Here is a 72,089-nt window from a genome sequence, read left to right on the forward strand (position 1 = left end):
TATTTACAACCAGCCGACCTAAGCGGCAAAATAGGGTTTATCCCTAGTTCCTCTTTAAACCCTCGGTCGTGGTGGTCGAGCAGCCGCATATGTACACATCGTCACCTAAGTTCTCCAACTGAAGGATGGTCCAACTTTCTTTTGCCTTTACCTGCACCACATAGCACCCGTGAGCCGAGGCTCAGCAAGAAAACTCAATATGCTTATGAACAGGTAATAACATGTCACTGAATCATAATAGAATGCCGAGCAATAATAGCCCTATTCAGTCCAAATAAATGAATATGGGGTCCTGCGTCTGAATAGATGACTAATGAGTCAATCTCTGGGGACCTGCTTCTTGAATAGATGACTAATGAGTCAATCTCTGGGGATATGCTCCCTAAATAGATGACTAATGAGTCTATCTCTGTGTGGGTGACTAATGAGTCACACCCTGTATAGGTAACTCATAAGTCACACTCTATATAGATGACTAATGAGTCTATCTCTGTGTGGGTGACTAATGAGTCACACTCTGTATAGGTGACTAATGAGTCACACTCTGTATAGATGATTAATGAATCTATTTCTGTGTAGATGACTAATGAGTCTATCTCTGTGTAGATGACTAATGAGTCTATCTCTGAGGTCCCATGCCCTCCTAGCCATTTGACGTTTCAGTCACCTGAGCTTATAGCCCTGGCTCTATGTAACTAGCCTTTAGACTAGACAATCGATTTTGTTTTCATCGAACTTAGGGTCGGTCAAGCATTTCATGCTTATGATGTTAATGCTTATGTCGATTAGATCTAGTCTTTTCGGCTTGCGTTAAACAAGCAAATACTGTTCTTGACTCATAAGCCAATACCGTACGACCAGTGCTCAGTACTATTGCCGAACTTGACTAATAAGTCACAGCTTCACAGTCAATACTAACACCATTGCCAATTCCTGACTCATAGGTTAGTTCCACTCACAAGTAAGCAATTCAACCAGGCATATATCATATGTCAAATATCCAAATACAGGGCATTCAGCATGCTTACTCAACAATCACTAGCATAATTATGATCATGCACATTTACAAAGACTCAAGCTCTGATCAATCTCATATTCAACATTCATGTCGTGCCCTAATCACATGTATCTTATGCATCACATACTGGGTGTAGTTTTCTTACCTTTGGTCCAAGCATAGGTTACCAATAAATGACCCTCAAGCACGATCCTGTTTCCAAGCCCCTAGCGATAACCTAATCACAACCATAATATAGCATCTCGTCAAAAATGAGTAAATAAATACTTCCGGACCAAGTCCTAGCCTCCAAGACGTCGAATCCTACTCAACTGGGCAGTGAGATCGATCTCAAGCCCTTAGGTTTAAGTTCCCATGACTAAAATCTCATTTTGGCCATTTCTGCCCTTTTGGGCCGCGGCCTCAGAAACCCAGGCTGCAACCTGATCAAGAACAGGGGCTAAACCCCTCACTGTCTGCATCGTGGGCAGTGGCCTAATAAAAAGGGGCAGCAGTCCAAAGTGCCCCCAACAGCCAAAAACCTCATTTTTTTTCAAGCCTAGGCTGCGACAGTGAAAACTACGATCCTAATAAAAAGGTTGCAGCCCAACCACGAACACAACCATGAAACTCCGATTTTCCCACTTGAAATCTTTCCAAAAACCTATATAAACATACCCAAATCTCAAAAACAAAGAGGGTGTTTGGCACCTTAATTAAAAAACTGTTTTTTGTTTTTAAAAGCTAAAAACTGTTTTTTGAAAACAAGTTGAGATGTTTGGCGTTATTTTCAAAAAACAGTTTTTAAAAACAAAGTTATAAAAAACAGAAAATTTTGAGAACATCAAAAAGTTGTTTTCTGTTGTTCTCAAATTTTTTTGTCTATCTTTTTTTTTATCACATCACTTTTTTAATTATTATTATCTAACATAATTTATTGTCATATCATTTTCTCTTTCATTAGTTTCTCTCTCTTCACTTTCTCTCTCCTCATTTTCTCTCTCATCATTTTTTCTCTCTCCAAATTTCCTCTCTCATCACTTTCTCTCTACTTACTTCTCTTTCTCCACTTTCTTTCTCATCACATTCTCTCTCATTTTTTCTTGGATCAATTTCTCTCTTCTCAATTTTTATTTCTTCAAATTTTCTCTCCTTACTTTCTCACTTCTTATTTTTCATCATTTTTTTTTCAAATTATTTTATCTCATTATTTATTACAAATTTTAAAAATATTTTTCTCTTTGTAAATATATTTGTTAATTTTTTATTTAAAATTTTAAAAAAAATAAAACTAAAAAAATGTTTTTAGAAAACATTAACCAAACACCTCTTGTTTTTTGAAAACTACAAAAACAGTTTTTTGTTCTCAATTCTGAGAACACAACTTTGAAAACAAAAAACTGAAAATAATGCCAAACAAGTCCAAAGTTTCCAATCATCTCAATGGCACAAAATCCTCAAAACCCAAGCTTCAAACCATTTAAAACCACACCAAATAACCACTTCAAAAATCAAACCTTCAAGCTCAAGAAATAACTAAAAAACATAGCAAACCAGAAAATAAAGCTTAGAATTCTTACCCTTGACTTGAATTGAACCCCTTCCAATGGCTGAACCAATAACCTAAGCTCACAAGCCTTGATTCCCAAGCTTTGATCCTCAAGCTCACTTCAAAATTCAAGCCAAAAAGAAGAAGAAGAAGAAGAAGAAAGAAACAGGAGAGAGAAAGAGAAGAGCCTTTGTTTTGGCTACTTAACCTTTTCTACAACTAGCCATCCTAATTTGAAATATATCCCTTGGTCAAAAGACCAAAATGCTCCTATGTCCATTTAATCCTTTTTAAGCCACCCAAAGGCAAAACAGTCATTTCTCACTTATCCCGCCAATTAAAATTAACGTCCTTCAATCCCTATTATTCTCAATATTCTCAATTAATAATTAAATTATATCTCATTACCCGCCCATTCCCGATAATGTACTAAATTACCAAACTACCCCTAGGCTCACCTCGAGCCCGGTATTTGACCCCGTTATGACTAAATCGCTACTTTGCTCACTAGGATCGTCTCGTACCGGATAGCTTGAACATATCCACATAATAATGTGGTCTTATCCATAAATCAGCAACATGCATGAAAATATACAAATATGCCCTCAACGGGCCAAATTACCAAAATGCCCTTATAATGAAAAGTGGACCCACATGCATGCATTTATTATCATATACTAATATAACTCACATAATCATGCATATAATCAGTTAATTGCATAATAAATCAATTATGGCCCTCCTAACCCCCTAATCAAGGCCCTAAACCTTATTAGGAAATTTGGGTCGTTACAATAACAGTATGTTTACTTATCCTATCCACTGTCAATATTGATCCAGTCCAATGTAACAAATACATCCGATCTTATCTACTTTGCTAATGTTTTGGAAAGAACATAACACTATAATGTGTAAGTAGATCATATCGTAAATTGGCAAGTCAGTGTAAATTATGTGCACTGACTAATCTTAGGACTAACTTATATTTGAACATATAATCATATTTATATTCTACTGTGATTACATCACTATAAATACGATTAACTATATGCTCGAGATTTAATAGAAGTTTATATTAAATAAATAATCATGAAAATAAAACATATGAACAAAGTGATTGACTAAGTCAAAAAATGATTTCTATTCTTTTATTGATAATAATGAGATTATAAAGAAATTATATTATAATTAGGGCATAAAACCCCAACAAGGCTGCCTCGCCCCACTCTCCTAAATTTTTTTTTCTATACTCTAAATCAATTCTCTCATGCTACTTATATACATGCATAGTACGTAAAATTGACATTTTATATGCAGTTTATAATATCATTAATTCTAAATAGACTTTAGGTGCAAGATTTATATAATTTTTTATTCCACAAGTACTCTAAGAAAGAATTGTAAATATTGAAAAATATGTTTTATATAAGTCATTCTTATTCTTGTATTTATTTTTTAAAATTTTAAAATAAAATATATGAGGGTGTAGTTGATACGAAGTGTAAAAAATAAGGACGACAATAAAAAAACATATTTAGGCTTAAGGATAATTCTAAAATTATAATTTAATATTTCTTTTTAAAAAAAAGTTAAATGGGTCAAATGGGATATGCCTAGATGCATACTACATTCAAATTTCAAATTTATTTATATAAATATATTATGTATATAGACATTACTGGGCTTCTAGAAAAAAGATTGAAGAAGGTTACAAACAGTACTCTTTTCAATCACAGTAACGATTTTCTTTTAACCATTGAATCTTAATTAAATAACTGTATTATGTGGTTGGATATTGTACAAAAAACACTAGTAAAAAAATTATATCATATATAATACTCAAAGCCTAATAATTGATTTAAATTATTAAGCATTCGATCACTTTCTAATATAAATATATATGCTTTTTCAATATATTTTTCTCTTATAACAAGTTAAAATTTTAAAAATAAAAGCCCTTTAATTTTTAGATAGATGAAGAAGTGAGGAGAGTGTAGAACTTATTTTATGACGATTTTGAATTACCATTATCTTATAAATATATTAAAAATGAAATTTTTAATTAATTTTTTATTTTTTATGTTAAATACTATATTACTATATTTTTAATTTTAATATAAGTATATTGCTTACATTTAGATTAGAACTGCATCCTTCACGTTTAACATTATCTCTCATATCTTAACTAATATTGTGCTAGTCTTGTTTGGCATATATGTATAGCAGTATTAATATAAGGTGAGTACTCAATGGTTTTGCCAAATATATAATAACTGCATTAATTTTAACTAATAAATTACTATTGAATAGTTGTGATAAATTTTATAATTGATTACAAACATTTAATTAATGACTTGTATTAATATGATCATCTATTTTTTCTTTAAAATATTTTATTTCCTTATAAAAACTTTAATTAAGATTTATTTTATTTTAAAATTAAGTTTTATAATAATCACTTATTAGTTTTGAAAAATTAAATTTTTAATTATAAAATTGAATAGGGTATTTTTAGCAATTAAAATTTATAATTATTATATTCTTTTTATTTTGAAATTCCCACTATAAACTTTTTAGCACTTAAATTATTAACCAAAATTTTATTTAATTAATAATTAATAATTTAAAATTCATTAGCATTAACATGCGAACCTTTTAAAAAATCAAATAATAAACCTACGCAACTAACTATCTCCTTTACACGTATTTTTTTTATTTATCTATTTTAAATATGAATTCGTCATCTTCTTGTAGTAATGGTTCTTTCACCTTCTAGTTATGGTTCTCTAAGATTCACAAAATCATGTATAAGACACCTTAGCTGTCTTGATTTAATTAGTTTGTTATTTCTGTTTTGTGTTGTAATTAGTGGTTATAACCACTCTTTTCTTTTCTTCAAGTGCATATATACTCTGTTGTACCTTTTATTCAATTAATTATAAATAACACTTTGTCTTTCCTTTTTGAAATTTCGTATTTTAATATTATCAAGTGATTTAAAATAAACAAATTAATTAAATGTGAAATAATGATTAAGTTGTTTATATAGATTTCAGTTTTGTTTATACCACTTATGAAACTGTTTAAACAGAAACAGAAAAACAGGTAAAAATTGAACACACGAGAATTTTTTCGTGGTTCGGAAATCTTTTCAGATAACCTACCTCCACGAGGCCACGCCCAGAGAATAAACCAATTAGTAAAGAAACAATGTGTACAAAAGCATTGACTTAAACAATGTAAGACTCCATCTTAAACTATTGTCGCAATCTTGTTGTACTCTTCTCTACGAATCTGGTTTTGATGAAACGTTGATTCTCTTGAACTCCCTTCAAAGAGTAGCGAGTGCACACTTCCTCCCGAAATGAGACTTAGATAGAATCATCTCCCGAAGATCCTTATGAACATGTTCACAATAGACACTGTCTGTTTACAATGGACTAGATAGATATCCACAAGTACACTCAGCACTCTCACAAAGATTAAGGTGAACAAACTTAATCTTTACAAATAAAAACACTCTTCAAAATAATACAATGTTTACAAATATTCAAAAGGGAAGAGATAAAAATTTCAAAGGCCTTGGCAAGATATTTATAGGCAAGGAAATCGTCCAAGGCCATCATTTTCTGATATCTTTGAAATCAATTTGTAAATTCATTTGATTTAGGAAATCAACCAGCCAGATGAATTCTGTGTCGACAGAAAAGGAAACTGATGAGTCAGCAATGTAATCAGTTTTATCTGGCAGAACGAACATGGTCATTTCTTTTGACCATGTTCATTTTCGACACCTTTTTTATTCTAGAATAAACATAATCCCTGAAAATAATCTCAAGATAATTGAAATACATATTTTTACCAAATATTGATTATTTGTGATAAATAAGGTAAAAAATATATTCACACTTAAAAGATATTTTCACATTAGAAAATCAGCTGAATCAATTTGATAATTAAATCATGAATCAATAAGGATATGCTACTCATTTTCCTTAATAACTTTAAAATATTTTGTCTAAATCAAAGTTAGCCAATAAAGGATTTTACACTCTTCTTCATTTTTTTTTAATCTCAAACCTTAACATGGTATCAGGGCTTCTATGCCCTTAAGTCGATCCTTCGTTTCTTCGGCTTTCCCATTTCGTTCTTTGATTCTTCCACTCCTTGTCTTCTTCTCCCCGTAATCGTGTTTTCCCTCATCTCCATGGCTGCTCAAGCTTCGACTTCGAAAGCCACTATCAATTTCAAACATGCTCTCTCCATTAAATTGGATGACAAAAATATTTTCCCATGGAAACATCAGGTCCTCTTCACCTTCAAAGGACACCAACTCACTAGTTACTTCGATCAAGATTCCATTCCGTCGAAATACGATTCCGATACAGATCGCACAATCAACAGGATTTCTTCTACCTACCAAGATTGGGAAGCCAGGACCAATTGCTACTCTCATGGCTTCTCTTGTCAATGTTGGAACCCATTCTTACATGAATGGTAGGTAATGACACTTCTGCTCATCTCTGGTCTGCTTTGCTTTGCAGGAGTATTACACAGCTCAAACTTGAGCCAAGATTAGCCAGTTCAAAACCCAGCTTCGTAACACGAAGAAGAATTCTCCGTCTCTCAGTCAATATGTTCTCAAGATCAAGAATCTTGTCGATCTCTTGAACTCCATTGGCCACAAAGTCCCTTCGACTGATCTCATTGAAGCCATTTTTAATGGCTTGGGAAAAGAATTCAAAGTTTTCATCACTTCTGTCAATACGTGAACCGAGGAGTATTCTGTAGTTGAAATCGAAGCTCTTCTCATGGCTTAGGAGGTTCGCAATGACAAGAATGCTCAAGAACTTGATATTGATGTTGGGGAAGCCAATCTTACATCACATCATGGTGGCTCACACAATTTTGGCAATTCTAAAGGTGGCTACAACAATTTTTGTGGCAATTTTTCAAGCGGTCATTAGTAGCCATATCACGGTGGTCCTCCACCAATCTCTTATGATGGTGATTCTCGTGGTGGATATCCTCCCAGAGGTGGCCGTAGTAATAATTCTCGTGGTGATCGTTGGTCTAATCCTTCATGGTCCACCAAAATTATGTGCCAACTTTGCTTCAAGCAAGGTCATACAACCCTTCAATATTTTTACAGATTTGATAAATCTTTCTATGGACCTTCTAACCTTGCACCAGGTTCGACCCCCCTTTACTGGTTCCTCTATGCAAGCCTTTGTTGCTACCCTTAATATTGTTGCAGATCAAAACTAGTATTCGGACTCTAGTGCCACGAATCACCTCGTCAATGATGTTCACAATGTTCAGAATGGAGCTGACTACCAAGGACAGTAGCAAATACTAATTGGTAATGGTACAGATTTGGATATTAAACTTGTTGGATCTTCCACCTTTGTTTCACCTTGTCAATCTCAGTCCTTTTTTCTTCATAATGATTTACATGTTCCGTCAATTACCAAGAATCTCCTAAGTGTTCTCAATTTTCTAAAGATAATAACGTGTTCTTTGAATTTAATTCTGATTCTTGTTTTGTGAAGGATCAAGCTTACAAGAAGGCACTCCTTACTGGGACTGTTGATCGTGGCCTATATGTTCTTGACCATTCTTAGATCGACCTTCAAAAGTCATTTCCGAGCCTTCAAACTCACTCATCTCCGCTACAATTCAACTCTGTTCAGCCTAGTTCCTCTCAAGCTTTACTTTCACTTTCCAATTCTCCTTCAGCTTTGGCATGGTCACCTTGGCCATCCATCCTCCAAAATTGTAAAAACGTTTATAAATAAATGTAATCTTTCATCCATTAATAAAACTATTTTTTATTTTTGCAATGCTTATTGTCTTGGAAAGTCTCATAAATTGTCATTTCCTACTTCTTAAACAACTTATACTTCTCCATTACAGCTCATACACACAGAAATTTGGGGTGTTGGGAATAGTGCCCTTAAAGCAATTGTAATTGACAAATATTTTAAATGAAATAAATAATTGAATTGGATTATTATATATATAGACTATGTCCAATATTATATTGATAATATTTATCATAAAATTCCAAAGTTAATCTATGTGGTCTTAATCTCATATTAGTATGAGAGGATCGAGATTAAGATAATAAACTTAAAACAGTTCGCAGTAAAATAAAGTTATGAAATCTTTAGATTAATTACTGCTAGTACGGTCCACTAGTATTATGAATACATGTGACCTAGATCCAGGTTATTAGTGTAGTAGGACACTTTAGTGGAGGTACTTTGCATGCTGAGAGTATGTAGAACTGGACCAGATGTGATATGCTAATACTTGTTTAAACATCGTTTCATAGTGTTAATCAAACACATCAAACGATGATCATATACACGATGATCTTAATCCTGAGGTTGCTATGAACTAGATATGTCATCTGATCCTTTGACCCATGCGTTAAGGTTTGTTAGAATGATCAGGCTAAGAACAATTATTATGGGGACTCAATGATGTATATGGCTGGGAACGTAGTTTAATAGATATGAAATCTATACCTTCTTATAGATTGAATAATGGTTTCCGATTGGGTTGGCTTTTGGAACTGAAAAGATTATGAGCGCTCACATCGCAAACTTGTTGTGACACAACCTTTACTAGTAAAGTCAATAGTACTCTAGGAACAAAATATAGCTAAAAGGGTAAAACGGTAATTTTATTCCCTTTTAATTATGAATCATTAATAGAGGATTAACGTTGTATGTAGTGATTATATCAATGGACATTTTATTCTTTGATAAAGTACTCAGTAAATATACGTCTGTAATTATCAAGAGTTTAATCTCATATTTATAGTGGAGTAATCATGAGATTAATAAATATGATTATTTAATCAAACAGCTTTGATTAATAATGTAATATTTATTGGAGCTTGATATTATAGGTTCATAGGCCCCAGGGTGGCTCTATCAACACCATATCAAGGTAAGAGTTGATACAAGGGTATAACTGTAATTTGGAAATTTGAGAAGAATTTTATTCTTCGAGTCAAGTATACAATTATATGATAATTGAGGTTGAATAATTAATTTGGAATTAATTATTAATTTTTGAAATCATATTTATTAATTTAAATATGTAAATTTTGAATTTAATATATTTCAATTAATTAATTAATTTTGAAATTAATTATTTTATTTGAGTGGGAGAAAATAAAATTGATAAGTCAAAAATAGTTTTTGATTTATTGAATTTTAAAGATGATTATAATGATGATCATCAATTTGAATTTTGAATTTAAAATTTAAATTTTGAAGTATGGTTGTCATCTTTTCCTTAAAAAGATAAATACCTTATTTTGTGGAAGATTGATTTTTAATTAAATAATTAAATAAAAGAAAAATACAAAATTCCTGAAAAGGGAATAATAGGTCATGCATGACACAGTCTAGAGACTATGACATGCGTGTACTAGATATACTAATATTGTATCGGTGTAGTTTTTATTTATTTTATTTATTTAATTAATAATTTGAAAATTAGTTTTTTTTCAAATTTGGTAAGTTATGTATTTACCTAAATCAATTCTTATCATCATTATGATATTATTATATTACTGTTATTATTAGGAATAATAAGGTAATAGGAATATTTCTATATATATGATATAGAATAAAGAGAATAAATAGAACAATAACAATACAACACAATACACAATTCAGAATAGTTCTTAGAGTTTTTGTCAGACAAAACTCTTTCTTCTTCTTCTTCTTCTTCTTCTTCATTCTAGTCATTCTCAGACCATAATCCAAGTTCTCATGTGTTGAGAAATACTTGTGATTCCTAAAAATACAAACACATGTTCTCTATGTGCCCACACACATCTTGAGGTCATACACATCTTGAGGTGTAGAGAACACTCCGGAAGATCGTGGTTTGAGTGCTCAAAGCTTTGGATAGGAAGATCAAAAAACATACAAAAAGACTCAAGGACACTTGATAGGATTCAAGAGGTAATTGTTTATGTTCTTGAATTTTTTGTTGTGTTTATATGTTATATATAAATATATTGTATATTATATATATGTGTGTGTGTGTGTGTGTTGCATGATTAATCATATTGCATGTTAATGTTTCCCAATTGTTTTCTTGGTCATATAAATTGTTTATATGATTAATGAAAAAATTTATTGTTGTATACAATGGGCTCACCACACCATTTTTGCTACGTGCTCTGAATGTTTTTCCAACATGGAGTCCTTCACCTAACACATCATCTTGTGCTTACTCATATTATATCAGTTTTATTAATGCCTATAGTAGATATACATGGCTTTATCTATTAAGATCAAAATCTGAGGCCTTTGACACTTTTCTAGTCTTCAAAAAGTAGGTTGAACTTCAACTTAACACCCCAATCAAAGCCATTCAATATGTTGGTGGTGGTGAATTCCAAGAATTTGATCATTTCCTTCGAGCTAATGGTATTTTACACCAACTATCGTGTCCACATACTCATGAACAAAACGACAATGTAGAATGAAAGCATAGACATATAGTGGAATATGGTCTAACTCTTCTTGCCCATGCTTCAATGCCTCTTAAGTTTTAGGATGAAGCATTCCACTCTGCAACCTACCTTATTAATCGCTTACCAACTCCTTCACTCAATCTTCTCACTCCCTTTCAAGTCTTTTTCAACAGACCACCCAACTATTCAGCCCTAAAGGTTTTTGGATGTGCTTACTATCCAAATTTGAGACCATATAACAAAAATGAACTTCAATTTAGATCTACCCGCTGCACATTTCTTGGTTATAGCCTTGTTCATAGGGGCTATAAATGTCTCAGTCAAGAAGGAAAGATCTATTTATCTCGTGATGTTACTTTTGATGAACATTCTTTCCCTTTTTCACCAAATCCACTTCAGAAAGCTTCTTCTCATGTTCTTTCCCCCAATCCCATGCTCCTTCCCTCCACCTCCCCTCCCTTGCTTCATACCACCATTTCTCCTTCCCCACCACCTGCAATGTATTCTTCTCATTCTATTTCCCCCCTCCTCATCCGAGTCTACTCTTCCTCATCATGTTCTAATATCCTCTTCTGATCCATTATCTCCTAGTATTGATTCTAACCCTTTGGTTGTTCAATCTATTATTGATGTTGTTGATGCAGGTCCAGATTCAAATAATGCTCTTGTTGATATTGATGCCACTGCTGCCATTGTTCCAACAACTACTCCTCCACAAGCTCCAATAGTGGCAAACACTCATGCTATGCAAATTAGAGCTAAGAGTGGGATTCACAAACCCAAGGTCTTCATGTCTACTATAGTCCCAACAACATCAAAGGAAGCTTTCTAGAATGATCACTGGACCACGGCTATGAAAGAAGAATTGCAAGCCTTGAAAAAAATGGTACATGATCTCTTCTCTCTCTTCCAGCAGGGAGAACACTCGTAGGTTGTAAATGGGTATTTAAAGTAAAGCAAAATCTGGATGGTACCTTGAACAAGTACAAGGCCCACCTAGTTGCAAAAGGGTATCATCAACAACCCGGATTCAATTTTTCAGAGACTTTCAGCCCCGTTGTCAAGCCCATCACTATAAGAGTTGTTCTAACTCCTACCTTGTCCAGAGGATGGAAAGTTCATCAAATAGATGTCAACAACGCATTTTTGAATGGAGATCTGTCAAAGGAGGTGTTTATGGTCCAACCACCTGGTTTTGAAGATGCCTCTCAACCTCAAGTCGTGTGCAAGTTACATAAGGCTTTATACGGCCTTAAGCAAACTCTCAAGGCCTGGTTCGAAAAGTTGATTGTTGTACTTGTTTCATTTGGTTTCACAACTTCCAAATCTGATCATTCTCTATTTCACCGAGCTACCTCCACTTCTATCACTTTAGTTTTGATCTACGTAGATGATATTATAAATATTGGAAGCTCTACTGCCTATATTGCCTCTCTTATTTTAGACCTAAATGCGAAATTCTCACTGAAAGACCTTGGTGAGTTGAGCTTCTTCCTTGGCATTGAGGTGACTTACATAGAAACTGGATTGCAACTTTCCCAATCCAAATATCTCAAAGACTTGCTAGCTTGCACTAAGCTCCAGTTTGCCAAACCAAACTCCACACCAATGAATGCAAGCCTTCGATTGTCAGCATACAACAGTGATCCGGTTGAGAGTCCCTAATACTATCGCTCAATTGTTGGGGCACTACAGTACTTGACAGTAACAATGCCTAGATTGCATTCAGCGTGAATAAAGTTTGTCAATTTATGCATAACCCCCTGCAGAGTCACTGGACAGCGGTTAAACGCATACTCAGGTACCTCTCGGACATGGTTGACTATGGCCTTCATCTTCATAAATCTTCATCCCTTGAGCTTGTTGGAGTTTGCGATGCGGACTGGGCCACTGACCCTGACAACAGACAATCCACCAGTGGGTACTGCATCTATTTTGGCACCAATCTTGTGGCTTGGCAATCGAAGAAACAGCAGACAATCTCATAGTCCTCCACTGAAGCTGAGTTTCGCAATTTAGCTCACATCACTGCTAAAATCATCTGGCTGCAATCCTTACTCACCGAGCTTCGTTTTCACCTTCCACAGCCTCCAGTGATTTGGTGTGATAATCAAAGTGTCGTTATGCTCACTGCCAACCCCGTTCTACATGCTAGGACTAAGCATATAGAACTTGACCTCTGCTTTGTGAAAAAAAAAAAGTGGTCAAACGGCAGCTTGAAGTTTGTCATGTACCTGCCCTTGACCAGATTGCAGGCTGCCCTACAAAGGCAATCTCGAGCTTAAGATTTTCACTTCTTCGGAGCAAGAGCAAACTCATAGTTGAAGCTCTTTCAACCATGAGTTTGAGAGGGGCTATTAAGACACCTTAGCTGTCTTTTTTAATTAGTCTGGTATTTCTGTTTTGTGTTATAATTAGTGGTTATAACCACTCTCTTCTTTTCTTCAAGTGTATATAAACTCTGTTGTACCTTTTATTTAATTGATTAGAAATAACACTTCGTCTTTCCTCTTCTTCATTTCTGTTGTGAATCTCAAACCTTAACACCATGTATAATTCTTGGCAAGGACGAACAACTTATTTCTTCTACGAATATTATTTTTGGGTTCCTCAAATTATAAAATCAATAATTTGATTGTTTAACTATGAAGCCATTACTTTAAATTTTCCATGTATGAAACTATATCAATTTTTTAATGAAAGAAAAATAACAAAAAGTAAAATTCTACTTGCTTGGCTTGGCACATCAAAGTCAGTCATTAACTTTGTATAGAAAATTGCTGTTATCTATGATTGTTTGCTATAATGACTCATCCCTAGAAAATTTGCATATAGCTGTATCATGTTATTTATTTTTTATTTAAAAAATAACGGAAAGTAACAGTTGAAATGACTTTTTGTTTTTGTTGGATCTGTAAAGTGGATAAATTTGAATGAATTAAAAAAAAAAAAGTAATCTTAGTGTGTCCTCCTTTCAAAGTGAAGAAGAGTACCATACAGATAAAATGGCGTCTTTCTATATATTTGGAGACAAATGAAAGAAAACGGGTAGTGAAACAGATAAAAGAGAGAGAGTTTATAGATTTATTAATTACACAAATTTAATCTCATAATTATTATATTAATAAATAATTAATTTAATTCTTAAAATAGAAACAATTTTAATCATAACTACTTGTTACAACTTACTATAGCAAGTGACTAAAAATGTAACCGTTAAGTAACTATTAAAAACTCCTATTATTAATATATCCTTCATCTATACACAAGTATAAAGAAGATAACAAAAAATATAGTATTCAACACTGAGAAAATCACTGAAATTATTTGCATCCCATTCCCAATTATATAAAATTGATACAATGTGTTGTTTTTCTTTTTGTCAAGTAGCAAGTGAATGTATAGTATATCAATAATAATAATGAATATATATATATATAAATATATATATATCTGTGTAACCTGTATATACATGCAAAATGGACCAAAAGAGATGCATCACTTTTTTCTAGGAGGAATTAAACCCACAAAGTGAAACGAATTGGGTCATCTCCAATGACATGAAATAATGGGAACCAAATAATATGGTGTGATAGTACTCTATTCTGACTCAACTTCAATTATCCATATACACACATATACATACATACAAATATAGTTGAAATCTCTTGATAGCTACATAGATATATGTGGCTGTTAGCTAGGTATATTTTCCTTTGTAACTGCCAACAAATCCTCCAAGAAAATCAAAAGAAAATAAGTACTACAAAAGAAGAAGAAAAAACATTTTGAAGAGATCTCCTTGATGGGGCCCCCTTCTATCAATAACTATATATACATATATATGTATACATCAATAAATCTCACCATGTATGATACACTTTTATAATATTTGTATGAGATCGTATCTCCATTGGGCCCTTTTGTAATCATATGTTGTTTAATGATTAGAGATCGAGGAAATATGTTTATGCTATCATATAGAGATGTAGAACTCCCATGTTGAAATAATGGAGTCATAACTCTTAGTTATTTTCATCCATCTTGGACAACTCAAGAGATCATTGTTGTTTTTGGATATATATATATACCTAAATTTTGAATAATTAAAATAATGTCTCCTCCACTTAATTAAGGGTAAGTACAAGTTATATATAGGAAAAAAAATGAAAACTCTTTATTTAACAAGCAATATCAGGAAGCCAGAATTATTAATTAATTTTAAAAGAGAGATGGCCGTATAAAATTTCTTGGGGTGAAAACCTAAAATAATTTTTGCACACGAGCTCGACCCAAAAGACTTTATACACTTGTAAAGAGTATGTATACATGTACATTATTCCACAAAGAAATTCTCCATATACCTCAAAAAAACTTTAAAATATCAAAAAGGAGAAAGATATATGAAAGAATCAAAGTTAGTATGAAAGTTTAATCCAAGAACAAAAAAACAAAAGAGTTGATACTAAATTTTTATTTTTTTTTCAATGAATAAAGTGTTGGTTTTTTTTGGCTTAAAGACAGTTGTCTCGTGTCTCTATCAGATTTATTTAATTAATAGGTATTATTGATACAAAAGTAGCAGCTTTAAATGATCACAAAATCCTAAAAAGGACAGCAAAAAAGAACTTAATACAGTTTTAAAAGCTCAACGCTTGAAAGTGAGTCACGTGCAATGGTCAAGAAAAGTTTCATTACTAAAGAAATTACCAAAGACAGTTAATTAATCTCTACATAACTTTCACGTTAAACAAAAATGATGACATGTTCACTAATATATCAAACATATATATAATTGTGTTAACCTAAAGTACGCCTGGAGCTGTGGAACATGTGAGCCCACATGATCATCTGATTGGTCCTCTCCTCGTATAATTTGCTTCCAAAACAAGATAACATTTACAAATACTCAAATGTAGCAAAATTATAAAAATAAAATAAAAATTAAGGTAATAAAATAATTTGAAAAAGATAGAGAGAGAATTTCTACTTTGATCAGTATTTTGCAAGCAAATCACTTGTGAAACAGTTGCAAGGATCGGAAAATAATTTTGACCACTTGGTACGAGACTATTTTAATCTATTGTCAAAGGTGGGTTAAATTTGACAAAAATCTTTTTCTTTTTTGATCTTTAGTATTTGAAAAAAAAAAAAGAGTATCTTACTAATTCCTTTTTATAATTATTAATTATTATAATACAAATCAGTAACATTTTTAATCTGAAATTATTTTGTTCAAATAACATACTAGATATGTTAAACCTATCGTGTTTGGATTATAACGTATGAAAACAACTTACCACCTCACACTTTCGTTATATTCATTTTAGGTTCTAGTTCGTCAAAGAAATTAAAAATTCTGAAATTAAAAACAGGCTCCACATCCATTTTTACATTTCCAAATGGGTTTGGTTATAGCTTTAGCTTGGGAACGCTGCAAAGACATAACTTTTGGATGTTGATACTATTCTGAGAAAGCTGTGGAGCTAATCAGAGCACTAGACCACCAGGCCAATTATATTATTTACATTAAACCAAAATTTACACAAAATTGAAGATACAAAGCTATCACCTATATGATGTACAAATCAAATGCTTTACCTAATCAAGAGACACTCTTAAATTTACGTCCCCGCCAAATTCCCTCGATATTGTGTACGTACTTGACAAAAATGCTGGAGTAACACAACACACAACAAAAGATTATGAGATGACAACAACAATCCTAAACCAGAAAAGAAAAAGATAGTTAAATTGGTAATGATGAGATTTTTTTAAGTTCCTTTCTCTCAATTGATAGAGACTTTTTTTCGAATAAAAATCTTGTTCTTTTAATATTGGGTCGTCTTTTTGGTGTATCTACAATCTATAGGGATTTGTTATTGTGAATTATTGTATTTACTCATATATTGAGCTCTGATTGTGCATATATTAGAAAAGATTTAGATTTGACACCCAAGGAAAGTAGAAAGGCTAAGGGATTTTCTTTCTAGTTTCTTCAGCGAGTAATCAACCACTAGTTTCATAGGACTACTAGCAGGTACTAGTAGTTCTGTTGAAGTGAAACTCGGACTTAGTAATTGCCAGTAATATGTACCATAAATTATTATGAAAACATGCACAAACAATATAGTTGGTTCTGATTTCCTCATGCTAAAAATTCCATCATACCTGAATTAGCAGTAAAGCAGAGATGTTAGTTACTCTTTTCTGTTCTTGGATGGTTTGGTCCCAACACTGGGTATTGATGACGAGGAAGAATGTCTTCTAGATGGAAGTGGTTTGGCAGATGTCTCAGACTTTTTTGAAGGAATAAAAGCTGAGGAAAGAATAGCATCAACAGCTTCACGCTGCTTTTTCCTTTTTGCAATTAGATCTGAAGGGCCAACTTGATTTGGATTTCTTCCTCCATCGTTTAAACCCCTATCCTTACGGCCGATTGCAGCAAAGGGAGTTGAACCTTCCTGATTCCCCTGTTTTCCATCACCCCCAGATACTGTCTTCAGTCTTTTAGTCACTTGTGCTTTCAAAACTTTATCTCTGCTATCTTGTTCAGGGTGATCCACATTTTTACTTGAATCTTCTAGTTTAGTTTTTCTCTTTCCCTTATGAGAGTTCTCTAATCTAAATTTCTTCTCACTCCTCTCTTTTCCTTTAAATTCATCATGTGTAACATGTTCAACTGTTGTTATGTACTTATCCTCGGAAGATTTGTTGTTACCAATTGCAACTTCAGAGGATGAATCCTTCATCGGCAAATTAAGTCCATCTCTACCACTCCTTTTCTTTATTCCCATATCTCTAGTTGCTGAAAAATCTTTTTCACGCCCATTATCTCTGCTCTTGGCTCCCTTGTAGATATCATCAGTTCTAATTTTACCGTCTCTCTTCGAACTCCTACTGTTTTTCACATGCTGTCCAGCATTATCAACCTCATTATATTTTCGCTCTGTCAAATGGTTATCATAGTTCTCTGAAGCACGATTTTTTGGAAGAGGTCCTTTAAACATGTTCCGATAGGGAACTTTAACTGTTCTGATAAGATTTCTCTTATTAGCATCCTTGATGAGAGCAGCCCAGTTTTTGTTTGTCTGCAATGTCCTTGCATTACCAATAATCCAAAGTGAAAATTTGGCTCTTGTCAATGCAACATTCATGCGTCTTACATCAGCAACAAATCCAATATTGCTTGAGTTGATCCCAGGTCCAGCAGAGTTTGTCTCTGCTGCTCTTACAGTGGATAGTATTAGTATGTCAACCTCCCGACCTTGGAAACCATCAACAGTATTAAATTCTATCTCATCTATGATAGAAGATCCGAAAACATTTGAAAACCGAGAACGCAAGAATGACAGTTGACACTTGTATGGAGTGATAATCCCAATTCTTCCAGCAACAAATTCAGATGCATGCCTACATATATTGAAAAAGTAAAGTTAAAACAATCAAATATATGAATCAATTCTTTTCTTTGTTAATAAAAAAGAAACTAAAAATCAATAATGATTTTCATTGTTAATTAACAATGTTCAAGGTAAAGTACACATCTTTAATGAGCCATTTACGAAGTGTAGGTTTTACCATGAATAGTCGCACATGGTAAGACCAATACTAAAAAGGTGATGCAAATGAGATGACACATTACATGTAATCTATAATAAAAATGCAAGGGTTCATTTATTTATCACAGAAGGTACAGTTAAGTCTGTTTAAGCTGTTTGTAGTGATGTTTAAAAAGTTTGGTTAATCCTCAGGTTAATACCCATATGAAGTTGCGAAGTCCTTGCTATCTTTGGGTAATTTACAAAAGGACTTTTGATGAGTGTTTGACGATGAAAAATATAGTTAAAACAAAATCCAGAATGGTGATTCGTTATTGAATTCTACTCAGGAGTTTATATTCTGTTGCCCGTGATTTTGTTGAATCGCAATGGCGCTCTTTAAATTATGTTTTCTTTTTAAATTACCATTCTGAAGGACAAGTTGTCCTCTTCCTGTAACAAATCAGTGTCAATAAACACTTGTTTGCTAAAAATACAAAACTAGAAAAGCGTAAGACAGAGGATTGCATACCTATTCTTGAAAAACTTAACAACTTCAATAGCAGCATTAGCCTCGTGCTCGTTATAAAGAGACAACGCCCCAGAATTCTTACCACGAAGCTCTCGACCATCAATAATATCATAAAAAACATAGGGCCCAAGGCCCTCAGTCTCGTGAAATGGTGCTACTTTGCTAGACATTTCGCCATTCAGCAACTTCCTTTCATAAAAATGCAAAGAAGGAAACCAACAGATCTCTGGGTGCATTCTATACTGTAAATAGAAAATATGTTAAAAAGCACATACACAAAAAATTCAAAGAAAAACAAGCAATCAATGTCCCAACCCAGATAGGTCAAGTGGTTGGAATTATACTTTGAAGAGCATCACAAGCTAGAAATCACTTCTAACAATAAGTTGACAGTGTAGAGTAAAATTATATTTAGTGAAGATAAACCAGAGGCAACTGTAAAAGGTTAGCTATGACCTACAGCAACAAAAGGAAAAGTCAAGTAAACATTCAAAATAATTCAACATGATATTTAAAAATTTCGGAAACATAAGCATGAGCACATATATTTATGCATGCATGCATACAGCCTCTCACACCTCAGTTTGAACTTTGATCTTTATAACATTAAATCCTTCATTGTGAGGGATGGATTGCAAGAACTAAGAAGTAGATAATAAATTCATCAAGAAACGTGCAGACTACAACTCAAAGCAAAGACGGGCATTGTCTAAAACAGGATTCTTGAAATTGTAAAAAGGCCATTTTATAAAGTCACTTAGGCAAGAACCTCGAGAAGTGAGGGAAATAAGAATTATAAAATATCACTTATAGCAATAAGAGATTGCATTTGACCAGACACCACCAAAACCTAGGAGTCCAAAGGGAAAACAGACGAAAAGCATAGAAGTAGCAAAAAGTTATTGAAAAGAATCTGAATCACAATGCTTTAAAAATAGGAAGATACTTTCATTCAAATTACAAGGACCAGTTTTACACACTACATAATGACCTTAGGCCATCCATTTGTCACTTGGAAAACCTACACAAACTTCATAAAACTGGCCAAGGACATCAAACAATACAATGTAAACATGATAAACTAACAAAGATTCTTCCCGCAAGTGCACATGCACAAGTTTATAACAAACAACAGTATCATATAAAATATTTATTTAACAAACAATCACAAAGAAAACAAGGTGTTCTCTGAAAAATATAAAGAATATCTATTTAACAAATATGCTCTTTGACTCTAAACATAATTAACTCTTTTTTATAGATATCAGTACTACTAATCTTTATAAAATAATTGAATCTGAGAGGTGACCAGCTATATACAACTTCTATATAAAACACTCAGAAATTTTTCAATTACTTTACCTGTTTGGTCAGCATAACAACCGGGTGACCAGCCTTTTGCAAACGTTCAAACATGCTACATTCAAAGAGAAATTTACTTGCAACATTTGAAAGTACCGTTGCAGGAAGCTGCTTGGGATCGCCAACCTTCAATAATGAATTCAAACTTAAAAAACTTTCCTATCATGACAACGGAAATTTTAATTTTATTTTAATTGTGACTATTTTATACCATAATACATTTGACACCATTTGACTTTAATAGCTGAAGAGGTATCAGGGTTGCAGGTTCCAGAGCCTGCAGGAAGGAGAAACAGTTAAAAAAAGACATATAACATAATCAGTACTTATGAGATTAAAGCCTTGATAAATTTACTTGAGCAGCTTCGTCAATCACAACAGCATCAAAAAGAGTGTGTTCAGATGGACTGCCAAACTTATGACCTGATATTGATTCCGAACATACTGCATATAGATCTCCACCACAGCCGCTTAATGTAGTCACCACTATTTCAGCTTCTCTTAGTATAGATTTCCGAAGTTTATGTTTAAGTCCTTTAAGTTCTTCATTAGTTTTCTTTTCCTGCGACTGAGCAATGCTAAGATCTTTATAAATTTGCTTCTTTTCCTCATAGAGTTTTCTTAACTTCCTCTGTACTTCCGCATCAGACATTTTCTTCATATCATCTTCCTTGTGGCTATCATCTTCCAAAGACTTCTTGAGGCCAATATTTTCATCACTTAAGTTAGCACGCTTGGCTTCATAAAATCGTATGCGATCAACTATTTTCTCTAAATTAGAGCGCAGTGTTGTTGATGAATATACATTCTCATCATTCTTTGCATCATTCAACTTCATCGTCTCATCTGCTAGACGATGATCGACTAGTGTATCAATAAAGAATGGTAAAGAATTTGGATGAACAGTCTTCAAATTTCCAACCCTTACGAGATATGGCTTATACATCTTCCCATCACTCCGATAAAGGCCTTGACTAGATATTCTTGACACCAACTCATCGACTGCAGCATTAGATTGAGCACAAATAAGCACCCTCCGTCTAACATAAGCATCTATAGATTTTGAATTCCTTTGCATGTCCTCATTCAATTGCTTAGCCAAGGCGGCATCCTGCCAAGCCCTTGCAACGGCAGCAGTCTGACTAATCTTAGTTGATAAAGAATTACTTTTTCTCCCACTACCAGCAAGAAAATTTTCTGCTTGATCTGACTTTTCTGAAGGGGATGCAAGCAAACCACTGGCAATAGCCAAAATAGTTCGAGTCTTACCAGTACCTATAAATTTTCAATAAAAGCAAAAAATAAGAAGAATATGCAACAAATAAATTCAAACAACAGTTTAAGGTAATCACAAACCTGGAGGACCCTGGATTAATGATAGTTCAACTTTTTTCTTTGAATTACGCAGTCCAATTGCAACACTGATGGCATGAAGTTGACTATCATTAAAGGACGACTTCAAGATTAGCTGCAGCGGTTGAGATAGCTTACTCAGATCAACTTTTGAAATCTCATTAGAACTAGGTCCATCATTTATAGGATTCAGGATAGTTGGAAGCAAGGGGATCACTTTTATTGAAGATAATGCCTGAAACTCTCGAAGCTGAGGAGTAATGCTCATAATGCGACTTGCATGCCATTTACTACGTTCAAGGAGATTCCTTCTAGCTTGATTTAAACGTGAAGTGCCATTTTGAAAATAGAATCTGATTAGCAAGATACTTAACCTTCTTTTATAGTCTCTCTCGCGCCTCTCCACCTGAGAAACAGAAAGGTTTACAGTTTACTTTAAAACAACATTACTTTCCCCATTTTAATAGGTGATATACCCATTTTAAACTCTTCTCCCCTTTTTTGTGATAAAGAAAAAGTGCATTAATTATAATCAAAAGATTCAAAAGAAAAGTACAAGAAGGGAAAAAGTATGGTCCACATCCAAAACAAACCCAGGGTGAAATAAGATATTTGAAAGAGATGTGTAAGGCCATCGGCATTCTCCAAACATGTATGTAAAACTTGACTGTTGAAAAAACCTAACAGCATTTATATTTAACCATAAGCCATCCACCAAATGGCTCATATTCTGTTCATATTAAATTACAAAGTGTTCCATGATTTACATGCGACTCTAGTTGAATGATAATATTGCCCTAAGGAAGTGCTGCCACTAATTTTAATAACATTCACCTCCTTGAAATGAAATTATGCTGCCAACAGCAAAGAAGGTTATTTCGTTGTTAATCTTTCTTCTTTTCCTGGCAAGTAGCCAAACTTCATACAGATAATAAACCAGAGCAAGTCACTGAGGGGAAAGAAGAAAAAAGAGCATGCACTGATATAACTAGGAAAATTCAGACTATAAAGCAGACAAGAAAGGACCAATACCAATTTCAGCTAAAAATTACTTTTAAAATTATAAAACTGACTAATGTTATAACAGCTAAAACATACACAATGACTTATAGACATCTAGATCGATCAGAGAACTTGGATATAAATAAAAGATGATTGACATCCACATAATTTTCCTAGGTTTCCCTACCTTACCAAAGGAACTTATGAAGAATACCTTTCCAACCATATGAACATCATGAGATGATTTTTGCGGAGGCTCTTTTGTAAACAAAACAAGGTCATTTTCTGAGAAGCTTTTTGATGATGTAGGGTCATCATTATCATGTGCAAAGCGAACAAGATGAAAATCATCAACTCTTTCAATTGCAAGCACTGATAAAACACCGAAACACATCTCTTCCCATGAAGGAATTTCTTGAAAGGAACTTTGTAACTGCGCTTTGAACTCCTCCAAAACCAATGGCCGAAAAATGTTGATATACTCTTCAGGTGATTGGAAACACACAGGAACTTCCTTTAACTTGCCAAATGTACGCCGATCATTTTCACTTGCTGATGTTAATCCTACTGTTGCAAAATAATCTATCTCTAGTATAGGCTTATACCATTCATCAAGTCTTGGTGGCTTGAATCTTCTTGCTCGAGCCTCCAACCTCTGAAGATGACCTAAATTGTTTTTATTAGGAGTACTGAGATGGATAAGTTGCCTTTTTGGAACAAAAATGTTTGGTTTTGCCAATGATGTTGGCTGACGTTTCACAGAATCAAGGGCACATTCCAGTGGATCATCTTCTGTATCACATACTATTTTTTTTAATATAGTATCATTTGTTTTTACACTCCCACAAGCTTTATTTGACTTATTGAAGCTAATAGCACCATCAGATGACTTCTTCAAATTTACTCTTCCATGAGATTCTAAAATATTGTCTACATTGCATTTAGAGATTTTCTCTTTCTGCTTGTTATCGACACCTGATTTTGGGATGGCAACAGGTGCTAGCTTCCCTGTGAGTTTATTAGAGTTTATCTTAGATGCAGAACCATCAGTAACATCTGCACGCCCACTAGCCTTCAACATATCCTTTGAAGTGTCAATGCCACAAACTTTCTCACTGATTAGGTCAACATTTGGAGTGTCTTCATGAACATGACTAGTTACTGTTTTGCAGTCCAACTTGCTCCGACCTATACCAGTATCAGATAACATGAACTCACTAGGTGAATCTTCTTTTTCATCATCAGAAAGAACAATCAAATCATATCTGTCCTTTCTGTCATCTATTGTAGATGAGTCTAGGATTTGAAGCTCCGTATCCTTGATTGGCCAAGGTTGGACATCTACAGTAGGCTCTTTCGTCCTTAGAAGTAATCCTTCAGAACTGAAATTCTTTTTAATATTATCTGAAGCTTCCTTGGATAAAGAAACTGAGAGGCGGGACACTTGTTCAGTTAACTCATCCATGGAGACACTTTCTGAATTGAAAAAACATAGCATGTTGGTAAAGACGTCAATGAAGGTAATGAAAAATTGCCAGAAAGAAAAAATAGCCATTTGTTGTTTATGTTTGTAACAAAATAAAGTACTCACCGCATGATATGAGTTCTTCAATGGTCTTAATTGTCAATGCAATACCATTATGACATGAATCCTTCAGCAACTTCAGCAAAGAAGCAACTGCTCTTTTCCAGTATACAACTACAACTTTAAGTGATGACTTTCCCCAATCCACAAGATCATGAAGCCAAGAGAAGTCAACTGCACTTTTCAATATTCCACAAGAACCAAGCTGCTCGATAAATGAAGGCCAAAGCCTTTCAAAGACAATAGGGAGGATTTCAAGTAAGCGAACGCAAGTCATCTGAAATTACAGAGAACTAATAATCATAAGAATAACACCACAACAGGATTAACACTATGCCCTATATAAAACACAAGTTCTGAGGCCAGACTGTTTATAATGTATGCAAGAATTCTTCTCATACTACAAGCACATAAAATTAATTTTTTCTTTAATATGAACAGAAAATGAAATTGTACTTTAACAAATACATAAATATGCAATATTCAAATATTCAATCTAATACTACATTCCACAGTGACCATTTACAAAAACGCATGTTCTAAGTGTCAGCCCAGGCTGTTCATGTTGTATGCATGAATTCTTCTTACACTACAGAAAATGAAACTGTACTCTAACAGATTTATAAACAATAATCAAAATATTCAATCTAATGCTATGTTCCACCAAGGGATTACTTAGCAACTCATCAAGACACAGCTACACAAACCTATGTCAATTGTATGCACATGAGAGAGAACGATGCATACTACTCTGATGAAGCTATTATTTTTCTCAATCTAATAAGATAAACTAGAACTTGCATGTAATATCAATTTCATGAAATATGAAGAAAAAAATCAGTAACAAGTGCAAAAGCAGCACTAATACCTGACAAATACTGTAACCAATAAATGCCTTCCCTTCAATCAAGCACCTCTTAATACATGGCCAGACAATTTCTGATAGTAAGCAACAGAATTTTTCTTGTAACATTATGTCCATTTCAATCAGTTTTCCATCCACGCTTACTGAAAAAGAATCAAAGACTGGCTGCCTGAGAAATCCACCATGAGACGAGAATTTTGTCTGTCTTATGCAGTCAGATGATTTTTCTGGCATATCTAGATTAGGTAATTCACCTTGATCTAGTAATTTTCGAAGAACAAATAAAAAGTGTTGTAACATCTGAAACTTTAGTATAACAACATCCACTTGGACCTGGAAAACATTAAACAAAACTGTAAATAAATTCCAGACAAGATGAAACATCCCTTGAGAATCACATTCTTTCTAAAATAGAAGGGATACATGACTTTTATTCCAAATAAGATACAAAAAGTAATCCCAAAAGTTGATGAAAATAATTAGTAACTTCTACAAACCTACCAAGGGAATTACACAAAACAGAGTTAAATATAAAAAGATCTAAACACATATCCAAGACTTGATAAATGTTCATGCCAAAGAGGTTGTTATTAGTTCTAGAGTATACAACTTGGTCCTTAAAAGTTTCAATTATAGTAATTAAGTTCTCCAACTTCTAATTTTCTAGTAGTTAAGTCCTATCTTCTAACAAATGTGCTCCTCAAATGTTAGTGTTACCAACATGTTTGGGAGAAAATTTATGCTTTATGGGCAGCAAAATTTCCTCCAATTTATTCCATACAAAATTTAACCTCCATTTGATTGCTAGGAAATTAAAATTTTGAAGACTTAATTGCTAAAATTAGAACATTGAAGACCAACTCATGAAAAATTGTATTGTCTAGATATAAATAGCGCCAATAACAAAAAGAAGAAAGAAAAAAAAAACATACCAATTTCACAGCATGTCTCAAACCTAAAAAAACAGCAGATAATGAAGACCCAGAAGAACAAAGAAACTTCAGGCCACAAGCAAGACCCCTCGTGTCAGAAACATGTTCCAAGATGCACTTTCCAAACTGTCTCACAGCCTGAGCAAAAATAAAATAAAATACTTTAAACGGATAACATTTTGGAAATATGGAAAGGAGTGGAAGAAAAAGACACGTAAATTAAATAGTTTAAAAGATTGTGTAAGAAAGAGAACATTGTGTAAACTATAAGTAAATAGTTTAAAAGATGCTTTGATTAATTATGTTTAATCTGTTTTGATTTCAGTTTTGCTTCCTCTTATACTGTATTTCTTTTCATCTTAGAGGATAATAATAATAATAATAAACAAATAAATACTTTTACATAATTACATCACTGGAATCCAAAAGGGAAAGGATCAAGCTTTCGCCCATTCTTGGTTCCCAAGTCCACTGCCTCCGAAGTTCACCCTGCCCCACCTGAACTAAGAAATGTTCTGTTAACCTGTATCATACCGCAGAAATTTCACACTAAAGATTATCAAACTGCATATATAAAATGGCTTGTATAATTTAAAATACCAGAGTTCATTTACAAAATATTCTCATCTCAACCATAGAAATCAAATATGAATACTTCTAATAATGTTATCTCAACAATGTAAATATTAAACAAGTGAAACACTTGACCTGATGTATGCTCGAATTAGGGAAAGTGACATTGTTGACACTTTTATTGAGTTTTTCTGCTCCTTCACATCCCCACCGTCATCAGAACCAGTTGGAAGCTTCCACCCAAATGATGCAGAGATTTCAGAGGACAAAAGCCATGTTCTAACTGGAACTGCCATTTCTGAATTTAAATCAGACCCTACCATAGAAAAACGAGAGCGAGCCCAAAAAACGGCCTTCCAAAATGATGTGGGAAGAACCAAGGGACTGATGTCAGCAAGGACATCAATCCATAACATTGGAATGCACATCCATTCTCCAAAATCCAGAGATACAATTTTGCTCTGTTTGCTGAAGTCACTCCAAGAACTATCATGCTTCTCTTCAACGTCCATGGAAAATAAGAGTCTAATATTGTCTTCTTCATCATCATTCAATTCATTAGAGAAGCCTCTCCCAGGTCTTGGTGGTGGGCAAGAACTTAGTAATGAACTTATTAGGACAGCAGCATCAGATACAAGAATAGTTTGTATGAGATCAATGGCGGGTTGTCTAAGAGAATTGTGAAGTGAAGAATCCTTCAGAGATGAAACTAGAGGAGGGCCCCTGTCCAATGACAAATCAAATGAGTCTGAAAATACATATGCACAATTCTTAACCAATTCAATCAATAACAAAGTGACACATACAGACATTTATCAAGCTAAGACATTGATGTAGACCACTAAGGGCTACTTAAAAGTCCTTAAAAACAATAAAATACATAAGAAGACAAAATTGATGGTTAACAAGACATAACTTCAATCTTTTGTTTGGCAAAGAGAAGAAAAAGATAACCATAAGATTTATACACGTTAACAATTTTTGTCATCCACTTCAATAGGTCAAATGGTGATACAAACTACATTTTCTTTCAACACTTCAAAACTGAATGAATAGTGAATACAACCTTTCCTCATTTCTACATTTCCTCATCTCTGTTATAAATTTGTTTTCCGACAAGGCAAAAACAACAGCAATAATAATAACAAAATCAAGCAAAACAAACACACACATTTAAGAGAAAGCTAGTTCACAACTAAGCAACAGTCTGGCCCCTAAAAACAAAAGTAAAATCAAGTATATTGATTTACATACCACATATGTGCACACTCAAAAGGGGGACAAGGTGGGTTCATCGCATAACCTCGATGCACAATAAAAAGGGATATCTGAAATCAAAATTTCTTAATAAATGACAAAGATAATTCTGAAAACACATTAAACTTATTTGTAACATTGTTAAGATGATCGGGATGAAAGAAAAAAAAAAGGAACCTGGCGAGCCTTCTGCCTTGTTAAAACACTGAAGTTACTGCTCGCGGGCACCTGATGGAGGAGAAAATAGAGAAAATGCCTGCGCTGCTTCTCATGTTCCCCATCTTGCAAAGCCTCAAGAGACTGCCATAGTTTAACTTGTAGCAAGTAAGCAAGCTAAAAGAACCCAACTAGGATATACACACATGAGGAGGAATTTTAAATAATAAAAAAAATTGAATTTTTTCAAAACATGCCTGCAGAAAAGGCTGAAAAAGATCAAATATGTCTTTGTGGCTTTTCTCATTTCTTGAATGAAAACACTGACCCAAAAGAGTATTGCGCATCACACTTGGAGACAATGTCGACCTTAACCAGAGTTTACAACCTTAAGCAAGCCACATCAATGAATAAAAATAAATTGTAAGAACAGCATTATAAGAATAGTTCTGTTAGAATTATGAAAAAACATACATATAAATTTATACCCTTACCAAGAATTTCAAAGAGTAGCTTCAAGCAAGTAACTGCATGAGAGAAATCTACTGAATCACCACTGATATGGTTGAGTACGATATCAAGAAAAATAGGATAGCGCTCTAATATGCCTTCTTCAAAAGCTGGAGGTTCTAAGAATCCAAGCCTTCAGTAAAATAAATACACAAATAAATAAATAGCCAGAGAAGTTGTGAAAGTAACACTACAACAATAAAATGTCATTATCCACAAGTTCCTACAGTGATTTGATGCCAAGCCAAATGGATACTCTATCCAGCTCAGCTCTTGGTCTTGAAGCCTTCATGGCAGATGGCAAAGCTTCTGCCTCCAGAAAGCTAATAAATTTCTTAATCAAAGGCTGTAAAGGTTCCACGTCTGTTGCTCTCCTATGCACAAGGAGAAGAAAAATTTAGAAATGAACAACATTGTAAAATAAAGTACAAAATCCACATACAGGTAACCAAAAGTATTTTGACGTTCTCAATGCAACAGTGAATAATGAATAGAAGTATCATCCAAAACATTCATTTGAGTAAATCAACAACACCAAGAACCGCTAGAATATTTAAACAAGCCCTTCTCCTATCCCAACAAAAAACAACAACAATAATAATAATTGGTCTCAGAACATGCCAGAGAAGAGACCACCAAAAAACCGCAACTTTAACACAAAATAATTTTAAGTTTAAACCTCAAGGAAAAGCCAATAAATAATAATAATAAATTAAAAAATTTAAGGCATTACTACAAGAAAACAGTACCTCAATTTTCCCATGGATCCAGCTAAACGATGACCAACCGAACGTACTCTTCTTTTGAAAAAAAACAATGCATAAACACCCTGACAAAAAATATCACTCCGTAAGCCACATGGCAAAGGAACATGTTATGATTATATTGCTAGCTGGTTAGTAGGATTGTAAGGGTATATTTGGGATTGTCAATTAAGGAATTAGTTAGTTGGAGGGACAACGTTCTAATATTTGTTAGCTATACTAATCTCCTAGGATATAAATAGAAGTTGCTAGTCAGTACGGGAAATCTGATTATTGTTTTGCAATAATAAGAGCAAGTCTCTCTTCGGAGAGTTTCAAGTCTCTCGAATTGCTTGGAAATTTGTACTCAAATCTTGATATCAATGATAGAACTTCTCAGAGGTTATTCAGTAAAGATTCTTTGTAGTTAATTCCTAACAGAACATCCAACAAAAAAATTGAACAAAAACACCAACTAAATACCGGAAATTGTTGCTGCCCATCCAAAGCAAGTTCATGTATATTATCAATGGCTTCAATAAATTGTTCAAATTCTGTAAATAATGACTGATCATCTAACAGAACAGGGAACATCAAAGCCTGTAAAGAAATGACAACCAATGAGCGGAAGAAACATCAACTCCTACTCACAAGTAAAAAATTAAGCATATGCAACAAAAGGCATATTAAAATATTTTAGTGAATATAGCAAAGATATGCACCACAACATAAATACCGAAAAAATCTTGCTGATAGCTAATGTATGAAGGGCAAGTACATGTAATGCGCGTAGGCTCAAATAAATCAAACTAAAAGACCATACTTCAGCATAACAAAATTAAGTAATTCTTAATCTAATTATTTCTAACCAAATAAAACTGTGTGGTTCTTTATTTATACAATACCAGGTCCTCTAGTATATTATGTGCATTCCTGTACCAAGATTCCATTACAATTACTGTCTTGAGCATGCTTCTAAAAACTTTACAGTACACAGACACTCCATACATGAATTTTTCCCTTGTTTCTTGAATTCAAAAACCCGTACTTCCTTTGTTAGAGGGAATACAATTTGATAAGGAAGATAAATGAAATGGTCAAAGTACCTCACACATGACACTAACAACTTCGTAATTATCACAAGCTGAATCATAATCTTCTTACACTAATTTAGCTTCACAAAAATTCTAAGATACATTAACACTCCAAACATGACTTTTGCTCAAGGAGAATACAATCGATATGGAGAATAATGAAATGGTCAAAGTACCTCATACATGACGCTAACAACTTCATAATTATCACAAGCTGGATCATAATCTTCTCGCACTAATTTAGCATTTATCTCCCTTAAGTGCATTGTCACTCTTTCCTCATCAAGACTTCTCAACACATCAAGAAGGGGACTAATAGAACTCAATTCATACTCCATGTTATACATTTCTTGGGCTTGATGGTGCTGAGTAATACACTGTACACACTGCCGCATTTCCTCAGATATTCTTTTCCATAGACGTCTGAGGGGAGAATCATCTCGCTCATCTTTATAGTAGTTGTAGAATGTCTCCAAAAGTGGCCCCATTAAATCCCAAGAACCACACCAAATGTGATTTTCTTTTGGCAAAGAAATCAAATAAGAAAATGCATCTGCAAACCTGAACAACGAAATATGATGGTATATGCTATTTATTATATTCATTTCCCAAGATAGCATTCAGTTCTTCGACCAAAATGCTCTATCATACTTTTTGTAAGAACAGAATAAACTGCAAGAAGCAAGATGTGAATTTAAAAAAATTTAACAAGTCAAATTGTTAAAAGAATATCAACCCAATACAAGGAAATGTTATGTTGAGGATTAAATGAAAGAAATGTAAGAAAAAGAGAGAACCAGAGAAATTGAGTTTAAACTCAGAAAATTATAGCTAACTGGCCACGTTGAAACACAGTTAAAAATTTTAATACACCGATAGTTATACCACTAAGCCATAACAACTAGTCTTAATATGATTATACCACCAGAGCAACAATGCATACAATAATCCATAGCAATTTAAAACGCGTTTTTGTATCAACTCAATAACCAATTCCATTTCTTTATCAGTTTTCTTCTATTTTCCGAGCAACCAAGCAAAATGAACAAAAATATTTCTTAAAATTTGGTATATTATTTTGAACGAAAACTATATTTTTATGTGAATAAGAAGCAGAAGAAGAAAAGGAACATTACCATTGTTCTTTGCTCTGGTGAAGAGAACGGCATTTAGAGGGATCAATACGATCATCGTCATCGTCTTTTTCTTCCTCCTCCTCAATACCTCTCCAGCGGTCCAGTAGTTCTCTTCTGGAAGCCATGTTTTTGGGCATTGATCATTCAAAAATTTTAGTCCGCGACTAATAGGTAGGGTTTGTCTCTGACTGGGATTTTAACATGGAACCTAAAGAAGAGGAAACGGAGAAGAAACCATATTTATTTATTTATTAATAAAGATTAAAATAGTGAGCCTTATTTTATTTTGCTTATATTATTTTTATTCAGGCGAATTAATTAGTAAATTCCCGCCAACGTTAGGAATCCGGTCACAAAAATAGTAGAGTAAAGGAATAACTTTTGCACCTTTCGGGTGGAGCGTTTTCGTTTTATCCTATTAATTTTTAGTAAATTGAATAATTTACGACAAAACAAAATAAAATAAAATAGTCAATTACACGGTCAATTACGAATAAAAAAAATGGCACGAATACATAACTATGTTTAAAACACCGAAAATTATTCAAAATTTTTACAAATTAATAAAATACTTGTTATAACTACAATGTACATTATATATATATATAGTTATATACAAAAAAAAAAAAATTAATTTATAATTTTTTCACATGCCAAAAATAAAAAACATCTAGTAGAGACAAAAGTAGCCCCCATTATAGAATTTCCCTAAAAGCAATTATATAGTGGGGGTGCTACTTTTACCTCTACAGGTAGGAGAATTTGTTTTCAGCATGTAAATAAATTATAACCCAATTTTTTTTACATGACGATGTACATTGTAGTTATAATAGGCATCCTATCAAAATTTAGGAAATTCTAAATAATTTACGATGACGAAAACAAAGTTCAAACAGTCGTCAGTAGTACTCGTATTCAACAGCCAGTAGTACTCGTATTCAACAGTCAGTTGCACTTGTGTTCAACGGTCAGTTACACACATACATTTTTTATACGCGTACAACTTACTATGTTGAACTCTATTTTTAGAACCGTAAATTATTCCAGATTTTTTGAAAAATTGATGAGATGTCTACTATAACTTATAATGTACATCATCATATAAAAAATTGAGTTATAATTTATCCACGTACTGAAAACAAAGACGCCCCTACCGGTATAAGCAAAAATAGCACCCCCTTTTTAATTTCCCCTATATATATTTCAAATTTGTCAGTAAAATACTAAAATTTTATTACACTTATTATTAAAAAAACATAATTCTTTTTTACCGTAAAAATTCCAAGTGATTCCTTCCCAAAAAAAATACCTAATGTTATCTTTTCTTACCAAGTTAACCATGACTATTAACTTTGTGAAATATCATTTGTAAGAGCATTCACAATGGATGAGGTAAAGTAGCTAAATTTCTAAAATATATAGAAAATTTGTAAAAATGAGCTTCCAATGGGTGAGATAAATTTGAGTTATTTTACACAGTTTTTACCCTAATGAATAGTATTGCTCAACATGTAGATACAACTATTCATTGAGTTAAAATTATTTTATTATTTTTTCTTTCTTTCACTTTCTATATTAATTAAATTTTATTTTATTTTGTTTTGTTTCTTTCTCTTTCTTTTTTAGTATTTTAATGAATACAAAAAAAATATTTAAATAATTTTGAAAAAATATAGAAAAGCTGATGTATAGTGTAATGTAAGGTTTTGGGAATGTATTTAAAAAAAATAGAGTAGAGCATCCATTGGGAGTACTCTAAGTTATCAGCTAGATAATGGTGTCTATTAGTATTACACCTCTCCTAAAAATATAAAAAAATGTATAGAATAGTTTTTATGGTGTTTTAGAGAGTTGTTTTAGGGAATTTTCAAGCTTATTTAGTTATGTTTGTGCAGTATAACGCTTGTAACGTCTCAAATTACCTAATGAGACTTAGTGCCTTAATTAGGGGGGCCAGGATGGCAAATTATGGAATTGTGTGTTTATATGTGCATATACGTGTTATATGTGTGAGACCACATTATTATGTAGATATATTTGGGTTACTCGGCATGAGACGATCCTAGGGAGCAAGTTAGCAGGAAAGTCACAACGGGACCTAATACCCAACTCGAGGTTTTGGGAATTTAGTACATTATAGGTTATCGGGTAATGGGAATAAGTATTCGATGATATATTTGGAGTTAGTGAGATTAGGAGAGAATGTCAGGGATTTTGACCATTTTACCCTCGGGGAAGTTTTTGGATGCCTCGAGATTTACTTAAGGTTACTTGAACCCTAGGTAAACCACACAAAATACAAAACACTCAGCAAACACATAAACTCGCATCAGCTCTCTTTCTCTCCTAGCCGACTCTCTCTCTCAACTTTTAGTGTGGATTTCTTGATGAAACTAAGGGAATTGAAGGCTTGGGTTATGATTTGGATTTGCTGCAGCTAGAAGGATAGAAATCACAATTGAGGGTACCGCTAGGGCTCGGAAAAGGATCGTGCTCGAGGGTTGTTCTTATTATTACGTTTTACTCGGACCTGAGGTAAGAAAACTACACCCAATACATGATATGTGTGGTTAGGGCTTGGCCCAGTTGTTGACTATAACTATGAATAGGGCTCGGCTCCTGAGAATGAGCGTGATTTAGGATATGCTTGAATGCTCTATGTCTGGATAATTGTTTAATGAATGCTTACCTTATTTACATAGGTAGGGCTCAGCCCCGTTAAAGAACATGGTTATTACAGTGTTTGTGCTTGATTGATTAAGATACCATGATTTATATGTATGCATACTTGTATTGTCTGAAGTATGCTTATCTATATCTGTATCTGTTTGTCTGGTTATTTGAATGTCTGATTAAAGTCTTGACTTATTTGTCAAGGGCGGCAATAGCGTTATGCGCTGGTTGAGAGGCTTAGGCCCAATCAGGGACGTACTATTATGTTGGCCGACCCTATGGTCGTTGAATAACAAAGTGCTTGGCTAGCTCTATGGCTAGTTACTCAGAGCTAAAGGCAAGGACCCCAGGTGACTCTATGGTCACATAGTTAGGGCATAGGGCCCCAGGTTGACTCTATGGTCATCTATTTAGGGCAACGGGCCCCAGAATGATCCAATGATCATTTATTTGTAATTATATGCATGCATGAGTAGGTTATCATTGTTGGGCATGCTAGATATGTATTTGGAATCTTTATTTACTGTTCATGTTAGAAAATAATATATCGGAGAAGAACGAAATATATATTAATATATTTAATTAAAGAACAGAAATGAAAAAATACAATAGAAAGAGTAAACCAAAGTCGAGGCACGCGAAACATGTTTTCCTTAAAGCAGATTTGCCCCCTCTACCTAAACAGTTCTAGAGGATTTGTGAGCAACCACTTCCCAGGATACAACAGCTATCAAGCATAACGAAAGCATCACTACATCTGCTTAGGCGAACTCGAAACAAACATTTCCTCTATCACCAGAAAATACTATAGAGACAGAAGAGATAAAGAGACTAAGACTATTATGTGTGATACTCTATATTTGTGTGTCCTAGAATGAGAGGAGAAGCCTCCTTTTATAAGCTTCATGGAGAGTTGAAAAAGTGTGTGAATCAAGTGCATTAATGCCTAAATATCCAACAAATATGGAATCTTAATTTCTAAAAATCAATCAGAATTAATCCCACTTATGTTGGCAAAATCAGCAGTTACCCAAAGTGATTTTTTGATAATTAATCAGAATTAATCACACTTATTATGGTAATATCAGTTGTTACCCAAAGTGATTTTCTAACAGTCAATCAAAATTAATTACACAATATTCTAATATCTTAATTTTGACCAAAGTGATTTGCCAAAATCAATCAGAATAAATCACACAATATTCAGATAATATCATCTTTAATCAAAGTGATTTGTTGAATCATTACCATTTTAGGCATCAATTTCTCATTCACTCAATTTTTTTCCAACAATCCCCCACATGAATGAAATTGATCAACATTAAGAAACAATGACTCGACACGACTCGACGCAACAAGGTGATAGAGTTCTCTGATTGATAGCTGCATAGGATAGGTGGGTGTTAGCCTTTGAACCTTCCCTTGTGATAATATATTTACTTTACTAACTGATCAGTAAACGCGATGTCTTTGAATTGTTCTATCGTTTGTGTAAACGATGATATATCTCACACAAATATCTTTCCGGCATAGTTTCGGCTCTCATGGTTATGTTCATTTTGGCTGTGAATGTCTGCCTGGTTCTGTGAAAGGTTTTAAAGAATTGAGCCCCCACAATTATGTAGTCACTTGGATTTCTATCTATTTGAATTATGATGTTCTATTGATTTTTCTTCTTTATTATAATCTATATAATGTGTGTTTAATGCTAGTAAATACTTTATCAATATTTGCTTAATTTTATGATTTTGATTCAAAATTCGAAAGATGAGAATTGAATATGTTATCGTTCTATAGACATAGGTTGCATATTAGACGAAAGTACCTGTATGACTTGTGTAGTAATTAGGTTTCCATGCTTAATGCCTTCTATATGTTTAGGTTTATCGCAGAGATGTTGAAAACTTGCATATAGGTTGAGATCTTATATCTTGAAAAAGAATAGGAATCTATTTATGTTAATCTGCTATTATAATAGGAAAAAAGAAATCTAGAATTGGTTAATAAAATTAGTAGAATGAAAAGTTGATGAATTTAACACCCTAGGTTTTTTTAATAGTGATTTAAATCGTTTAATTAGTTGTTTTTGTTCAAAGTTATTTTCAATTTTAAAATTAAATTCAAAAATCAAAATTTTAGTTGCCAAATAGAAATTTAAAGAATAATTGTTGGTAATTGGAAAACAGTATTCGTGGGAATGATACTCTACTTATCATATATTACTTGAATAGATTGCGTGCACTTGCGTATATATAATTTAAATAACGCTCTGTTCCCAACTCTAAGCTTTAAGACACCTTCGTCCACTTCCTCCCACGATTCAAGAAGCTGTGAAGAGCTACGAACATGGTTAGTAGATCTAAAATCAACAATCTAAATGGATTTATCATTCTCTAAACACACATGTTTCTAAGATAAATGAACTATAATCATTACCTTTGTTTTTAGCTGCTAGAAACTTGGGGCAATCCTGTTTCCAATGCCTCTTCTCGTTGCAGTGAAAACACTTACCTTTACCTTTCTTGTTTTTCTTGTTCTTCCCCTTAGGCATCTGTGCATTTGGTTGTGCACTCGTCTTTGCAGGCTTGGGGTTGTTTTTTTGTCCATCTTTCCTCTTGTGTCCAACTTTCGAAGACGAAGCCTGGTTAGCTTCAGCCTTAGCTAGTTTAGCAGCAGCTATAGTAGTCTTCTTTTCTCCTCCCTTACTTGGTCCACCCATGATAGACTCGAAAGTCTAAAGTTCATTCATGAGCTGCGTTAGACCATAGTTGAGTTGATCACAAATGTGCGGACACGGTGCCATCCGAGCATTGACGATGCCATCACGAACGTGTGGAGACGGTACTTGTTTTGGGGATTCCTCAGGCCTGAAGAACTCGAAGTTGTCACCAATCAACACTATATTGATGAACTACTTCCACTTAAGGAAATTTTCTCCATCGAAAGTTGAGAAAGGATGGGAGTAGACACAGCCATACTTAAAAACTACTTATTATCAATAAAATATAAATCAATCAATTTTTCTCAATAAAATTTCTAATCACACAAATTTCAAGAAATAACACAACATATACAAAAAAATGTAAGATATGAGAAAAAAATACCAAAATAATCATATCTCTATTTCTTTAGGTTTTTAACAAATCTATGATATCCTTGTCCCAGTTGGCGAGAGTAAAAAATACCACTAGTTAAATAAAGTTATAAACTTATTTAATAATAGACACCATCATTAAAAATATTCTAATCGATCAAAATAAGAAAATAAAATCTCTTATTTTATGAGCTAGACCCACGGTTTCGATAATCAATAGATTTAGTCCTAGTAGTTACCGTAGGGATGAGTCTAGTAGAATTTGGCCTATGATTATCTATCTTTCGAAATATAACCTTGTCAAAATAACTAAAGAACACCTTTCGTAAGGGGACGAATCAAAGCGTCTTGAGGTCCCATTAAGCTATTGACTTTGTTAAACCAATGGTGGAGATCAAATATAATTTTTAAAATAAGCTCATTATAAAATTAAAAATAGTATTTTTATTATTAATGTTTTAAAATTAATGATTATGGTTCTTCAAAAAATTGTAAGATTAGAATTTTTAAAACCGAAGTCCTATAATTTCCTATTAATTTTAAAGTATCACATTGAAAAAAATTTAATTAAATTAGAATTAATTTGTTGCTAATCAATATTTAGGGTTAACTAATATAATGAACCTATACAACTAAGTCTAACTTAGGTAAATGAGCCCAATTGTTTCCAAAATTACCTAATAAGACTTAAAGCCTTAATTAGGGGGCCAGGGTGGCAATATATGGAATTATGTGCTTATTTGTTATATTTAATTGTAATTATGCGGATTATGTGATTATATGATTAGTTGAGCATGTTTAGAAATATTAAATATGCATGTGGGCCCGCTTCTTATTAGAAGGGCAATCTTGATAATTTGGTCCGCTGCGGGCATAATTGTATTTGTGTGCATATATGTGAGAGACCACATTATTATGTGGGTTTATTTGAGTTACTCGTCATGAGATGGTCCTAGGGAGTAGGTTAGCAGAAAAGTCACAACGGGACCCAATACCCGACTCGGGATGAGTCGAGGGGTATTTTGGGTAGGCATTTAATTGGGTTTTCAGGTTATGGAAATGAATAATTGGAGATATATTTGAAGTTACTGAGTTTAGGAGGGAATACTGGGGAATTTGACTATTTTGCCCTCGGGGACGTTTTCGGTACCCCGAGCCTCGGGATTAGCTTAAGTCATTTAAGCATAAGAAAATAAAAGGAAACCTTTAGAAATACACTAAACTGACTCTTTCTTTCTCCATTCACTCTCTTTCTCTCTAAGCTTTCCTAAGCTTGTGCCAATGAAGAACTAAGGGAGATTTTGGCTAGAAATCAAATAATTGAAGCCTAAATTTGGGGAGTTATTTCTGTTGCAGCTGGCGGGATTAATCTTCAGTTGAGGTAAGCTTTAGATTGTGCTTTTGGCCATTGAATTATGTGTTTTGCTTGGCTGTGTTCTTCAGGGGTTGCGACTCAACCTGAGCCCAGGCACCTTGGGAGGTCTCTATCTGGGGGGCGCGCCATGACCTTCAAGGGCAAGTTGTAACGCCCCAACTCCTGGGACCGTTACGGTGTGCCTTGTAAACAGTGCTAAAGTCGCTAACCGAGTCATTTGGCCAAAATCGTGCAACTAAGTATGATTAGCGGTTTAGGGATTAAACATTTTGGTTAGGGTGTAACGTTTCACTATAACGTTTAATATATACATTGGGATCCCGAAAATAAAGTTTCAGAGTTTATTACAGAAAGTATTTACAACAGGGCGTTCTAAGCGGCAAAACAGGGTTCAACCCTAGTTCCACTTTAAACCTCGGCCGTGGCGGTCGAGCAGCTGCATATGTACACATCATCACCTAAGCTCTTCAACTCTAGGATGGTCTAGCTTCCTCTTGCCTTTACCTGCACCACACAGCACCCGTGAGCCGAAGCCCAGCAAGAAAAAATTACACTATACATAAGCATTATCAAATGATTATCATTATAATCACACGGAGCATAAAGCTTCCAAACCAATGAGTGAACATTATATGATTCAAGAGGGAGAGTGGCTGCTAGGTAAGCCACTAGCCTCCAAACACTTATTTCATTCATCGACCCTCGAGGTCGGTTGGGCATTAATGCTCTTTGAGTCATTAAATGCTGGTGGTCGATTAGATCTAATCTCCGTTGGCTTGCGTGAACCACGCTAAAACCGTTCTGACTAATCAGTCAGCGCTATGTGACCAGTGTCCAGTATCACCGCCGAACTTGACTAATAAGTCACAACTTCACAGCTGATACTAACACCTTTGCCAATTCTGACTAGTTAGTCAGTGCAACGTGACCAGTGCCCAGTACCACTGCCGAACCTGACTAATAAGTCACAGCTTCACAGTTGATCCCAGCACCTTTGCCAAATCTGACTAATTAGTCAGTACCATGCACAAGTAAGCAATGCTATCAATATGTATCATATGCCAATTATCCAAGAATAGGGCATTCATCATGCTTACTAAATAGTTGCCAGCATAATCATGATCATGCACAAACTCAGAGACTCAAGCTCTGGCCAATCTCATATTCATCACTCATGGCATGCCTTAATCATATGTTTCTCGTGCATCACATGCATCACACTTAATCATCCAGCTTGCCTCAATAATAATCATATGCAAATGGGCAAGATTGCCAGGCATTCATTATGCTATCAATACTTACATTTAAACATCCAACATGCACCAAGAATAGCCATGCATGTCATACTCAATAGCCAACCAACACGCATCATAATAGCCATGCATGTCATGCTCAATAATCAACCAACATGCATCCACAATAGCCATGCATGTCACACATACACAGGGTGCAGTTTTCTTACCTTGGGTTCGAGCGAGAATTAATAAAAGAAACGACCTTTGAGAATGATCAATCCTTTGGTCCTTTAGCGGTCACCTAGTCATAACCAAATATGGAATCCCATCAATAAAATAAATCATAGAAAGGTTTATAATCTAAAACCTCACTCCCGGGATCCATCCCACACTCTCGGGACTCTCAATCTACCCAAACGGGGTAAAGGAACCAACCCCCGAGCCTTAAAAGTCCTCCCGAGCCCTAAAATATGCTTGCTGGAAAGTGCACTAGCGCTGGGGCACTGCCTAATGGCGCTGGGGCGCTGCCCCAAAGTCAGAGAGCTCCAGAAATAGCTCTGCCTAGCGCTGGGGCGCCAGGAATGGCGCTAGGGCGCCATCAGCAGACCAGAAACTCTTCTGGTCTTCTCCTCTGCGATTTTCCTTGAAAAACAAACCTCCAAATCAATCCCAAACATCATCAAAACATCAAACTCAACCCCAAAACCTCATCTACATCACACCCTCAACAAAACCCAAGCAACCACACTCAAGAACTTCCATTAATTCTCATAACTAACATCTCAAATTCCCAACTAAAAACTAACTTGAAAAACAGAGTAAAGCTTAAGTTCTTGAGTGAAACCTTACCTCAAGTTGGATTTGAGTCCTCTTCAATGATTGAACTAAGTTCCTAAGCTCCCACCTTTGATCTCCTAGCTTGGTTCTTCAAGTTGACTCTCAAAAATTGAAAGGAAGAAAGAGGGAAGAACATGTACGGGAGGGAGAGAAGAACTGAAGATGAGGATGCTTTGTTTTGGTCTAAAGGTTTCTACAGCCATCCAATTGATATATATCTTAGGGGTGAAAAGACCATTTTGCCCCTAGGTCAAACAAAGCTTATAAACATCCCAAGGGTAAAACCGTCATTTCCCGCCTATCTCGTTAATTATAATTAACACCCTCCATTTCCCGTTATTCTCAAAATTATCAAATACCAATAAATCATATCCCATTACCCTTTAATTCTCGGTAATGTTCTAATCATCAAAATGACCCCGAGACTCACCCCGAGCCTCGAACTTAATCCCGTTATGACTAGACCGAAAACTTGCATTCCCATGATCGTCTCATGTCGAATGGCTCGAACCAATCCACATATAATGTGGTAAAATTATAATTCACCCATATGCATAAAATTACACAATCACGCCCCCAATGGCCAAATTACCAAAATGCCCTTACATTTAAAATATGAGCCCATATGCATGCATTCACCATCATATAATAATATAATTCACATAAACATGCATATAATCATTAAATACCATAATAAATCAATTATGGCCCTCCCGGCCTCCTAATCAAGGTCCTAAACCTTATTAGGAAATTTGGGGCATTACACAAGTTGTGGCCCACACCCCTTGACAGAAGGGAGGAGGCTCTCTGTTAGGAGGGGCGCGTCGCGACCCTTAGGGCTAGGTCACGGCCTGCCTGGGCATTTTGGCCTTGGGAAGTTGTTTTAAAATGGAAACCTTTTCCTTAGGGCTCGAGATCTATTCCACTACCCAGTTTAGTGGAACTTGAGGCCCTGGAGGCTAGGACTCGGTCCAGAGGCCTTTATTTGCTCGTTATTAATGGAATCCTATATTTTGGTTGTGACTAGGTTATCGCTAGGGGCTCGGAACCGGGATCATGCTCGAGGGTCATTTTTATTTACGCTTACTCGGACCTGAGGTAAGAAAACTGCACCCAATACGTGTTATAAGTGATTAGGGCTTGGCCCGACTGTTATCTATTATCATGACTAGGGCTTAGGCCCCGGGGACAATTATGTGTAGGCTATTGTTTCACATGTTGGTTGATATTTGTTTATGTGCTTTATGACTGTTGTTTGGATCCCATAGTTAGGGCACGAGGCCCCGTTAAATCGGTATGAATAGTGTTGTGAGAATGTTCAATCAATGGTGTTATGTGATTAACATGCATATGTGCGTATTATGTTGGGATATGCTTATCCATATCTGTTTCTATGTTGAGATTTGTGATCCTGGATCGGGACTTGACTTATTAGTCAAGAACAGCAATAGCGCGCTACACGCTGGTTGAAAGGCTTAGACCTAAACCAGCAACGTACTATTACGTTGGTCGACTCTAAGGTCGAAAGTAAACCAAGGGGTTGGGCTAACTCTATGGCTAGTGATTCATTCAGAGCTAAGGGCGAGGGCCCCAGGGTTGGCTCTAAAGCCAACTATTTAGGGCAGCGACCCCAAGTTGGTCCAATGACCATTAGCTTATAACTGAATGATGGTACATGTGGGTTAACATTGCTGGACATGTTAGATGAATATCTGGAAGTTTATATTCTTTGTTTATGCACATGTTGAGTTTTCTTGCTGAGCCTTGGCTCACGGGTGCTTTGTGGTGCAGGTAAGGGAAAGGGAAAGCTTGACCAGCCATGAGTTGGAGAGCTTCAGTGGCGGCGTGTACATATGCGGCTGCTCGACCACCACGATCGGGAATATCTCAGAGGAACTAGGGTTGTAGCCCTGTTTTTGCCACTTAGGTCGGCTGAATGTAATTTTTGATGTATATATACCTTTTTAAAAGTTTAGTTGTAACATTTTGGGATCCCATGTTTGTATGAAACTTTTTAAATAAAAGTCAACAGTTCTTTTGACAAAAATTTTAACCCTAACCCTTGACATTAACCTTAGTTACACATTTTACATCAAATGACTTGATTAACAAGTCTGACACAATTTTAAGTACAAAGTGTAACGGTCCTGCTTTAGGAGGATGTTACAGCTGGGTCCAGTATGTCGTTCCCACTATAAAGGCCCTCAAACTTCCATACAAGGTCCAAAATAACAGGAATTTAAACATTTGTTTTATTAATTGTTATTAATTGATTAGGTCCACTATAGTCATACAAAGCAAATGGGCATTCATAAGTGAAATCACCCACAAGAGAGGCATTTAAACTTTACATTTTCTAATGGGCCCAAATAAAATCTATCATTTTATAAATATTTTATTTGGCAAAATCCATATATCTAGCAAACATATGGGCCACTATATGCATCTAAGCCCAATTGCAAAAATACCACATATAGTGCAAACAAACATGTTATAATTGGATGAGCCTAATCATGTTACAAGTCTATGAATTTATGAAAAAAATACCACAATTTATTTTATTTGCAAAAATACCATAATTAATTATCTAGAATTTATCAAAAAAAATTGAATTAATTAAATTTTTACAAAAATAAGTTAATTTAAATGAAATTTATCAACAATTAACAATAGTTAATTTAAATTTCATTTATCAACAATCAACTTGGTTTAGGTTAATTTAAAAAATATTAATTTAATTTAAATAGGATTTATCAATAATTAACCAATGTTAATTTAAATCTCGTTTATTACAAAAATATTTTATTAATTGGTTTGAAAAATGTGATATTTTTTTTAAAATCTAACCAGTTATAAATTTTTAAAACAAATATCATCTATTGTGTTGACCCTGATTTTGGTCAACTACACGGAGTCTAGAAAACGACAGAAAAGTAATATAGAGCTTGAGAAAATGATCTAATGGAAAAATAAAGAACATAGAGAATTATAGTGGTTCAACCCCAGTGATTGGTAATAACCTATGTCCACTTGATCCTATTATTAGTATTGAGCTTCAAAGATGTGATCAAAGAACTAGGGTTCCTGAGTTTCACAGACCTTAGAAGAAGAAAACAATACAAACGATGGATAATAGTAATATAATTTCGAAAGAAAAAGATCGATCCCCTCCCTTGAGCTATTTCTTGTGTATTTATAGGCTCAAGGAGGATTACATGAATTAGGAAATAATATATATCCTTAATAAACGGATATGCAAGTCATAATGAAGAGATATTCTCAGATATCATTACAACTGTACAGATCTTTGCACAAATGAATGGAGTATACGACTAGGCTGGTCGTATATAAAACTTGATCTTTTCATGTGGAAATAATGCTAGTCGATAGGCGAGCAATATATCTGCTACGTGTCCGCCACATGTCGAAAATTCTTGCCACATCATCAGCAGCTGATTTATGGATAAACATTTGCCCCCCAAGTTTATTTAGTGCGACCAGCAATAAATAAACTTAGGAAACTAACTTTTTGTATGCCCCACGAAATCTGTCAGAGCCTCTCGTGTGTTCTTGAAAACTGTGACCTAATCACGTCCAATCATGCCTTTTCAGTTTCCAAGTAACCTTTCCGACGGCTGTTACACTCCCCCATGCCTTGAAAAAGGTAACTCATGATTACCCATTTTCAACACATCTCAGCTTCTATAAATAATCCTCACATTTACCTTTAAACTCTTTACACGCCATCCCTTTGCCAAGAACTCTCAAGAACTATATTTCAGAGCCCGGAACTTCAAGGTTTTCAGTCGCTTTGCTAAGGATCCTTCGCCTACAAGCCCAAAGCTATTCCTTTTCAGAATCTCCAATCTTCATCCAGGTAAATTTCTTCGACATTTAACCCTTTGAGATGCCATGCATACTGCTTCTGTGCTCTGAAACTTTTTGTGTTCTTGGGTAGAAATTTGTGAGGATTTTGTATACACCGTTTGATGCTTGATAGGGTAGTGTAGTTTTGCTCTATAGAAGTTAGGAATCAGTTTGATAGTCAGGATCATGGTTTAGGGCGTAAAATCGAAGGAAAAATTCGATTTTTAGGCCAGCTGAAAAACTAGGTTTTCCCCGCCCCTTCGGAGTTGAAAAAGCTTTTTCAAGAAAAACTTTTTACTTTCACTTTTTGATCCGTTTTTCAAACTGTTCGCATAAAACTTAGTGTTTTGGTTAGAATGCTACTAGTCGTAGACGCGAGTAACGTTATTCCAACTTTCAACATAAGCTCCCAGGTTGTGCGTCTTATCTCCTCCTTTGTCTGTTTGCAGTTTATATGCAAGACCCGTGGGGAGGAGAAAGACCCATCGACGACGACCTGCTAGCTCAATTGCTCGAGGACGAGGAACAACCCTCGTCATTGATACACGATATTCCCTTTTCTCGTACCAATCCAAATACTTCCCCAGTCTTGACCCGAAACATGGCTCGCACCAAAACCAAGGCCCAGAAAAGAAAAAACTCTGACCCTTCTCTTCAGCCTGCTGCTTCGACTGATGCTCCCTCGACCAGTGGCCGAGATGAAAATGCTCCCGACCCAAACATCCAAAGACATGCCCGCCCTCGACACGCCATTCAGCCGGATGTTGAGTGGTATGTAGTCTCTGAAAGTAGGGTGACGATCAGAATGATCGCCAACTACTTAAAGAAATACGGTCTCCCAGGGGTGACCTTAATCAAACCCAACCCAGACCAAAGGGCTAATTTGCCTGGAGGAGCCTTTAGCGCCTGGTCGCGGTTTCATATTGAGGCAGGGGCCACCTTGCCTCTTCACCCATTCTTTCAGGGGGTGGCCAACTATTTTGGATTTGCCCCTTTCAAATAACCCCGAATGGATATAGGATGCTTGCTGCACTCTATATCCTGTACAGTCAAAAGAGATGGCCCGTGCCATCGCCTCATGAGGTCAACTACCTGTTCGACCTCAAATCTAACCCCAACCATGAAGGCACGGGGTTCTTCCACCTTTGTCATCAGGAAACTGGGCGCACCTTCCTGACTGACACAACCCACATCTCAAACGTGGGGGGGTACTACCAAGAGTACTTCCTTACGGCTGACATGGTCGCGGACAACCTGGCTTTTGCACGAGGAGGTAAAACTTTTGTATCACTGGCTGACTTCTTCACTTAGTGTTTTCCTCCACAATTCCCACGACCAGCGGATCAGAGTGTGGGAATCACACATGCTGGGCGTCGTCGTCAGAGAAGGTGATCGGTTCCTCCTCTGTTTGAGCCTTTTTTGGTGCACGATCCTCGACGCTCATGATCTCGGTGTCCTGGTCGTGGCATAGGGTTCGAGCATATCGTTCCCTCGCTTTTCCACTATCTCCTACAAGATGTGGGCCTCCACTGTAATGCCCCGAATTCCCTATTATGGTTAATGGCTGGATTAGTGGGCCGGGAGGGCCATAACTGTTTAATTATGCCATTAAATGTGTTTATGCATGTTTATGAGAATTATATTATGATATGATGTTAAATGCATGCATGTGAGTCCACATTTGTTTGCAGGGATATTTTGGTAATTTGGCCCGTTGAGGGTATAATTGAATATTTGGTTGCGTGTTAATGATATATTGTGAGACCACATTATAATGTGGATTGGTTCGAGTATATCGACATGAGACGATCTTTAAACATGATTTATCGGTTTGGTCATAACAGGTTTGAGCTCGGGGCTCGGGGTGAGTCTCGGGGTGTTATTAATGATTATAGCATTACCGAGGATTTTAGGGTAACAGGATAAGAATTATTGGTGTTTGAGGATATTGAGATTAGCGGGGATTGGGAAGCGTTAATTATAATTAACGGGTTTAGCGGAATGTACCAATTTTGCCCTTGAGTTGGTTTAAGAGGCTTTGGATGGCACAAGGGTATTTTGGTCTTTTTAGGGAGGATATATATAATGTTTAGTGGCTATAGAAGGTGGTGGAATAAACAGAACAAAACAGAGGCACTCTCATCTTCCTCTCCCGTACCTTCTCCTTGCTTCATCTTCTTCACTTCTCTTTGAGGGTTTTGGGTTCTTGGTGGAGTTTCAACCAAAGGAAATTGAAAGGCTGGGTTGGAGCACTTGTTTTAGCTTGTGTGGGAGGTTTAAAGCTAGTTTCAAGGTGAGTTTTGACTATATATCTCAGCTGGTGCTCTGTTTTATCTTTGGTTTTAATTCATGGATTTTGATGTGGGAAGTGAGAATCAAAGGGGGTTTTGGTGTTTGTTTGATTGGGGTTTGATGTGAGTGAGCTAAGGGAGTTGTTTGGGGGTTAAATTGTGTGTTAGGAAGAGGTTTTATGAGGGTTGGAGGGACTGGTTTGAGAGGAAGAAGCGCAAGGGAAAAAACTGGTTCGTGTGGCCGACTTAGCCATTCTGGGCTGAGCGCCGCGGCGCAGCAGGGGAGCGCCGCGGCCCTTGGTGTCTGGCAGATGGGGAGCTCTCTGTTTGGGGGGGCGCCGCGGCGCAGCAGAGGGGGGCCGCGGCCCTTAAGGCCAATTTTGCTAAAATGTGGTTTTTAGCTTGGGGATTCAAGCCATAGGCCTCGGGGTTGGACCTAGTACCCGGTTGGGTAGTGTTTGATGTCTCGGGGGCTGGGATTTGGTTTGGGAACCCTCGGTTATTATTTTTATTGATAAACTCTATAATTTGGTTATGACCAGGTGACCGTCAAGGAATTTAAAGATTGATCGTTCTCAGGGGTCGTTCATATAATAGTTCTCACTCGAACCAGAGGTAAGAAAACAGTGTATGAATACAGTTGCACCCTGTATAGGTATATGGCTTGCATGGTTTGATATTGAGGCATGTTGGTTGATATATGTGGACATGGATTGCATATTAAATGCTAGTGAACGCTGATTACCTGTTTGGACACTGACTAGTCAGGGACCGACTCTAAAGTCGAGAATCGCGCATTGAATGGCTCTATGGCATTAATGCGGGACCGACCCTAAGGTCGAAGAACTTATAAGCGCTTGCCTGGTCTACGACCAGATGACTATAGCCAAGGTATATGACCCCGGTGACCGTTTGTCACATGGCTAAGGGACGTTGTCCATAGTTTCGACTCTAGAGCCGTGAGGAAGGTTATGTTGGTGACTAATCACCATACACCTGTCCTGACCAAGCTTATGAAAGAATCACCTATCAGTTAAGCCCTGGTGACCCTATCGTCACATGGCTAGAGGGAGAAATGCTCATTATTGTGACTTTTGGCTATTGTCACCTATTTGTTGGACTGATAGTCCTGAATGGTTATTATGATCGTTGTTGATATTATATCATGCTACATTGTGTTTTCTTGCTGGGCCTTGGCTCATGGGTGCTTTGTGGTGCAGGTAAAGGGAAGGAAAAGCTTGGCCAGCCTTGAGTGGAGAGCTTGGGCGATGTGATGTACATACAGGGCCGCTTGACTGCCACGGTCAAGGAGTTCTCAGAGGGACTAGGGGTTTACCCTATTTTTGCCGCTTAGGCCGGCGGGGATTGTAAATTTGAAACTGTAGCGACTCTTTTGTATTATGAACACCTTGTAAACATTTTAAAAGGCTCATGAGCAGTTTCTTTACTTAATGAAATGTACCCTTTCCTTTTTATTGGTTTTTCACCTTAACCTGTTAATGGTACCTAGATCACGTTTTTAACCAAAGGACTCGGGTAGCGAGTCAAATTTCCGGTTCACTGTTCACCGTAACTGTTCTGGGGTAACCAGGGCGTTACATCCACAGATGGTGAGTAGGGTACCTACCATGGGAGTTGGTTGTAAAGGTGGCGAGCGTTGGCGTGCAGGTGCCGACTCATTGCCACCTTGAGCCTCTCGCTGAGAACCTCCCGCGGCTCGTACATATATTCTTAAATGTCCCTGTCTTATTAGGAACTCAATCTCGTCCTTCAGCTGGTTACACTCGTTGGTGTCGTGCCCGTAGTCGTTATGGTAACGACAGAACTTTGTTGAATCTCTCTTGGAGATATCTTTTCTTATCGATGTGGGTTGTTTGTAGGGCACGCTCAAGCTGGTCGCTTGGTAAACCTCGGCTCGGCTTTCAACAAGAGCGGTGTAATTGGTGAATTTCGGTTCATACCGATTATTTTTGGGGCGCTTACTCTCGGAGGCCGAGGGTTCGCCACTCGCCCGCTTTCCACCATTCTTTCTGTTGCCATTCCCATTGCCTTTGTCATTGCCATTGGGCTTAGACCCATTGGCGGCTTTGGCGGGCTCTTCCTTAGGTCCCTTGTCTTTTGCTGGTAATTTGCCTTCATTGGCAATCGCGTCTTCGAGCTTGATGTACTGATTTGCTCGATCTAAAAACTCCTGGGTACTTTTAACCCCATGCTTCCTGAGGCTACTCCAGAGAGGAGAATGGCGCCTAACCCCAGCGGTTAGGGCCATCATCTTGCCTTCATCGCCCACAGTCTTGGCTCCTGCTGCGGCTTGCATGAAGCGTTGAACGTATTCTTTCAAAGGCTCCCCCTCTTTCTGGCGTATCCCGACCAATTGGTTTGCCTTGGTGGGGTGCACACGACCCGCGTAGAACTGTCCGTAAAATTCCTTCACGAACATCTCCCAGGATATTATACTTGCAGGAGGGAACTTAAAGAACCACTCCTGAGCGGCATCTGAAAGGGTCGCTGGGAAGATCCTGCAGTGAGCATCTTCAGAGACTTTCTGAATGCCCATCTGTATCTCAAATTTGTTCACATGAGATACCGGGTCTCCATACCCGTCGAAATTTGGCAGAGTCGACATCTTGAACTTGCTGGGGGTTTCTGCCACAACAATCCTTTGTACGAAGGGGGTGCCTCTCCTCCGATTGTACTCGATGTGCGATGTCTGCCCCCCCGACTAGCTGCTGCGCGGCTTAGTTCAGGGCATCGATTTGAGCCTAAACGGCTTCAGGAATCGCTGGGGCCTTTGATGTCGGGGGAATGTACTCATCGTGCCTCTCTCGGCGGTCGTTGAGTACATCCCTCAAGTCATCGTCTCTTCGTCGCTGCTCGCTGGCTCCGAGCCGGCTAAAGACGTTATTTTGTCTGGGCTGCCCCCCAGCATTATGACCTGCTTGTCGGTCTTCTCTAGGTGGGGGGCTCCTGCCTCCACCTCTCTCTTCGTTCCTCCGACCAGCATTCCCTCTGCTTGAATTGACCTCATTGTAGCCGTGGCCATCTCTGATCCTTGACTGGCTATGGTGGGACCGACTGTTTCCTCTGTTGCCTCCTTGGGCTGGCATTTCCCGGGTGTTAAGGGGAGGCCTGTGTTGGTCGGTGGGTCCCCGTGCATTGTCATGCCGTGGGGGGCCCCTGACCGCAGAGCCTGTCTCAGAGTTCCTTTTGTTGGCAGAAGGATGCTGCCCCCTGCTCGGTGGATGCGGCTCTTCACCCCCTAGGCGTCTAGGGCTACGGGGCTGTTTCCCAGCCCTATTCTACCTCGGGCAAGAGGGATTGCCTCAACCAGCCTGAGACGGAGGCTGCGTCTTAGGATCCTTAGGTGGGATATCATCCTGAGGCATTGGTGGCTGCTCCAGCCTCTGAGGGCTTGTTGGTTGGAGCGAAGGGCTAGGATTGGACCTCTTTGAGGTGGCCCGCTTGAGGGTTGATCAGGCTGCAAGGTAGGCGCAGCCTGATTCCTAGCCAACTAGAGGGCTGCTTCAAGGGCTGCCATGGCATCCCTCTGACGATGGTCCATCTCCGTCTGTCGTTCACTTAGCTCTTGGCGCTGGCGCTCTATCTCCCTCTGCTGTGACGCCATTATCTCGGCGACACTCTCCTGATTGGCCCTCAGAGTGGCCAACTCATCTTGCAACACCCAAGTGTTGTCTTCAGGATCTCAGAGTCCACTTCCTCCTGATCAAACTCCAAATGAGGTTCGTCTTCAACCACATTTGGGGGAGGAGGCTGGGATGGTGCAGCAGCAGCCTATCCAGTCCTCTTGGTAGTCTTTGCCATTAGATCTTCTTGAGTTCAACTCTCAATGAAAGCACCAGAATTTTGACCCTAGTTTTGGTCAACAACACGGAGTCTAGAAAACGACAGAAAAGTAATATAGAGCTTGAGAAAATGATCTAATGGAAAAATAAAGAACACAGAGAATTATAGTGGTTAGGCCCCAGTGATTGGTAATAACCTACGTCCACTTGATCCTATTATTAGTATTGAGCTTCAAAGGTGTGATCAAAGAACTACGGTTCCTGAGTTTCACAGACCTTAGAAGAAGAAAACAATACAAATGATGGATAATAGTAATATAATTCCGAAAGAAAAAGATTGATCCCCTCCCTTGAGCTATTTCTTGTGTATTTATAGGCTCAAGGAGGATAGCATGAATTAGGAAATAATATCTATCCTTAATAAACGGATTTGCAAGTCATAATGAAGAGATATTCTCGGATATCATTACTACTGTACAGATCTTTACACAAATGAACGGAGTATACGACCAGACTGATCGTATATAAAACTTGATCTTTTCATGTGGAAATAATGTTGGTCGATAGGCGAGCAGTATCTATGCTACGTGTCCGCCACGTGTCGAAAATCCTTGCCACGTCATCAGTAGCTGATTTATGGATAAACATGTTGTTTTTTAAAAAAATATCTTAAACAGTTAAACAAATTCAAATATCTATAAAAATATCTAGTCAACAAATTTTTAAATTTCAAATGATTTAAACATTAAAATCTATAGAATAATCAGATATTATTATTTTCAAATGTCAGATATAAAAAAATAAAGTATTAAAAAATATTTTAAATATCTGATAACTTAATTCTAATATTTTAATATATTAAAATATTTAAAATTAATTAGTTAACTTATTTTTAAATTTGAATTTAAATCTTTGTAGAAAATATATATTTTTAAGAGATCAAACAACAAAAATATCGTATTTCAAAAAATATATTTTTAAATAATAAAAAAAATTGATATTTTTGTATTAACCTATTAAAAATACATTCAAAAATCAAATTTTAAGAAAAAAATTAACGCAGGCCGCGACCAGGGAAAAGTGGTGGCCACGGCCACGGGACCATTCTGGGCATTTTTCGTGCACCTCTGGCCGTGACCACTAGCTGCTGTTACCCAGGTTGCGGCCACTGCCCGAGATTTTTTTTGTTTTTTTAATAAAAATTGTGTAATTTTTCAAGCCAAAAACCTTTTCTAAATAATTTTTACCATGTTTTACATCAAATAAAGCATTTATATAAAATTTATTTGCAAAGAAAACACAACAAAATAACTCAACTATGCTAATAATCACATAATTTTATTTTGCTTCATAAAAACATGAAATCCATCAAATTACTCAAACACATCAAATAATTCAATTTTTAACATGTTCATGCATGAAAATAAAGATTATCAAAGGCTCTGAGGCCAGTTGTTGGGAAAACTTATACATGATCTTGTTTATTTTCATGCAAATCATATATTAAACAAATTAATATAAGAAAATCTAAAACATGTTTCTAAAATTGAATTCATACAGAGATAATGATAAGAACACTTACATTATTTAGCAGCAGAATGATTGAGTCATTCATTCAGTTTCTCTAACCCTTGTATCCTTTCTATCGCAAAGTATTACCAAGAAACTGAACCGTTCTTAAATTTTCTTCATAGTCTTCCAAAGTATCCTTAGAATAACCTAGACTAGAGTGGGTAATTATCAACACGTGAGATAGATACAGAGAGAATAAGAAAAAAGAACAATGAAGCTTAGAAAATGACTTATGTTTATAGAGAGAATCTAAAAACTATCGGAAAACCAGTGATTAAACTTGTGTTTTCAACTTTCACTAAGCACTCCCTTTATAGACTAAATTAGGTCATTTAATTTAATTAAAAATTAATAAAATAGTAGATAATATCAATCCTAGGTCAAAATTATCATGGGCTTTAGGCCCGTGAAATTCCTCATTTAATTATAAACCCGTTGGACTTAAAATCAAGACATGTATTATTTTCTATTGATTAATTTAATTAAATAATTATTTAAATCCTTTATAAAATTAATTATTTATAATTTGAACCTTGAGTTAAACTTATTTATTAGTTTAAATACCAATTTAACTTAATCAATAAATATGCCTTAATTTCTCTTTTCTTCTCTAAATTGTATAACTTTGTGAAACTATCTAAAATTGACTTGGTAAACTTTGATAATTCTAATTGATAATTAAATCAATTAATTGAAATTATCTAGATGATTTTATCCAATGTACAGTGGGGACCATGGGCCTATGAAATCAAGCTCCAATAAGTTATTATAAATCTAACAAATAAATTTACTAACTTATTAATTCATCGTGACTCCATTAAAGACTCGGAATTGTACTCTTGAATTCATAGAACATTCTATAACAAAATAGATACATTATTAATTATCCATTGTTACAACCATAATTGTCACTCAATCCTCTATAGACAGTCTACAATGAGATGTGACTAAAATACTGTTTTACCCCCCATTGTAGTTTATCTTTAAAACACTTAGTTCATTGTAAATGATATTTCAATAAACTAATATTAATTACTGAAATGAGATCTCTATCATTTAGTACCTTGAACCAAAATAAAAGGAAACCATCGTTTCACTTCATCATCAGAAGCTATAGATGTTCATATCTATGATTAACACTCCCACTCAATTATACTACCAAGTTCCCAAGATGTAAGTATGGGCTTGTCCATAGGGTAAGCTGGGAATGAACAAGTCAAAAAATTCAAATAATACAATCAGTTAGAATACTAACCACTCAGAATTGAGATTGAATTGACCTATGATCAACTATATGATATGACTAGAATAGATAATAACGATTTGTTTACTTATCCTATATACTGTCAATATCGGTCCAGTCTGATGTAACAAATACATAAGATCTTATCTACTTTGCTAATGTTCTGGAGAGAACATAACACTGCAATGTGTAAGTAGATCATATCGTAGATTGGCAAGTCAGTGTAAATCTTGTGCACTGACTAATCTTATGACTAACTTATTTTGAGCATATAATCATATTTATATTCCACTGTGATTACGTCACAATAAATACGATTAGCTATATGCTCGGGATTTAATAGAAGTTTATATTAAACAAATAATAATGAAAATAAAACATGTAAGCAAAGTGATTGACCAAGTAAAAAAATGATTTATATTATTTTATTGATAATAAAATGAGATTACAAAGAAATTGAGTTTTAATTGGAGCATAAAACCCCAACAGGCCAAACCATCAAACTAAATTTTCATCCTTTAATAGTGCCAGCTTTGCTAAAAAAATAAGTGAAACTATTATTAGTAACTCTAGGACAATACTTAAAAGATAACTAAACAAAATCATTACAAATGAATCTGACTTCTCCCGAGCAGGACAGAAACGCAGTCCATTTAGGAGCTACTATATCCGATTGAAATGTACCAGAAATAGCCCTTTTAAAGTCCCAAAATGTGTAAAATTATGTAGTATCCTTTATTAGTAAAAACATGAATGAATAAAAATATAAATAATATAGCAATGTTAGCACTGCGTTAATTAAAGATTAAACACTTATTACAGAATGACCATTGAAAAATTGACCACTTTCAAAATCATTTCACTACAAAGAGTTTGCCAAAATATAAATGGCAAGCTTAGTAGATATTATTATGCTCACTCAATCCATTATCAACTAAAGATCTTTCCTCAAAAATCATTTTTCATGCAATTATTGCCTGCAATATTAAGACACCACCATAATCAAAATTACATTCAAAAGAAAGAAAAAAAAATTATCAGAAGAATAAAATCTAACATAAAGTGATGTAAAATCTTAAAGATGTTTCTCAGAGTTCATACAATGCAAGTACTAAAGCAAGTTGAGATCGTCCGTGGATAGAAAGCCAATTAGATTTAATACATATTTGAATTGTTTTTGTTTATACAATGATAAGCTTGGACATTTGAAGATCTTGGGTCCTAATTTTTTTTTTTTTATTGTAACAAAGGGAACACCCTTCAACACTTCAAAGGAAACAAAAAAGAAATCCAGCTAACCAACAGTTCCGACTAACACTACAAGAATCAGAAAGACAAGAGTAACAAATAACTGGCTTAAGAACAAAGACCTAAACGAGAAGGGGCAGCCTTTTGGCGAAGAAACAAAATTGGTCATCGGAGGATAACCTAACCAACCAAGGAAACTACCAGAAATCCCATCTCTATGCCTCATGGTGGAATCCAAGCCTGGTAGTCATCGAGGATATCATCTCCACATTTGCTTATATCAATCTTGCCGACTAAACTGTAGTGGTGAGCAAATTTTGCAGAATTATGAGCCATAAAATTTATTGCTCTATCTATCTTTGAACACTCCCAATGGCATAATTTGGCACAACACCCCTGGAATTTGTGTTTAATATCGCTCAGATTTAGAGCTTCGACCATGGAATTCTTCTGGCAGACATCCACTACTGTCTTGTAGTCACTTTGGAATATGTATGGCGTAGAGGCTTGCTGCACTGCAGACCGAGTTGCTAACAAGAAAGGCAAGGCTTCAGCTCTCGTGGGGTCCATTTCCTGGACAACTTTTGTGATAATCGTGATGATTGAGTCTGATGAATCACTGTTGCGATATTTTTGCTATGCAAGTGCACACAGTCGCAATTCGTAATAAAATGGTAAAAAACCAAGTATCGTCCTCAAGGACTGATTTATCAATTACCAATCAATCAATCTTTTTAATTCTATTTGATTAAACAATTTCACAGATTTCAAACAAAGAAGAATACTAATGAAGTACAATGAGAATTTAAACAAAACAACAGAGAAAATGAAATTAGGACAATTATGATCCTCTATTTTCCACCCTTTTATTTCCTAATGCAAGAATTATATCCCCTTCTCCCTATTCAAGAACAAGTTGCAAAAACAATTCATAATCTGGTTAAGATTTACAAAATTCAATCTAAATGACAACTTCCTATATTTCTATGGTAAGTTGAATCATGAAGAAGGCATTAAACACGCAACTCAGAAAAATAGGCAAACAATCTAGATACTTTCGTTCTAAATTGAATTTGCATCCAAACAATCAAAGCATATCAAATTTCACTTTTCAGATTTCAATTTGATTCATGAAATAACAATTAGAGGTGATCAATCAATAATTGCACAAGTAACACAGATTGTAAGGAATTGAAAGAGATGAAGAAGAACATGAATTCTGCATTAATCCATAAAAATGGTTTCCAAAAGATTCACATAATAGCCCTAAAGGAGAAATTAGCCCATAATATTCATTCTAGCAATCGTAGAATTCAATTACAAACATAAAAATTGAAGATAGATGATGAAAAACACAAGAATGGATCCTCCAATGGTATACTCTACTCTCAGCCATCGTCTGCCTCTTTAGCCCCCTTCCAGTCGCAACTTTATGTTTCTAAAATATCCCTACAAAGTTCCGAGTGAAAGGACCAAATTGCCATTCAAAAAGTGGTCAAAAATGTGAAAATCGTGTCACTAGCGCTGTAGCGCTACTTCTGGAGCGCTATAGCGCTAGTGACAGTGGAAAATGCCTCAAAATCTGGTGCACTAGCGCTCTTATTATGGCGCTGTAGCGCTAAAGTCAGAATAGAACAAAACTCGGTTCGAACAGCCTGCAGCGTCAGCTCATCGTATTTTGATCATAAATCCTTCGATATAACTCCGAATTGAATGATTCAAAAATCTATAGAAAGCTAAGAGAAATATCTACAACTTATATTTCTATAAGAGTTTCCATAAAGTGAATAAATCATGGTCAAAATGCGTCTTGAAGTATCAGACTTGCGTTATAGAGCATAAATGACGTGTGTTGAGCATCTTCAATGTAGTATTTTCCACACATAATGTCTTGAAACTCCACAATCAACACGAAATCCATCTTATTTATCATATTTAACATGTTTCTTATCATTTCACTCCATATTATGTACTTGACCATTAAAGCCTGAAACAAGAAGAAAACAAGCATAAATATGCGCTAAACAATCCTAAATAACTAAAAACATTACATAAAACAATCTCTAAAAAAAACCTAAAATGAACCTAACAATCACGACACACTACTGCCAAGGTTGTGCAGCCCTCTGAGATAGCCACATCCGTTGAGAAGAATAGCCAGTTGGGTGGTGGTGGCAACCACCTAGGCTGTGACTCTTTGGAGAACAAGAGTCTATATTCCATTTGGCTAAGCGCCCACTGAATCTAGTGCATAATACTGCAAACGGCTTGGGGCTTGAGCCATTGGCGATAACATTTCTTTCCTTCCAAATAATATCCACAAGAAATGAGGCTTGAATGAAGAACTCCTCAAAACCAAGAGGGGCGGGGATATTATGATGACAATCAAAGAAGGAGAACCATTCCCGCCAGCTCTCAATACCTGTTTGTTCTGTGCAAAGACCATAAATATTAGTAAACCACAATTTAGCTGTCCAATTGCATTTCCAAAACAGGTGAAACGAGGTTTCTTCAGCTTCCCCGCAGAAAAGGCAACACGATGTCCTGACATCCATTAGTTGAGCCAGTCGCCCGAAGGTTGGGAGAGCATCCGCCACAATTTGCCACCATAGGTGTTTTATTCTTGTATGTATTTTGCTTTTCCAAATACATTTCCACTCCGCCCTTTGAGATTGACCTACGAATGGCAAGGTGAAAGTTGACCTAATTGAGAAATTACCAGTAGGGTCGTGCAACCATATCCAATCATCCTCCTTGTCCTCCATAGGAATGTTGATTTGGGTGATTCTCTCCATGTCCTCCCTAGCAAACCACTGGGAAAGTTTTGCCACATTCCACGTTTTGTTCTCAATGAATTGGCTAACCCAACTGACTCCATAAGAGGCATCCATAAGAGGGACTAGCCTATGTGGTGTAGTTGGGAGCCAATTGTCATACCAGATGGAGGTAGAATTCCCATTGCCAATTCTTCTGCCAAGACCTTTTTTCAACAAGCTCACTGAGCGCATGATCCCCTTCCATAAACGTGAGTCGTTCTGTTTAGTCATATAGCTAAGGATACTCTCTTCCTTTAAGTACTTAGCCCGAATTAGATTGTGCCAAATGCCTTGCTTTCACACTAAAATTTCCCACGCTCTCTTTCCCATGAATACCTCATTGATGGTTTTTGAAGTTCTGAAACCCAAACCTCCTGATAGTTTTGGCATACAAAGCTTCCCCCAGGACAAAGTATGCATTCTTCTCTTAGTTGCTGTATCCCCCCACCAAAAAGAGTGCAGAGCCTTATCCACTGACTCATGTAATGAGCAAGGCATTGGTCCTGATGCTGCAACATAAGAAATTAGAGAAGACCCCACAGCTTGAACCAGAGTTGATATTCCTGCTTTAGATAGCATATTCGCTTTCCATCCTTGCACACGGTCATTAACTTTGTCAAGGATGAAGCACAAATCTTTAGCTCTTGATCTGGATGCAAGGAGGGGAAGACCGAGGTGGGGATAGTCTCCCTTGACCCTCGACATTTGGAGGAATTCCGCTAATGCCATTCTTTTAGCATTTGGGACGCTCTTAGAGAAATGCACCACAGATTTTGGTTTACTCACTCTCTCCCCGGACCAAGAACAGAATATATCCATACATTCCATGAGATCTTGAGCTTCCCTTTCAGATGCCTTTCCAAACAGTACAATATCATCAGTAAATAGGAGATGCGTAATTGGATTACCTCTTCTAGCCACTTTGACACCGTAGATTTTACATTGACTCTCAGCTCTTAGTAGCAATCTAGAAAGTACATCTGTTGCTATGATGAACAGGGCTGGGGATAGCGGGTCGCCTTGCCTCAGCCCTCTAGAGGGGGTTAAGTTACCAGCTTTTGCCCCATTAAGCAGTAGAGAAAAGGTTGATGAAGAGACACATTTTATGATCCATCCCATAAAAGTATCATGAAAACCCCAGTTTGATAACACCGCCTTCAAGAAGTGCCAATCCAATCTATCATAGGCCTTTTCCCTATCAAGCTTTACCAAGAAGTATCCGTCTTTATTTCTTTTGTGTTGCATTGAATGGAGAATTTCTTGGACCACCATAGAGTTGTCATGAATAACTCTCCCTTTTACAAATGCAGACTGCATAAGAGAAACTAGAATGGGAAGTAATGGTCTCAATCTGTTAGCTAGTAACTTCGAAATGATCTTATAGGCCACATTACATAAGGCGATTGGCCTATAGTCATTGATGGAACTCGATTGCTCCATTTTCGGCAAAAGAACCAGGTTGGCTGCATTAATTGAAGCCGGGAGGTCACAATGGGTAAAAAATGCTTAACCATGCTGATCACATCTTTGCCTATCGTATCCCAGTGGTGCCTGAAGAACGATCCTGGCATTCCATCGGGCCCTGGTGCCTTGTCCGGATTTATACACTGAAACGCCTCTATAATTTCCGTGTCGCTTGGAATTTCCGTAAGCATCATGTTCTGAGTTTGAGATATACTAGGTGAAACCAAACCGTCCAAATCATAAGGAGATTGGGTGGTCGGTGCGATAAAAATGTCCCTAAACTTTTCTAAAAAATAATCAGCAATCTCTTTCCTAGATGATAACCAATTACCCTGAGAGTCTTTGATAGTGCTAATGAAATTTCTCCGCCTTCTAATAATGGTGGAGGCATGGAAAAATTTGGTACTCTTATCCCCATCCTTGAGCCAATTTATCTGTGATTTCTGCTTCCACAAAATCTCTTCCCTCCTCAAAGCTTCATCTAGAGACAATCTAGCTGTGACCTCCTCAGTCGGATCTTGGTTATTAGAACATTCAGTCTTCAAGAGTCTATCTTTGGCCTCGACGATTTAGTTACGAACCCTCTTGAATTGAGTTCGATTCCAAGTAGTCAAGTCCCTCCTCACTTGTAGCAACTTAGCTTCAAAATTCCGCATAGGATTGGGATGGTGTGTTGATTGCCAGGCTTTGCGCACCACCCACAAACTTCGCTTGTCATGATACCACATGTTTTCATACTAAAACACTCTTAATCTTTTCTCCTTATCCCCCCAAGGTGTTGAGCAAAATGGGGTTATGGTCCGAGGAACTTGTCGGGATATTCGTAACTACCGCTTTTGGCATCAGAATTCTTCACACAGAATTGACCAAACAACGGTCTAACCGGGCACGCTTGAGAGAACTCAAACCACCCATTGTACTAACTTTCTTTCTCCAGGTGAATGGTGTGCCACCCGCTCCCAGATCAATCAGGCTTGTTCTAGAAATCATTCTCCGTAGATCAAAGGAGTAGTAGGAAGTGTTACCTGGTTTTGAGTAATTAAGACTCTCTGAATCCTTAAGAGTTCCATTGAGGTCATCGATGATGAGAACTGGGGCAGAGGATTGGATGATTTCCTCTCCAATATGCCGCCAAAATTCTTCCTAGCCAACCAACGAAGGAGGGCCGTACGTTGCATAAATATGCCAGTGGGTGTGAACATGATCAGACTTAATTGCCCTTTTAATGCAATTCTTTGAGGAGTTAAATAACTCAAAATTGACTAAATTCTTCCAACAGATACCAAAGCCGCCCGAAAGGCATAGCGAAGCAACATAAACATAGTCAACAAAATGCAGTTTCCTCAACACGGTTGAAAAACGTTCTTCTCAAACTCTGGTTTCAGACAAAATAAGAACCTCAGGATTGTAGACTCTATTGAGTTCTGCTAGTTCACGAATTGCCGGTCCGTGGGCTAGACCTCGACAGTTCCAGGCTAAGAGTTTCATGAGGACCGTGGAGGCTCTTCCGGGCCAGCCTCCAAAGCCCCAAAGCGAAAAACCTGGGTGGTTTGTGAAATTTCTTCTTCTTGTATTGATGGTAAGTTAGTTCGGTCTTCCTCCATGGCCGAGCCTTGATGGCAGTCAGAGGTGCCTTCACCTTGATCATTTTCATCACTCCTCAATTCACTAATAAATTTTAGAAACTCCTTTTGTTTAAGTGTCTCCACCGTCTCCAAAGTTACCTCAATAAGCGGACCTGCATCCTCCTTGTGAATCTTGCATGGTCTCCCCCTTGATTTGCCACTACTAGGAGATAACTTGGAGCCCCTTTGTTGTGTGGGGGGTTTTAGAGTGTTTTCGTTTTCTGCCCACTTTCCCATGTGATGCTTGATATCTTGTTGTCCCTTCGGTTCCAATACTAAAGCCATGAATTGGCATGGTCAAGGCTGGAGCATTCTTCAGGAGTGATGGAGTGGTTTCGGCAACATTCTCTGGTGGACTATTACTCACATTGATGATGGGTGACAATGGGCTGCCTGTAATGCCCTAAATTTCCTAATAAGGGTTAGGACCTTGATTAGGAGGCCGGGAGGGCCATAATTGATTTATTATGATATTAAGTGGTCATATGCATGTTTATGTGAATTATATTATAATATGATGATAATGCATGCATATGGATGTAATTATAATTATAAGGGCATTTTGGTAATTTGGCCGTTGTGGGCGTAATTGTGTATTTTGGTGCATGTTTGTGATTAATTAATATAGCCACATTATAAGGTGGATTGGTTTGAGCTATTCGGCATGAGACGATCATGAAATGTAAGTGTTCGGTCTAGTCATAACGGGTTTAAGTTCGGGGCTCGGGGTGAGTCTTAGGGTCATTTCGATGATTAGAACATTACCGGGAATTAAAGGGTAATGGGATATGATTTATTGGTATTTGAGATTATTGAGAATAGTGGGAATTGGAGAGCATTAATTATAATTAACGAGATAGGCGAGAAATGACGGTTTTACCCTCAGGAGACTTTAGAAGATTTTATTTGACCTAGGGGCAAAACGGTCTTTTCACCCCTAGGATGTATATCAACCCAAGGCTGTAGAAACCTTCGGAACAAAACAGAGCATCATCCTCATCTCCTTCTTTCTCTCACGTACATGTTCTTCCCTTCATTTACCTTTGAATTTTGAGAACCAATTTAAGGCAACAAGTTAGGAGAGCAAGGCTTGAGGACTTAGGACCTTGGTTCAATCAGTGAGGGGCATTTAAATCAAGCTTGAGGTAAGTTTCAGCCATTAGTTTTATGGTATACTCTGTTTTGGCTTTAGATTTCGGCTTGTAAATTCTTTGTGGAAAGTTGGAATTAATGGGAGTTTTGGTTGGTGTTAACTTGGGTTTTGATGAGGGTGTGTTGTAGATAAAGTTTATGGGTTGAATTGGATGTTTGGGTGATGTTTGAGACTGGTTTGAAGGGCTGGTTTCAAGGAAAAATGCAGGGGAAGAAAACTGGTTCTTGTAGTTTTGCGTAAAGGGCCACGGCACGGCTATGGTGAGCCGCGGCCTGCGTTGCTTTCTGGGGGAGATGAGTCTCTATCTGAGGGGCGAGCCGCGGCGCGGTTAGGGAGGGCCGCGGCCCATAGAGGCATTTTTGGCCAGAAATGGGTTTTTGACTTGGGGATGCTAGCCTTAGGCCTCGGGGTCGATCCTACTACTCGGTTTAGTTTGGATTGATGTCCCGAAGGCTAGATATTGGTTTGGGAACCTAAGTTAATCATTTTTATTAATGGTGTCCCGTATTTAGTTATGACTAGGTGATCGCTAAAGGACTAAAAGTTGATCATTCTCAAGGGTCGTTCCTTTATTTATTCTAGCTCGAATCTGAGGTAAGAAAACTGCACCCTGTGTATATGTGACATGCATGGTTGTACTTGATGCATGTTGGATGGTTATATGTGATGCATGTAGTGCACGAGAAACATGTGATTAGGACATGCTTTGTATACTGAGTATGAGAATGTTCAGAGCTTGAGCCTCTGTGTTTATGCATGATCCTAATTGTACTAGTATTTGTTAAGTAAGCATGCTGAATGCCCTGTACTCGGATATTGGATATGTGATATATGTTTGGTGGCATTGCTTACTTGTGTATAGCACTGGCTTATTAGTCAGAATCGGCAATGGTGTCAGATCCGTCTGTGAGGCTGTGACTTATTAGTTAAGTTCACAACGGGTTGAGCACTGGTTGTGTTTCACTGACTTGAGGGTCAGAAACGGCATAAGCGTCGAGGACGCAGGGCCGAATGAAGATTAGATCTAATCGATTTCAGCATTGAATGATTCACATGGGGTATTAATTCTGGACCGACCCTAGGGTCGATGAAACTTACAAGCGCTTTGCTAGTCTGAGACTAGTTACTGAGAGCCAAGGCATAGGGCCCCGGTGACTGTTTGTCACATGGCTAGGGAACGCTGTTCCATAGTTATGACTCTAGGGTCATGAGGAAGGTTATGTTGGTGACTAATCATCATGCACCTATCCTATCTAAGCTAGTGAAAGGATCACTTATCTGTTAAGCCCCGGTGACCCTATCGTCACAAGGCTGAAGGGAGCTGTCCCCATTCTAGTGACTTGTACCACTGTCACTCTTTATTTCAGGGCTATCAGCCCGGTACGGTTCCCGGAACCGCTAGTGTTAAATCACTTATATGATTGAGATTGACTTGATAGTCATCCACTCAGGAGGGCAGGATTTCTGATCCTAGAGACCCATCATTACGTGGATTTGTTGCCTGTCTGATTAGGGCTATATCTGCTAGGCGTGTGCCTTATGATTTGATGACATGTTATTACTGTTCGTGAGCATATTGAGTATTCTAGCTGGGCTTCGGCTCACGGGTGCTATGTGGTGCAGGTAAAGGCAAAAGAAAGCTGGACCATCCTTGAGTTGGAGAGCTTAGGTGATGACGTGTACATATGCAGCTGCTCGACCACCACACGGCCGAGGTTTAAAAGAGGAACTAGGGTTAAACCCTATTTTTCCGCTTAGATTGGCCTGTTGTAAATATTTTCCTGTAATAGACTCTGAAATTATATTTTTGGGATCCCAATGTATAAATTAAACGTTATAGTGAAACGTTACATCTTAACCAAAAAATTTAATCCCTAAACCGCTAATCATACTTAGTTACACGATTTTGGCCAAATGACTTGATTAATGAGTTTATCACTGTTTACAAGGCACACCGTAACGGTCCCTGGAGCTAGGGTGTTACACTGCCAGTCGTGGATGGAGGGGACCCGGATTGAGGAAGAGGGGTTATAGGCCCAGCCAATTTCCTCTTTCTAACAGGCTCTTGTGAATGGTCCATCAAGTCTTCAAAGGCTAATGGAGGCTTGTAAAGGGATTATGTGGGCAAATATTTATTAATAGTCTCTTGGCCCAAATAAAGCTTAAATGCTTGAGCCCAGTATTCACTTTAAGGCCATGGGATGGTGACTGATTTGGGCCCAAAGAAATTCTTTAGTAGTTAGGCCTTAAAATTCCTCTAAGTTGTTTTTGAGTCCATCATGAACACTCACGTGTTGACTTAGTGGCTTTTGCATGGTACTATTCTGACCATTACCATGCACCAAATTGCACAAAGAGGAAGGAGAATGGGGTACCTTTTCTACTACTTTCCCTGGGCGCTGACATGTTTCACCAAAATTGGTAAGTTTCGAACCTGGACCTGAGCTCACCGAGGACTGAACCGCTGCAGGGAGGCGTGACTTTTGCTGAGCAACTGGTGACCCGTCTCTTTCCGTTGGGGTGAAGATCGAAGCTGCCGTCGTACCACCGTGAGACTCTATTTTTGATCGGGTTGTCCTATTCTTTGGCGGAGGAGACCGTAAGCTTAGATTAGCAGGTGTGGCTGTTGAGGTCGATATCGTCGTCGGGCACTGCTCATCTACATTGATCCCTGCTTTTGATGAGACCCAGTCGAGGAACCACTTTGGAGGGGCCGAGTGAAATGGTGATCTTTCCCAGCTTTCCGCTCGGATCCATTCGCCAAACATCAGGAAGCTTTGGCCTTCGTAATTCTTCAGCAAGGCCGGTTGACGGAAACATTGTTTCATGTCATGGCCCATAATGCCACATTTGAAACATATCATTCGTAGCCTCACGTATTTAAATTGTAGCCATAAAGGGGTCGTATTTTCTCTTCTCAGGGGGAATCCTGCTACAAGAGGTTTCTTAGTCTCTATAACTGCTCGAAATCGCAATGTTCTGGTTTCGTAAGACAAGGCATGATCCGGTATCATATACGTTTTACTTGCCCTAGCAGCCACCATGTGAAGGTTTGCATCATTCCAAAATCCAATGGGGATCCCATGTACCATAATCCAGATAGGTGTAGTTGAAAACTCCACCTCATTGTATCCCACATCAATCAGCCAAGGCTCCAAAGCAAGAATAGCACCACTGATGGACCAAGGATGACGATCCAAGACTCCCTTCACATCACTCCTATTTTGGAACCGAAACATGAAGAGCCCATCATGGAGCTCTTTGAAAGACCACCCCTTTGTTGATGCCCATGCCATCTTCAGCACTACCTTGATAATGGTTTGGGACATGATAACTCTATAAAATAGAGTTATTTTACCACTTTTTATGTGCTAATTGTTGCTTAATTCTTGAGTTTTTAATTAATTTATTAAGTTTTGAAGTAATTTTGAATTTATTAGGTTTATTTTGATTTTATATATTTTTGGGTATTTTTATAGTTATATTATTGTAAAATGTTATAGTTTAATTATTTAAAATTAATATTGTTAAGTTAATAGTAAAAAGATATAATTTTGAGCTTAAATGTTTAAGTAAATTAAGTTTTAATTAATATTTTCATGAAACTTTTGTTGTATATTTTATTATTGAAAATATTTAGTTTTAATTTAATTTATGTTTATTTTTGTAGAGAATTTGTTGCATGTTTTTGCTCTTGAAAAAGCAAGAAAAATGGAGGAATTATGGCAATTTTGAAGAGAAAAGAAAAAAAAATGGCACATGCTCCTCCCAGCCATTGGGCCTGCCATCCAAAGCCCAGGCCCATGCTCAATCCACCCATCAGCAGCTCACCAAGACAACCAATTCACCCTTCAGCATACTCCTTCGGCTCACCTCATCAACAAAGCCTTCGCCTGACTCCTTCAGCAAACCAAGAGGTGCTTCCCTCTTCAGCCAATCACAAGCCACGCAGCCAAAGGCCCACACTGATGCACCCACAGTTTCTTCTTGCCCAGCCATTCGGCCCAAGCTCCAGCTGCCACCAGCCATGCAGCAGCCACAACAGCCACCCATATGCATGCCATTTTTTCCTTGAGCCCAACAAAGGCTCACTTTTGTACCCTTGTTCCCTTTGCAAAAAATACCACATTTTTACCCCATTTTCTACACATTTTACCCCAAAACATCATTATTACACCCTATAATTTACCCCTATTTTGCCATATTATAATTAATTATATTAATTTAATCAATTTAATTATTTTAAATTGATTATTTTAATGCCCATTTTTTGGCTATAAATAAGGGATTTGGGGTGCAAATTTGGGAGAGGTTACTATATCACAAATTCTACACATTTCAAAACCTCTCTATTCTCTTCATCATCTTCTTCTTTTTGGTGATTTTCTATGTATTTTTAGAGAAAAAATTTGGGGGTTTCTCCTCCAAATTTTCCTATTTATGTTTGTAATTTTTAGTTTATATTTGCTATTTTAGTTATGAGTTTCTAATCTTTTTAAGATTATTAAGGTGATGATGAAACAATATGTAACTAGATAGTATTTATTTTGTATGTTGATTTTCCATTTTGTGCAACAAAGTTTATGGAATTTTCTTCTTCAAATATCTTCTTTCATCTTAAATATCATGTATTTTGGATTGTTAGCACATATTTAAACTTTGTTCTTCATTAGTGCAAATATATAATATTCTTTGTGTAAGATGTGTCATTAAATTGTACACATCCATGCTTAGAACAAAAATATTATGTTTTGCCTTATAAATAATGTTCATTGATTTATTTGTTATTTCATTAGATTGATTTACACTAAATGCTTTGAAATTATAATTTTGAAAAGTGAAGAAAAATCTTATCTTTTTGGAAGAAATTTGTGCTTAAAATTATAAATCTATTTAAAAAATAATAGTTTGATTTATTTTAACTATCACTAAAACTTGGGAATCAATGTACTTATAAATATTATTGAACTTATATTTTGTGGATTCTATTATCTTAATAATCTTTCTTTTACTATCTTGATTTCTATTATTAATTTATGTTTATATATTGTCTTTAATATCTTTATTATTATCTTTTATTTTATTTTTATTATACAAAAATCTCATCAATCTTTGGAACTAGGTTAGAATTTATTAATTTTAGTTTAAAATAGTCTTATTTTCGATTTGAGTCAACTCCTTTAGGTTCGATCTCGTGCTTACACGAACACTATTCTATAAATACGATTCGTGCACTTGCGAGTATAAATATTTAAAACATACTTGTTTTGGGTCAATCAGGACACTCTTTTTTTTTTTTTGCAAATAATCTTCCCAACAGGAGGTTCCCATGCACGTAGGAGTTCTCCGACAGGACTAGCTCTAGCTCCATCTCCTCTATGGAAATCTATAGGGCCTCATCAAACCATTCAGAGAGTTCGGGAGCTTCCACTGTTTGACTCCTCATTGTGAAAGTGAGTGGGTCTCAGAAGCAGCAAGAACCAACCCTCAATGTTTCGAACAAACTCTAGGAGAGTACCTAAACTGGTTCACTAACTAAGGAACAAGAAAATAATCTCTGGATGGTGTGACTCTCAACTACCAGTGAACAGATGCAAGAAGAAGACCCAAAGAGTCTACACTGGATTAACCATAAGCTCCTAAGGAGCACTTGTTTGATGCTTATCTTTGAGAAAAATAACTTAACATAACAAAAGCATTACATCGGAGAAGGAATACCACTCGAAAACCTCACCATATTAGCAAGAGATCACTATTGTCATATAAAATGGAGATCCATATTAGCAAGAGATCACTATTGTCACCACTCGAAAGGCTTCTATTTTCATCAATTATTTACTTATCGGGTCCTAATTGACAATTCAAGCTTATATGTAATTATTATATTTTAATATAATGTTTGATTGATCAAATAAGTGTTACAAAAAATGATTATTTAATCTTAGTGAGAGAATGTTATATTATTTTAAATAATATAATGTTAGATTAAATAATGTGACAAAATGTGATTGGTCACATCTTGTAACATATTATTGAGAGTTACAAAATTGGACACATGTGTGTGCTCAAATGTAACATATTTTGGAGTTACAAAATCTGTTACAAATTTGTAACTCTCAAATATTACCCAAGAATGTGTAGGTTGAGAGTTACACATTTTTGTTTAAATTTCATAGAGCCATTATGTAATATGGCGGTTGAAGACATATTTTTAACTCCCATGAGGTGTATGGATGTTACAAAATCATGTGGGAAGAGATTGAGACATTTTTTGGAAAACTGAAAAAATTGGAAGCTAAAATTGCACTGTGGCCACAACCATTGATTATCCCTGGCCGCGGCCTGGGGGACAGAGGCCAATGGCTGCGACCACTGATACTCCTGGTCGCGGCCTTGGGTGCTAACATCCTATTCGAATTTTGATTTTTCTCCAATTTGAACGGTTTTAACATCCTAAGTAACTCTCACATCTTCATTTTAATTCCATAAACATCCAATTAAACATTGGTAGCATCCATGGGGTTGGTGGAATTTGAAATTCAAAGGGTATCTCAAACTCTATAAATAGAAGTCTAATGCTCACTTGTAAGACACATCATTTTCTATCCACAAAGCACTTGGCTAGAAAATACACCATAGAGACTTGATAATTTCAGAGAGTTATTTCCTTGTGAGATCACTTAGTGCTTAGAGAACAGAGGGAAATAAGTTTTTGGACAAAGGTTTTGAACCTTGTTCAAGTTAGATGTAACATCCCAAATTTGCTAATCAGACGTAGTGCCTTGATTAGTGTCGGGAGGGAATAAATGGATATTATGTGTATTTCTATGATTATATGCATGATTATGTGAGTTATATTATGATATGACTAATGTAGCATGTTTATGTTAGTATTAAATGATCAAATCAAAGGTATGCAGCGGAATATATGGACCCATTTTAATAAATATTAATAGCAGTCAGGATCATTTACATATATAAATATTAAATCACATACAAATAAATTAGGGATTACCTCATGTAGCCTATCAAGTATCCTTGAGTCTTTTTGTATAAATCAACGATCTTCCTAACGAGTGTTATGATATCTCACACCTTGATCTTCCAGACCAAACCTCAAACACACAAGGATGTGTGTGGGCACGTAGGATTCAAAATGTTGATTTATGTGACTCTCTAGATGTACTCAACACATGAGATAAAGAGAGTTTTTGATAGAGAGAAGGTTTAGAATAGTTTTCAAGTTTAGAGAAAACTATTGCTTTAGAGAGAGAGTTTAGTTGTTCATTTTGCCTCAGAATATCACGTATATCAGATTTATAAAGATATTTAATCTAATTAAATAATCTTTAAAATATAATTCAAATTAAAACTGATTAGATATTTTTATTTAATTATTTATTTAAATCATATATAAAAAATAATAATTAAATAACTGATTAAACAAATTTATTTGAAGTTCAAAATTCAAATCCCAGGGATAAAAATACATGATGCTAGGTGCCACACACTGTATTGTACAGTGTGTGTCGCGCAGCCCTATTAGGGTTGCCCTAATTTTCTCATTTGTTTATTTAATCAACTTTTAAGACAAGATATTTATCCCAACATAAATATCAATTAATTCAAAATTAACTTTATCTTAAAATATCAGTTTTAAATTAAATAAATAAATATCATATTAGAAATAAGATATTTATTATTATCTCTCTTTATATTAATCCTAACCTATAGTTTTTTAAAATAAAAAATATAGTTAAATAATTAATTAATTCACAATTAAACAATTACACATAATTATCAAATAATTATTTCCTTGCCCAGGAAAATTAATTCCCTTGCAATTTAGTCATTTCTCTTAACAAATCTTTTTTTTGACATCCTTACCATTAACAATGTAGGACATATGTGATCTAGAGACCATGAACCTATAATACAAAGTTCCAATAAACCAGATTATTAATTAAACTTCCATGATTACTCCACTATAAATATGGAATTGCACTCTAAGTATTTATAGAATTATATTTACAGAGTTTTCTCTAGTAGTCCATTGATATAATCAATATATGTAGTGCTGTCCTCCATTATTGTTTCTTTAATTAGAGCTGGTTAAAATTATTGTTTTACCCTTCTAATTACCTCTTGATCCTTAAGTACCAATAATTCACTAGTGAATAATTGATCTATAATCTAATTATAAATTTGAGCTCAATAACTATTAAGTTCCATAATCAACTCTTAAGGGAACCAATATTCGATCTTTTAGGAAAGCATGAATTTCAATATTGTAATTCATTTTCCCAGCCATCCATGATATTGAATCTCCAAAACAAAAGTCATTAGCCTCATTATTCTAAGAGACCTTAACAAGTGGATCAAAAGATTCAATAAACATAAACAGGAGTTCATGAATACTCAGGATTTAGACTGATCTATAAATGATCATCTATTATGATAAGAATTCAATCTTTACGACAAACGAAAAGTTTATAAAGATAATTGTTATCCTTGTTTTCCCCCCGGGACACGTGGCATGACGCAATGGGTCCATAGGCTCCCCTAAAGAGATTTGGGCCCATCCTGAGTACGATGAACAGGGAAGAAGAAAGTCCTAATAGCCCAATTGTCAAAGAGCCCAACAACGTTCGATGGGTGCGGCCATAACAAGGGAATCGAGACCAAGATGCAGCCCCAACTCATCTTCCCAGTCCCAACCTACTCGTATCCTCTAGAATGACAATAGAGGTGGCAAGCTCATTAGTTTGGGAATAGACCTTGTCAAGAATGAACCCGTCCTAGTGAGCGAACTAGGACTTCGGTAAATGAACTAGGACATTAGTAAAGGAACCTGGACCATACGTCCAGATAGGGCAAGTTTGATCTTCCCTGATGCTGACATGTCCCCAAGAAACACGGAAGTTGGTCTCCTTAACTAACCTGTAGAAGAAGTTACGTACGGAATGTACATTGCTCCTATAAAACAGTACTGCCACTACTCTGACAGATCCTGTCCCCAAGATCTCCTTAGAAGCCCACGCGGACTAGTCTCAGGTTACGTACTATTGGCAGCTGTAAGGCTTGGCCATGCCAAGCCGGCCCAATGGGCCTTGATTACTATGTTTTTATTAAGCAACATTCTTTGTATTATGGCTCCATTAGCGAGCAAACTATGACTACATCCCTATTGGGCCTGGATTAGTCCGGCTCAATCCTATTGCACTTGATTGCCTATATATAGGATCAATTGTGCATTGTAGTGGTGATCCCAGATTTTTTCTTGTAAGCAATTACTCTGCTCAAACTTGCAGAAAACTCCATTGTCAAAAGCTCTCTAAAATCTAATACAAGAGACTTGTGGACTAAGGCTCATTAACGCCCCAACCATGTAAAAACTTTGTTTGTTTATCTTTGATCCTATCTTTCTAGGTCTTATTTCTCATTATATTTCTAGTTTCTGAAAAACTCGGTAAACAATAATTAACTCTCATCGGTCCGGTCATATATAATCTCTATTATATACAACACATTTACTAAGATGTCTATCCACATTAGTAATCTGAATCTAGATTACTTGCATCTCGTATGTTTAGCAAACCGTACTATAGTAACCATTCATTAAAGATTCCTTACTTTAATATGTTACTGACTATTTTATTCATTATATATGACCTTAATTCTCTCGTACTAATACAAGATCATATTCTCATGAATGAACAGGGAATTTTCTTGATATTATTATATAATTAATTAAAACAATAATTGTAACATTCAAATATAATAATATTGTACTTTTGTTTAAAACCAATAAAATGTCTTTACATGCTTTTAGGGCATTAATCCTAACAATTTAGGTGTATTAAGCATGCATGTGGGCCTGTTTCTTATTAGAAGAGTATTTTCGTAATTTTGACCCATTAAGGGTGTATTTGTGAATATATGTGTTTTGTGATTTATACCACATTATTATGTAGATATATATAAGTTATTCGGCACGAGACGACCATAGTGAGAAAATTAGCAGTTTAGTCACAACAGAAATTAATACCCGGCTCAGGGTGAGCCTAAGGGTATTTTGGGTAATTTAGTACATTACCAGG

The 72,089-nt window shown here is 36.1% G+C and overlaps 1 protein-coding gene across 3 annotated transcripts; it reads right to left on the bottom strand.

The window, feature by feature from the left end:
• Positions 1 to 16,482: 16,482 nt before the first annotated feature.
• LOC133822564 (uncharacterized) lies at positions 16,483 to 31,939 on the bottom strand. Of its 3 annotated transcripts, XM_062254937.1 has the most exons (23): positions 31,694 to 31,939; positions 30,734 to 31,118; positions 29,947 to 30,063; positions 29,470 to 29,549; positions 28,948 to 29,094; positions 28,705 to 28,853; positions 28,468 to 28,598; positions 28,232 to 28,354; positions 28,052 to 28,125; positions 26,933 to 27,520; positions 26,636 to 26,747; positions 26,225 to 26,362; positions 25,547 to 25,625; positions 25,296 to 25,435; positions 24,434 to 24,704; positions 23,057 to 24,318; positions 21,844 to 22,246; positions 20,843 to 21,762; positions 20,699 to 20,764; positions 20,488 to 20,613; positions 19,126 to 19,367; positions 17,224 to 18,465; positions 16,483 to 16,727 (listed from the first exon to the last, which is right to left on the bottom strand). In XM_062254937.1, the coding sequence occupies exons 1-22, from the start codon at positions 31,828 to 31,830 to the stop codon at positions 17,253 to 17,255; spliced, it is 6,903 nt and encodes a 2,300-aa protein (XP_062110921.1). In that variant the 5' UTR covers positions 31,831 to 31,939; the 3' UTR covers positions 16,483 to 16,727; positions 17,224 to 17,252. The 3 variants fall into 3 exon arrangements, with proteins under 3 accessions (XP_062110921.1, XP_062110920.1, XP_062110922.1); XM_062254936.1 differs by having other exon boundaries at positions 25,296 to 25,625; XM_062254938.1 differs by lacking the exons at positions 29,947 to 30,063; positions 30,734 to 31,118; positions 31,694 to 31,939 and having other exon boundaries at positions 25,296 to 25,625; positions 28,948 to 29,083; positions 29,470 to 29,537.
• Between the last annotated feature and the right edge of the window lie 40,150 nt (positions 31,940 to 72,089).

Source organism: Humulus lupulus, chromosome 3, assembly GCF_963169125.1.
Source record: "Humulus lupulus chromosome 3, drHumLupu1.1, whole genome shotgun sequence".
NCBI lineage: Eukaryota > Viridiplantae > Streptophyta > Magnoliopsida > Rosales > Cannabaceae > Humulus > Humulus lupulus.

What these genes read in the sequence shown, in the direction of transcription:
- LOC133822564 (XM_062254936.1), bottom strand. Translation starts at nt 31,830, where the DNA reads ATGCCCAAAAACATGGCTTCCAGAAGAGAACTACTGGACCGCTGGAGA. An exon ending in ATGGGCAGCAACAATTTCCG is followed by an intron (nt 29,550 to 29,946) that starts GTATTTAGTTGG and finishes ATTTTTTGTCAG; the next exon opens with GGTGTTTATGCATTGTTTTT. An exon ending in TTTGAGTGTGCACATATGTG is followed by an intron (nt 27,521 to 28,051) that starts GTATGTAAATCA and finishes GTCATTGGACAG; the next exon opens with GGGCCCTCCTCTAGTTTCAT.